At 53.2% G+C, this 66548-nt stretch overlaps 2 protein-coding genes across 5 annotated transcripts; both read right to left on the bottom strand.

Annotated features, from left to right (window-relative positions):
* Positions 1–13831: 13831 nt before the first annotated feature.
* Positions 13832–17522, bottom strand: HSPB8 (heat shock protein family B (small) member 8). Its single transcript, XM_068208941.1, has 4 exons — positions 17377–17522; positions 16618–17287; positions 15505–15568; positions 13832–14600 (listed from the first exon to the last, which is right to left on the bottom strand). The coding sequence occupies exons 2-4, from the start codon at positions 16994–16996 to the stop codon at positions 14441–14443; spliced, it is 603 nt and encodes a 200-aa protein (XP_068065042.1). The 5' UTR covers positions 16997–17287; positions 17377–17522; the 3' UTR covers positions 13832–14440.
* Positions 17523–19857: 2335 nt separating this feature from the next.
* SRRM4 (serine/arginine repetitive matrix 4) lies at positions 19858–66316 on the bottom strand. 4 transcript variants are annotated; one of them, XM_068208924.1, is made up of 13 exons: positions 66077–66316; positions 47007–47150; positions 44753–44833; positions 43961–44032; positions 42640–42666; positions 42125–42175; positions 39363–39455; positions 38221–38383; positions 29580–29917; positions 27816–28025; positions 27445–27555; positions 26251–26391; positions 19858–25666 (listed from the first exon to the last, which is right to left on the bottom strand). In XM_068208924.1, exons 1-13 carry the CDS (start codon positions 66205–66207, stop codon positions 25420–25422), a joined length of 1809 nt encoding a protein of 602 aa, XP_068065025.1. In that variant the 5' UTR covers positions 66208–66316; the 3' UTR covers positions 19858–25419. The 4 variants fall into 4 exon arrangements, with proteins under 4 accessions (XP_068065025.1, XP_068065026.1, XP_068065028.1 ...); XM_068208925.1 differs by having other exon boundaries at positions 38221–38377; XM_068208927.1 differs by lacking the exon at positions 42125–42175.
* Between the last annotated feature and the right edge of the window lie 232 nt (positions 66317–66548).

The raw sequence follows: 66548 nt of genomic DNA, 5'->3' as shown, positions 1-66548 counted from the left end.
TGAGGAGGAGAGAGGGGCTGCTGACAAAATGGGTTTTGTAGGGAAGAACACCCAAATGGCTTCAGTTTGTGCTGCCAACAGCTTTGCTACAGCAGCAGTGGCTCAAATTACTGATGGGGAGAGCCCACCGGTGAAACTGCTCCCAAGGGCTTGGCCAAGGTCTGATGTGCCCTGTTCTCAACTACCAGCTCTGGCATTCAGTGCATGGAGCAAATCTGTGCCCAAAACACAGAGCAGGACAATGTTCTGCTACCAAAGGCCACCCTGTCCCTCACAGTGCTGTCCTGCCCCTGTGAGTGCCAGGAACTCACCCCTGTGAATGCTCAGCAAGAAGTTCATGGGACACTGCCAATCCCCTGGAGCTGGCTTTGGACACCACGTGCCTTTGCCAGGCATTACCTGTGACCTGCCTGGTGCACAGGCTTGTGCAATGAGCACCAGGAGCACAGATATGTGGGGGATGCCCAAGTGCCTTTGCCAATCACAGCAGGTCACTGTGGGGACATCGTAGGAGCTGGGAAATTTACAGAAAAAAAAAAGATATTTGAGTTATCCCTTCTCAAGACATCATTTCCCACCTGCATCCAGCACTGGCATCGCTGGAAATTACCAGACTGGGCACTGTCAGCAGCCAGGAGATGCTGTGCAGAGTGAGGGGGACCAGAAATGAAGTTTATAGGGATACAGCCTTGAACTTTCTCCGGACTGACTTCTAGTGCATTACCGGAATGGCGGGGATCGGCTGCCAAGCGGAGGCATTTGGAAATCCTCCCAGCTCTTTCCCAAAGTGGATGAGGAGGAGGAGTTGCCTGAGCTGAGCTGGGTTCCTCCAACCCCTGTGAGGCCCCCGAGGGACTGGCTGGGAGAGGGGACCTGTGGGACCCAGATGGTTGGGACAGGAAGGGTGACTTTGCACAATGCTGTGCCTTGGTGACTCGTGACACTGCAGCAGCTGGCAGAGGCTCCCTGGAGCTGGCTGCACCCGGGTATTATTAGACCAGATGGTTTTATTTCTGCTCCAGCCAAAGTTCAGCTGGTGCAGTTTGAGCTCTGATGCTGTGATGGGTGCTGGATGCATCCTGTCCCTCCAGAAACACTTGGTACTGACAGTCACCATGTCCTCCACGTGCCACCACCCAGCCATGCAGCTTCCTACAGCTGGGTATTTCCTAATCCTCCTTTTGTTATCACTAGAAAATAAGAAAAGCAATGACCATAAATGATACTAAGCCAGGTCACACAGGGCACCAGCTCTGCCAGATGATATAACCCTCCTTACTTACATTCCCTAGGGAAATTTCCTCCCCGCTTTGCAGAGCTTGAGCTCTCAGAAATCCCTTTGCTACTCTCCTACCAGGAAGGTTGAGGGGAATGAAATAAGAGCCTACAGATCATCTCTACAAGCTGCAGCACATTCCTGTACTCCTCTGGGGTCAAGCACCACCTCCCCCTGAGACTGGCCCAGCCCAGGCTTGCAGAGGAGGGAAGCAGGGAAGAAGCAGGGCCAGGAATTAGCAAGGGAAAGCAGCTGGGCAAAGCAGGCACTGCTAGGAGTGCAGAGAGACAGGGATCCCTCTGTGCCATCCCAGCATCTGCTGGCATGGGGGGCGTTTATCCGAGCCACTGAGCAGCAGTGCCTGGCAGGCACAGAGCCTGCTCCTTGGAGCTGCTCAAAACTTCCCCCAGAGCCTGCGCCCGGGCTCGGCTTGGGAGGAGACATGGAAACATAGAGGGAAAGTCAGTAAGAGCTCTTCCATTAACACCATTCCTGCCAGGCCCAGGGAGGCTGGGGTTTTGTCAGATCGTGTTGTCACCGTGACTTTGCTGTTTCCGAGCCTTGTAGAGATTCTTCCCAAAAGCACAACCGCCCCCTCACCCGCTTCCCTTTCAATCCCCAGCTATTTTTATTTCACTCTTGAGATAAAGCTGCATGTGTGGAGGAGGTATTTACACACACATGAGAAAGTATTGATGCACATAAAAATAACCTGATGATTTGAGAAAGACTTTTCACTTCCACAGAGCTCTCTGTTCCCTGTTCCATTATAAAGATAAAATGCTGGAGTTATTGAGGCTTGTGGGAGGTTCAGCATTGCTCTCAGTGTGGATGCAGAGAACATTCTCTCTGCTCATGCACAGGGTCTGCAGCTGGGGGAAACAGGCACTGGGTAAGTGCTCAGGGGGAAAAAAAAGTGAGATTTTTATGTTCTTAAGAAGTTTATGGCTCGCTGTGAAGGAGATACAGCAGAGATTAATTCCTACAGAAACCCTCCCATATCCTTATTTCATTCATGACACATTTCCAGATGTGTAAGTGCCTGTCTTCACATTGCTTTCATGTTTGAAATACCTTTTTTAAGGGAACAAGGGAGGAGGAAGGTAAGCACCCAGTGCCTCCAGCTACAAGCTGATGCTGCCTGCTCTGGGAGCTCAGCTGTGCCCAGGTGTGGGGGCGATGCAGCACCTGCCCATCCCATGGGGTGTGCAGGGGGAGCAGCAGGTGGGTGAGCCCCTGGGCTGCTCACCTCATGGGATGCATCTAGCCTCCACTGATCCCAAATTTGGGATCCATTGGGCGAGGCCACCCTCTGAGCAGCACATGGACTGCGGAAGGAGTGAGCTCACACAGCGAGGCAGGCAGGCCCAGCCTGGCTCAGGGAAGCATCTCTGCCAAAACAAGACACTCCTGAGCCCTGGGGCCGTGCTCTCGGTGTCCCTACAAGCCACAGCACGTCAGGACATCGCTGCATCGGGGCTGCAGGAGCCAGGGAGCAGAGCTGAGCAGTACAGAACATCCCTGTTCATACAGAACATCCCTGTGCTTGGGCTGGCTGCGCCAGCCTTGTTGTGGCTCTCTTTTGAACAGGCTGCCACACGCAGCATTCTCGGAGACAAGAGACAGCCTCGTTGCACTGACAGCGCTCCACCACATGGTATTACTATTATTATCCGGGTTTGTGGGTATAATAGATAACACACCAGCCCTCCCTCTCCAAAATAACCTGCCGTTGGGAGCAATTTGGAGCGCAGATTGGGATGTTTGCTGAGCATCCCACGCTGTGATAAAGGAGGCAGCGCTGTGTCCCACCGGCAGCGAAGCTGTGGCTGCACACCCTCGGCTGCGGGACGGCTGTCTCCAAATCACAGGAACAGAGAACAGCAAAAGGCAGCGCTCCGGCAGAGCCTGCCCAGCCAAGGTTGTTTAAAAATACCCAGTCCCGGCCCCCGTGGTTTCTGCAGCTCTGCTGGGAGTCGGGAAGCCCACGCTGGTGATGAGCAGGTGCTCCTTGCAGGCTCAGCCCTTTAAAAAAGCTGCTGGGATCTTGCCCAGGATCTCTTCTCCCAAAATCTAAGCCAGATCCCAGCTGGGAAGCGCTCTAAAAAAACACACCCACATGCCCTGGCAGTGACCTCCATTTGGTGTTAAGCACAAAGCCACCTCACCACCCATGGGGAACACCACCCTGCCTGCTGATGGACCCATCTGCTGGGATGAATCCGACAACGCTGGAAAGAATTTTAAAAGGAGTATGTAAAAATAGCGTGCCCGGAGATGGGCTGGAGGCAAAACTGCCCCAGGGGACCAGCCTGGATGGGGCTGGAAGCAGCAGCTCCTGACCCAGCTGGGGGTGCAGGTGCTGCCCATACTGAGGCTTCCCAGGCCACTGGTGCCCTCCAGCACAAGCAGGGATGGACAGGGAAAAGGCTTCCCAGGCATGCCAGCACTGCTCCCCTGTCATCCCCAGCACACTCCCCCGGCAGGAGAACAACCAAGGCTGGAATATTTGCTGCTATTGCTCACGGTGTCCCCTGAGCCCATCCCGGGGAAGTGGGACCCGTCCGAGGGGACAAACCAGCCCGCGCACGTTTCCTGGGCCCTGACTCACCCAGCTTAAGTAAACAGCCAGGTAAACAGGCTCGATTTACTTTCAAAACAAAACCAAGGAGCCACAAAGTTCCTCCATCAGTTCCTCCTCCTTGAGTAAGGACGGTGTGTAATCCTTGGCATTTGTCCTCCAGGCGCTTCCACAAGGTGCCAGCGCTTTAAACCTGGCAGCCACTAGAGACAAAGTGACATATTTAGCTCAGGAGTGAAAATGCTGCTCGCCTGTGAATGCCAAGGAGCAGGAAAAACAAAAAGGACCTGCGAAGGAAATGCCTGCTGCTGGGGAGGCTCCGAAACCTCACCTCAAAGAGGCACGGAGAGCCTGTCCCTAAGGCAGAGCAGCTCTGGGCATGGCTGGAATTAGGGAGATTTACAGCCAAATGCTCCATTTGTGCACTTGAGGGTCTCTGCATCCTGCAGGAGGTGGCTTTCCAAGGAGAAATACAGCTCCAGACATGGCATTGCACTCCCACTGCACCCCCCGAGGCTGAGCCTTGACAGCCGAGGTTTGCTTATGGCTCCTCTGTTAGAAATGGGTTTGGGCAGCCCTCCAGAAATTCCTGTCCCAAAAGGCACCTTCCCAGGGAGCTGTGGAGGAGCCCTGACCTGACCCTGCTGGGTTTGGGATCTCTGGGTGTTAAATGCCCTCAGACGAAGCCATTTCCCAAGGCATGTGCTGTAAGGATCTCACTGTTTGATGGCTCCTCTTATGTCATTTCAGTAGCAGGTGGTGGAAGTGGGGGGAGGGAAAAAACCTATAAAATGTTTAACATCCCTTTAGCTTCGATTTATCTGAAGAGAATCCAAACAGCACAATTTCCTCCCGCCATCTGGGTTCCACTTTAAAAGATGCTTTCTCATATCATTGCAATTTCAGAAAATCTTGTTGTACATCTATGGAAATGCAAGATGCTTCCCCTAAATTGTGCATCAGCGTGAAGCTTTTTAAACCTCAACAGCAGCTATGATATATTTTGACAGCTCCCAGACGGCTCCTGAGAGAATTTCCCTGTTCCAACACTACCCGTGCAGGGGGGCTCAGCTTTGGGAGCTGCAGTCCTACAAGGCAAAGCTCTCTGCTTGGTTTTGTACCAATTTCTGCTTGGTTTTGTCTTGTTTTGCTTCAGCACTGGGAAGAAGTTTCCCTTGCAGATCTCGCCTGAACACTTGGAGCTGCAGGCTCACATGTGTTCATCATGTGTATTTCCCACTCATGCACCCCAAAATAGCTTAGAAACACATTAGAAACTCCAAAACTGTAGAGACATCTCAAAGGTCCTGATAAACATCCTGCAAGTGGGGAGTCTGGAAGAGGAGAAAGGCTCCAGTGATGTCCCTGCTGCTCTCAGCCTTTCCTAGACACCCCAAACAACAGTAGGGATCCAGCTCCACAGGAGAGGGCAGGCATTTTCTTCAGCACCCCACTCCCAGGGGAGACTCCCAGCCCTCGGCCAGGTGAGAAAGACACCCCAGGATCCAGCTCTCAGCCTTGGCTTTGCTGAGCTCCCTGAGCTTCAGCCCTACCAGCCACCTGTGAAAGCATCCAAACTCAAACACTGCTTCACAGCCAGAGGAAGTATCGGTGCTGGGATGCCCGACATGGGACGAATGAGCTCTGACTCCAATGATTTCAGAAGGCTAATTAATTACTTTATTATATTATATTATACTATAACTATATTACACTATGTTACACTGACAAGAACTATCACTAACTAGAAAAACTCGTGAGCTCTCCTGAGAGTCCCGACACACACATGGATCCAATTGGTCAATGAATCCAAATAACCAGAATCCAATCAAGCAATCACCTTGGGTAAACAATCTCCAGACCACATTCCACATGGGCACCAACAGCGAGCGAGATAAGAATGGTTTTGATTCTCTTGTCTCTGCTTCTCTCACAGCATCTCTCAGGAGAAGTCTTGAGAAAGCCAAGTCTCTCTCTGTTCAGAGGGCATGTGAATACCACAAGGAAGTGCCCCAAGAATGGGTTAACACAGGTTAACACAGGCCAGGGGTGTTTGGTGTCAGTCACCTTAGAGCTTAATAATCCCATAAACACAGCAGAGTACCTCTGGAGCAGCCAGTTCATCCAGGGGATGAGCTGTGCCTGGCAGAGATGGGACAGGGGGTGACTGCCCACTCCTCCTGCACAGGGAGAGCCACGGGGCTCAGAGCTGGGGTGAAACCAGGACAGGGGGTCCAAGGAGCCCCCACCATGGAACTACCACAGCACTGCTCACCCCAACACACCCCCACTGCTGCCTGAGTCCCACAGCCCCAGCCTGCACAACAGGACAGCCCCAGGATGGAGGAGTCACTCTCTCCCACTCGGGGACACACAGGCATTTGAGAACAGTGGAGATTTTGGTCTAAAGCCAGAGGCCTTGCTTATTTTTGAAGATATTAGTGATTTTTTCCCACATGGCTCCTGCATGGCAAAGAAGGGTCCCATAAGAAAAGCTGGAGCTGACACTGAGCCAAACCCCTGCCACAGACAAGCAAAGTTTTTGTCATCAAAAAACCTCAGATTTTGGAGGGGTCTGGTAGCTCACCTAGAGCGTGGACTAAACGTGGGTTTGGTAAACACAGGACCGGGTCTAAACCTGGCATATCAAACCTGGATGGATCTAAACCATGATCCTGTCTCAGAGCAAGAAGCCCTGTCTTGAGCAATTTCTGCCATGCACAGTTCAGGGAAATCAGGGACATTTCCAATGGAGAAATGGGTTGTCCCTGTGGGACCAAAAAGCCCACACCACATCACAAGAGCCTCAGTTTCCCCAACAACACCTTGAAACCAGGATGCATCTTTCAGGTTTGCCCCAATGCCACCAGAAAGCAGCTCTGGGGACTCAGGTGGGTGCTGGTTCTGTGATGTTCTTCCCAAATCTGCCTCCAGCAGGATGGAGCCCCGTGCAGCTTGCTGGGAGGAGTTGGAATGCTAAGCACGCCTTCCCGACGTTCACCCTGATTTTCAGAAATTGCATTAAATCAGTATTGCTGCAAATTGCCCTCTTTTTTTGGCTCCAGCTTGATGTAAAAAGGAAAACAAATGGAGTTTTAAAATGCAGCTAATCAAGGAGTTAAAGAGAGGTTAATCCTAATGGATTAATCAACTCGCAGGAGGATGGGAAGGAGGCTCGGGTGAGAAGGAGCAGAGAAGCAGCCAAGCCTGGTTCCTCCTCCCAGGGGTGATGGAAAGGTTCAGGGGGACTGTGGAGACAGTGGTGATATTGCTTCTTCCACCTGGCTGGATCCAGCAGAGGAATAATGTGTCCTGGACTTAGGGATATCTTCCCCGAGAAAACGGAGCCCTTGATGCATCTGTCATCATCCCCTGAGGAAAAGATGAGGAGTGTTTGACATCACCACCCTCACCTACAGAAACCAAGAGGTGACAAAACCCAGGACGTGGGGAGGCCCTGACTGGGCTGTCCCAAGGCTTTCAGCCACTGCCTGCACCCACCAGGGCTGCCCTGACCCCCCTGCAAGGTCCAGCCTGTGGCTCCTGCCACCAAATCCAAACATCCTCCTGCCCAAACCATCAGCATCTGCCTCCAGCACAGCCAGGCATCCTCCATGGGACAAAGCCTCTATCTTGGCAGCTAATTGGGCTTAGGCATAAGAAGGGCTTGAACATCATTAGTGGCAGTGAAAGCAAGGAGGTTTAAAGAAGGTTATTAATGATGTACACGCTGTATACAGCAGCATAATCACCCCCAAAAATATTAGATCCATTAAGTATCATTATCAAGGCCTGGAGCTAATGATTTAAGCTTAATGAAACCAATACATTTCTCCAGCACTGGCAGCAGTGCTCATCCCTCGGAGGGAGGTGGCAGCCGGGGAAGGCTCGAGCAGTGCTGTCCCTGCAGCTTCACTGCTGCACCAGTGCCCTGCTGGCTCTGGGCTCTCTGTTCCCCAGAGCTGAGCTGTCACCCTGTTCTTCTCAAAGTTTTAAAGTTCTTTTAAAAGTTTTCTATACCTTCTGGTGTTTACATATTTCTACTAAAGTTCTCACACACTATTCGTGTAAATAATGCTAGTTTTGCATTCTTCTTTGTAGGAAGAGAAAACTGATAGACTGTTAGTTTAACCAGTGTGGGTGGAGAGGTGACAATTTCACCCTCCAATCCACTGTCACTTTTAGAATTATATATATTAAAAAGTCAAAAATAAATCTTCCTCTTTTCCTTTTTTTACATCTTAAGTGAATGTGTGAGTTCTTTCGTGTCATTGTACAACACTGAGCCCCCTTCCAGGTGCTTCCAGCAGTGATTCACTCTCTTCAGCATCGGCCTTTTGCTTTGGCAGCTCCAAGACTTTCTGCTCAATGGTTTGGAAGGGAAAGGACCCTGAAGACCTCCTGATTCCATGGGCAGGAACACCTTCCACCAGGCTGCTCAGAGCCCCATCCAGCCTGACCCTGGTGGGGCACTCATCCCACACCTCCCTCCTCTCCTTGTTTTGAGCAGCTCTTGGAGACCAGAGGAGAAATGATTTGGAGCCAAGGCGGCTGCGATGATCTCACTGCTAATTACGCAGAGAAGTCATTTTGCTGTGGCTGTGGTGATGAAGTGATATGAGAGGAGCAAAACCCCACAGCCACTTTGTGCATTGCAAATTAAACAGAAATAAAACCCAAAGTGAGCAAACCCAACACCTCAACCTCTGTGAGCCTCTGTGGGTGCTGTGCTACCCCCAAACCCACTGCAATTAGGGACAGGCAGCTCAGGCTGGGACACAATTCAAACTGCCATCAGCTCCACTTTCCTCTTTGTCCATGTGTGTTTCCCACCCTGGTGCCAGCAGCAGGATCATTGCTGCAGCAGGACTCACCATCATTTTAAAGGGGAGCTGGGGATTAGCACCATCCTTATTAAAACCACTCACTCACACCTCATTTTACCTTCCCACTGGAGATGATTTAGCTTGATTTATTCTAATTAGTTGTAATTTATTGTTTTAATGAGCTCTTCTGCAGGCTTTTTGTGCTTCATAACCACCCTCCGTGGCTGCTACAATGCATTTCAAGGAGGTCTTTTAATAAGGAAAGGTTTCCAAGGCTGCCTTGGATAGGGAGGTTTTTTTGGAGTATAAAAGAATCAAAATGAAGCTGAAATTTTCCTCTCCTCCAGGATGGGTTTACTGGGGAGCATCTGGCTGGGAGCAGGAGGCTGCACTTCAGCACTTCACCCAAATGGCAAGAGTCCCCTTAATTATCAGCAGCATTTGCAACTGGGTTTAAAGACTGACAAAAGAAAAACAAATGGGAGAAAATTCTCCTTCATCCTGCTGCAGCTCTGGAGCAGGGAATTTGGGCCTGGAAGGTGCTGCTGCCCAGAGGCAGCTGCAATTCCATGGATAGGTCAGGGATGCTCAACCAGGGTCACCCACACTGCCCAGCCAGGAGGGTCTGTGCTGCTGGGGGGGTCACGGGGCCTCAGAGCCCACCCAGTCCCCTCCTGGGGTGGACACAGGCAGAAGCATCCGGGACACGCTGCCATAATCAGCATTGCTTTACCCACAGAGATCTCTCCTCCCCTTCCCTCTGCTGGGATGGGTGAAGCTGCAGGAACTTCTTGATCTGCTCCCAGGGGTGGCTGGGCCAATTTGTGGCTTTCCAGCCTTTAATTTGGGAGGGAGAGAAAGGCCATCTGGTCAAGTGGGTTATTTCTGTGACATTGGGGAATTTCTTCTTCCATTAGGGAAAAAAAGTCATTTTTTGCTTCTCTGTCCCCACGGACATGACATGGCTAAGTGTTCCCTTTGGAGACATCCAAAATAAAGCAGATGAGATTCACTTTGCAAGTAGAGACAAAAACTTCATGAAAGCAAAACCTTCAAAGGAGGAGAAACTCCCAAAGAAAAGCATGAAAACCCCAAATGGCTTCAGCTACAGCAGAGAAACACCTGGGTGGTTACAGGATATTTTCTCAGGGAAAAGGGACTGGCTTGAACTGAAGCAGCTGAGATTTGTGTGAGAAATAGTGAGAAACCCTTGGGGAGCCAGGGATGCTCTGGAGGGCTCTGGGAAGGAAAAACTCCTGGAAATATTACAGCAAATCCCCTGTGCAAACCCAGATGGAGTCACTGCAGCAATGGGAACAGCTGCCAAGAGAGCCTGGAGAGCTGCACGTGTCCGGGGGGGCCAGGGGAGCTCTGCATCCCAGGGACTGAGGAGGAGGATGCTGGAGGAAGTCAGGCTGAGCTCCTGCGTGTGCTGAGGCTCCCAGAGGGGCTAGAAAGCACAACCAACCCCATGAAACAACAAAGGGGTCTCTGTGGACACCCCAGGACACCACAGCATGATCCAACAGGTAGCAATGAGAGACATCAAGGGCATCCCTGCAGGGTGAGCCAGCAAGAGTGTCCCAGTCCATGGGCACATGAGCTGGTGAGGGTGAGGCTCCCCAGAGCCGGGGTGGACACAGCTCTGGGAGCTGCTGTGCTGGCCACTGGCCACAGCTCTGCCCAGCCACCACCTGCTCCTGCCACAGGGGCTGGGCAGGTGGAAAATTAGATGAACCCCGTTCTTCTAGGAGAAGAGACCAGGTCTCTGGAGGTGCCTGGTGGGTCTGGACAGCTCTGGAGCTTCTTGTGGATTATTTACCCAGCTCCACATGCTGCCAACCAAAATAAATCAATTCAGCTTTTGCTTCCATTTTAGGCAAATAAATCCTCTGGGACGGGCTGGGAGCTGGTGCCCTGCTGGGAGCCACACGCTCCCCATCCCAGCCCTGGTGGGATGCAAGCAGGACTCGGAACCCCTTGGGCCCACTGCCCCATGTCCCTGCCTTGCAGGGGGCAGGTGGTGCTCCACAGCTTCCTTGGCAGCTTGGGACAGACAGCAGGACACAGGCAGGAGGTTTTCTGAGCCTCCTGCCACCGAGCTGCCTGGAGAGCTCTCCCACGCCTTGGGTGACCTTATCCTTATCTCCTCACGTCCTTCAGCCCCTCACAGCAGCCAGTTGGAGCAGCAGGTCCTCCAAGGCCAGTTTCCCATGATGTAGCCTCTTATCTCATGGTGCTGAGCCCTCCCCACCAGCCCGTTCCAGCTCTGTGTTGGCAGCACTGGGAATCACCCGCTTGTGCTGTGGGAGGGATCACCAAAAACTTTTCCCAAAACAAAAAAGCTGTATGGACCATCCACATTTCCCTCCAGCTGCCCAGGAGAGCTTTGCTGGGACTCCTCAGAGGGAACCTTGCAAGCTCATGGTCCTGAGATGCATCAGGAACTGCTGGATTTCCACCTCAGCCCCAACCCCAGAATTCCTCTCCTGGAACAAGCACTCTCCTTTCTCCTGCCCCATCAGTGCCAGTTACAAATTGCCCAGCATTCAACTACTTAATCCCACCAGCTCTACAGGTAGTACACAAATTTGTGTATTTGATCAGAACTGGCTTCTTAGAAAGAAAAAAAAAGAATCTTCCAAGCACCAGCTCCTGTCTCCTGCCCATCCAGGATGCTGTGCTGGCAGCATCAGTGCTGCTTCAAGAGCAGCACGCAAAAGGCCAGATTAGGACGGCTCCTCTGTCTCCTTCAGCAGAGAAAATCATTTGGTCTAGGATGATGTGGATATTGGTGAGTCTAATGCTGCCCCAGGAGAAAAAAGGGAGCACTGTCCTCCTGGAATGATTGGGACAGGGCTGGCAGAGAGGTGCTGCTGTGGCTGGGCTGCCCTGTGCAGTGTGAACTGCTGATAATCACAATCCTGCCCTTTCTCCCTTGTGTGAGAGAGGTCCCAAAATGCACAGCCAGGATCTCAGCCCCTCCTGGGCTCCCTCAGGCAGCCCCAGGGTCAGACCCACAGGATGCCCACTGCTCCCCTCCTGGAGAACGCTGCCCTCAGTCAGAGGCTGCACCACGCCTGTCCCTTAGAGCTGCTGCTAAGCCCTGAGCCGTGATGTGTTCTGACACACCTGGCAGGCTGTAACTGCTCCAAACCCACAGAAGTGATGTCACTGCAGCGTGGCCTCCACTGCTCTGTGCTATGGGGCTGGAGGCTCCAAACCAACATCTGACACTCGAGGGAGGGTGAGCAAACTGCTCCCAGTCCCCAGCAGCCCCAGCTCTGCTCCCTCTGGAACCCCAGAAACACAGAGATCCCACTCCCTCTCCTCAGACACAGAGGGAGAGGCTGGTGCAGAAGTGCCTCAGTGTTTCCAACCCGATTTTTGCATTTGCAGAAACACCGGTAGGGATTACTTGTTTAAAACCTCCTTTGCAGGGATAATCAGATCATACTTGAAAAGAGCCTCCGGATCTCCAGTTACAATTATTTCATTAGGATGTGATACTCCAGACCATCCAAGAGCTTGGGAAGCTGCTGTCTGCACAGGCCCAAGCACGCTGCCCATGGAAGAGGTCCTTAGTGCTAATTGCCAATGCCAACCCCAGCCATTAGGAAATTATTGCTAATGCAGCTGACAACAGCTTTTATAAGACGCTATTAAGGAATTCATCAGAGAGCAGAACCAAATAAAGCAAAAAGCTATTAAAGAAAAACAAAACTCACCCCAAACTGCAGGATCAGCAGGAGCAAGAGCAGGAGCTGTTGTGTGAGTGCAGCAGCCCCAAAGCTGAGCCTGGAGCTCCCTTTGTCCCAGCACTGCTGTTGCATCAGCCTGGGGCCCTCCCCAGATACCCCAGGACGGGAGAGTGGCTCAGCAGTGGCTCATTCCCCCCTGGCAGCTCCCTATGGAGTCACAGCCGGTCCCCTGCACCTGCAGCCCTGCCCAGGGAACCATCCTGTGCCAGACATGGGTGCAGGGCCAGGACAGGGGTGCAGGGACATCCAGCCAGGGTGCTGAGCCTGAGCGTGTCCCCAGGTACCCCCAGGGTCCTTCTATGAAAGGGGAAAAGTTGAGGTTGGGTCTGGGGATATTTTTTCAAAAGTCTGATAAAAATAACTCTTTGAAAGGGTGAGGAAGAGGAAGGACAATTTGTGCTAGAGAGGTGTCACCCACAGGGCCTGACAGCTCCAAGTGGCACAAGGACACAGGGCTGGAGCTGTGACTCATGACTTTTTGGCGTTCCGTGTCGGTATCACATTTCGGGGATTATATTTTATTCATAAAAATTGCTGTGCTCACAGCCATGCCTGGCAGAGCCAGAGAGGCTGAGCTTGGGGCTGGCTGTGCTCTGCACCATCGGGGGGTCCCAGCTCTGGAACAGCTGCTGGAAGTTAAATATAATCTGCACAACTCGGTGAGAGTGCCCAGGTTCCCCTCCAAGACCTGGAACGTGGGTGCCTTCGTGGCACACGGTGCTGGGCCAGGGTTTACAGCACGAGGTGGGTGTTGTTGGTAACCACATCCCAAATGAGCCAGAGCAGAACACGTGAGGCTGTATTTTTAACTCTGAGGTCCTGGTAACATGGAAAACTGGGTGCCTGGCCCAGGTGCTGCACAGATCGATGGAAAATCTCCTGCCTCCCATCGACAGCTCGGCTTTGCTAAGCCCAGGCACTGCAATGGGTTGGCAAATGGGGCTTTGCCCCTAGGAATGGTTTTAAGGCTGTGCCCAGAACCCAGCAGACACCATTTGCCATTCCGCTGGGAAGTGCTTCCCTGTGGAGCTGCAGGTGGGGAGCTGGCATGGTGAGATGGAAAAGGGGATGGGGCAAACCCAACTTTCCCAACTCACAGCCTGGTTTAGCATCCCCAAGCAAGAAGAACATTTTTAACGCCCTGAGGGGCTAAGGCCGGGATGAGCCCATGGTCCTTGCCAGGCCCGATGCCTCCGCAGCACAGTGGTAGCTGGGACTTGGAATTCCCCCATCAGTGCAGGCATCCCACACATCTCTCTTGTCCTTGCCTTCAGGGGGATGACCTGTGCCAAGCTGGGAGGTGGCACACAGTGACATTCCCCTCGTCCCCACCACCCTCCCGCAGCCCTACGCCCACCCCACCGGCTCAGCCGAGACAAGCAGAGGCTAAGAACATCAACTGGGTTTTATTCCTCAGGTCTGACAAGTAAAAGCACAAATTCTCTTTGGAAATAAGGAAAAGAAAAAAAAAAAAAAACAAACAACACCAAAACCCCAAACCAACGTTCAAAGCACACAGACCATTTCTCAGGATGGAGGCCACGCCATCAAGCTCCGTCGCCGGATGCGTGTCCTTCGCAGAGATGTAGTTTAAAAAAAAAAAAAAACAACTCATGGAGGAGGAAAGACAGAGCTATGGGTTTCCATGTCAATTTTAAAGAAAAAAACAGGCCCTTTTTTTGCTATTGTTATAAATATCCCATCCGAGCAACTCGGAACAAACAATAACCATAAGGAGGAGCATCCTTTCTGCTTGGCCCCGTGGGCACAAAATCTCTACCGGCACCTCAGACCGCTAGAAGCCCTCGGGGACGGTGGCTGGCACCCGGTGCGTGCCCCGGCTCTCAGCTGGGGTGGCGGGTGCTGCCATCCCTGCGAGCGGCACCCGTCACCCTTGCCCGAGGCTGTCAGGACGCCGCGCCGCAGGGGACCGGGGAGCGGGGGAAGGGGACAAGGGACGGGGGTGCCGGGGCGCGGGAGGGCCGCGGGTGGCTGCTCAGGTGCAGGTGGCCTCCTGGCTCTCGACGGGGATCTCGCTGCCGCTGCTGCCCTCGCCGTACTGCTGGTAGGGGGGGATCTGGGGCGCCTCGATGATCAGCAGCCCCTCCGGGGACAAGGAGGCGAACACCGTGATGGGATCCACCTCGTAGGGCAGCCTGAAGGGGGGCAGGAAAGACGCGATGGGTTAGGATGCTGCATCCCCGGTGGATCCCGATCCTCGGAGCCCCAGCACGCGGGGACCCAGCGGTGCCGAGGCAGCAGCCCCGGCGCCCCGGCAAAGCCTCTGTTATTACTGGAGCGCCTGGGAATGTGCGGGGCATATTTAGAGGCGGCTCCTGGCCGGCCTGGCCCCCGCGGGAGCTCTGTTTAATCTCCCCGGCAGATGTGTTTGACGGGATGTCAGCGCCGCTTGCGCCGCGCGGAGCGGAGTAAATCCCGGCCGTGCGCAGCCCACGTCAGCCGCCAGCCTTGCCCGTAAAAGGAGCCCGAGCGCCGAGCGGGAGCGAGCGCTGCTCGCCCCAGCGTTCCCGTGGGAGTTCGGGATGCACAGGGCTCCTTCAGGGTGGAAAAGCAAAGCTGCCAGCCGAGGAAACCCTTCCCATGCCCTGGGCTTTGATGCTTTTCCCTGTTAAGCGTGCGAGCCCCGCGGGTGGGATCTGCCCCCCACATCGGTCGGGGCTCGCCTTTGCGGTTGTTGTTGCCAAAGCGAGCCAAGGGTGAGTCAACGCGATAGCGATCTCACTGACATCATGGAGATGCGGGGATACGCAGGGATGTGCTCCGGGGCTGGCGGCGGAGCCCGCCCGCCGTGCCCCGCTGCTCCCCGGGGACGCCTCCTCCTCCCCGCGGCCCCGGCCGCAGCCCCGGGCGTGCAGGAGACTGACAGAGCGCCTCTAAAAAGGCCTCGTCCTCCTTTCCTTCCCTTGGGAAATCACTCTGCGGCCCGGCCCGGCCAGGCACGTGCAGCAGAAGGGCAGATTTTGGGGTGGAAACAGTCCCTGCTTGTGTGAGCTGGGGCGCGGGGACTGGCAGAGCTCGGCCAGGCCGACCGGTACCTACTGGATTTTCTTGGTGAAGTTCTTGGAGACGATCCCTCCTTCCACCTGCTGCTCCTCGTGTTTGCCTGCAGGGAAGGCCAACACCCCACATCAGCATCTTACCAGGAGATTATTTTTTCCCCAACAAACAAAAACAACTAAACCAAACAGGAAAGTTTTCCGAGCAGCTGTTTCTCTGCCCTGGTGCAAACTCTTTCTCTGGGGAGGGCTCGGGAAGCCTCTCCATGTGGAGAAAGAGATGCTAGACACAGCACAGCCACATTTCCAGTGGAAAACCAGGGTCTCACAGGCTGCCAAGAGCTGGGGCTTAAGAAAATAAACAAATAATAAAACCATTGTAGGTGGCAGCATCCCCCTTGGCCTCGATCCCCAGGATGGGTTCCTTTCCTACCCTCTGTCAGGCTGGGGGTCCCTGTACCTGGAGCATCAGCCAGAGGCTACCTGGACCCCCCCTGACCTGTGGCTTTCCCCCTGTGCTGCAGTGAGCTCGAAATAAACACTCAGGGCTGTGTTAGGTGGCAGCCCCCAGCCACCCCTGGTGATCCCAGCCCAGAGGACCAAGGCACAATGGGGGATGTCAGTGCCAGGCTGATGGGACACTGAAGGGCAGTCGTAGGCACCCCAAAAGTGCTGGACCCCACACACACTGTTGCCGACATTAATTCACTTTTCAGGGACGTGTTTCTGGCCGACTCGGAGCCGGGCTGGGCTGGGGGCTGTGAGCAGCTGCTCCTTTCTTCCCAGCCTCTCCCTCGGCCCCTTTAAAGGGAATCTCCCTCCGTGCCGACCTCACCCTGGCTATAATTAACCGAGCAGAGCTGGGGCCCCTCTTGGCCGCTCGCTGCAGGGTGCTGCCAGCCGGGGCAGAAAGCAGGGTGATTTACCCCAAAGGACACGTGTCCTTTCTCATTTTGGCAGCAAACCACCACGGCTTGTGAGCCAAATCCCCCCGTGACACACAAACTGCCTCTGGAGATGCCCCAAAGCCCTGCTGCAGCCCTCCCCTGCTCCCAAGTGGGGGGTTCTGCCGCCGCCCGAAAACAAAGGCGATTTTGGCATTTTGCAGCAACTCCTTGAGCTGGCAGTGCCACCTCCCCGGTGCCTTGGCTCTCACCTGACACCTCGACGTAGCCATCCTTGGTTTTGACCGTCAGCTCCTCGGGTTTGAAGCTGTGCACGTTGACACACACCTTCCAGGGCTCGCGGGGGAAGGGCGCGGGGCTGCGGCTCTCGGGGTACCCCCCGAAGTGGGCGCCGTAGGCGGGGGCCATGGGGGGGGAGCGGCCGAGGCCGGCGCGCAGGGGGCCCGGCCAGGTGGTGGTGAGCCGGGGCCGAGCCCAGTCGGGCCAGTCCGCCGTCAGATCCCCGGGGAAGGGCGACAAGCCGAAGTCATCGTCCAGCAGGCGCGAGGTCAGGCCGGGCTCCCGGAAAGGGTCGCGGAGGCTGCGCCTGCCGGGATAATGGCAGGAGAAGGGCATCTGGCTATCGGCCATGGCTTCCTTCGGAGGGGTCTGAGCGTGTCCCCGGGGCTCTCCAACGGAGCCTCAGCCTCTGTGCGGCTGCTCCTGGCTGCAAACTTCCCCCGGGAGCCTGTCCCGGAGGAGACGCATCCACCCCGGGTGGGACGTGGGTGCGCGGGGACGGTCCCTCCTGCCCGGCACCAGGTGAAGGACGATGAGAAAATCAATTCAGGCTGAATCACCGGGAGCTGGAGGAGCGCAGGAAGGACGGAGGGAGCTCTCTGGCCGCTAGAAAACGCTTCCTGTCTGGCTGCGATCCCAGGACTGGGGAGAGGAAAATAAAACTTCTTGTCAGGAGAGAGGAAAAAAAATCAAAACCCAAATATCCCGAGATTAAAAAGCTTCTCTCTCACTTCTCACTCTCCAGCACTTTATATGCAACTTTCCCTGCTGCTCCTGGGTGAGAGCTGCAATAAATGCCTGAGCCTGGAGCCCAGAAACTTCTCTAACCTTCCAGCCGTTGGGCGAGTACTATTTATATGGATTTCGGAGGAGGGGGGTGTGTGTTTTGCAAGTCCTGCCCTGTCAGCCGAGTATTTTGGAGAGGATGAAACAGCCGTGGAGAATTTGGGCAGTGGCAGCTGACCTCTCCCGCTGGCCCGAGGATCCCGGCTGCCACAGGGCCACGGCGCTTCGGCAGCTGCCCCAGCCCCTGCCGCCCCCTCCTGCTGCTCTGCCCGCCCAAAATAGCCCCCAAGCTCGCTCAGGGCCGGCTGCTTTCACCCCGGTGTCACCTGTTAAAAATACCGTGGTGGGGCTGAGCAAGCTGCTCCCCTCACTGTAAAGGCACGTGTCCCCACGGCACCGAGCGCCACTGTGCCGGGAAATGGGTCACTGGGGGCACCCCCAGCGCAGTGGGACCCCGGGGGTGGCTGTTTGGGGCGTGTGGGGCAGGGGGACAGATGAGCCTCTGCAGCACTGCTGCTTTGGCCATCTTCACCAGCTGGGCCCGGAGAAACATCCCCAAACTGCAGGAAGGAGAGGGACCCCGGGCAGCAGGCAGGACAGGGCGCTCACGGCGCTGCTCAGCACCTGCCTCCGCCTCCTCCTCCTCCTCCTTCTCCTCCTGGCCCCAAGCGCATGGCCCGGCCTTGCCGCAATCGCGGTGCGGGCAGGGCGAGGCGTTAATCACAGCCGCGGCCGGGCCGGTAATTACAGGGCAGCGGCGGGAGCGGGCTGCGAGCTGTGGGAAGGGGCGCGGCAGCAGCACTGGAGGGGGAGCTCCCAGCGAGCATCCACCCGGGAGACACGGCCCCGAGCCCGGCCACAGGCGGGGGTACGGCTGGCAGGGACGGGGTCCCCATGGAGGCGATCCAGGCACGGCTGCGGTGGGCAGAGGGCTGTGCTGGAGGATGGGATGTCATCAATGAGGGTGACGTTGGCTACGGAGCCACTTCCTCATGCCGCATCCTGGCTCTGCATCATGCTCCTTCTCTCCAGCATCTGCAATTTTTCTAATGGACTCTGTGGAAGTTAATTGCAGCAGGAAGGCTTTAATGCAGCACAGGGATGCGGCCGCTGGTCACTCCACGGCATTAATCACGGCAGCATCGCTGGGGACGGGGTGCTGCCTCTCCTTGGCTAGGGCAGGGCTGCCCCTCATGCACGGAGACACCTGGGCATCACAGGGGTTTCCCTGGGGTCGGAGGGGATGCCTGCGGGTGCCCGAGGAGGTCCCAGGTACCAGCCGAGTACTCCTGGTGTGGGGAGGCAGCTGCTGGTGGAGGGATTGAACATCCCCCTCCATTGTCTTGTCCTCCCCGGCTGCCTCTGCCTGGCTAGGGGCTCCTGGTGCCCGTGGGTGACAGTACAGCGACAGTCCTGGGGGTCACTGCCACACACAGCCTGAACTCAGCTGGGAGCATCTCAGCTTGGCTGAGGAGCAGGATTGCCCCAGCGCCCAGCTCTGCCACCCCTTGGGCAAACAGCAGCGCGCGGGGTGAGAGGAACAAGCCCCCAGGAGGTTTCAGGCAGTCCCACGATCCTGCCGTGTTTCCAGGAGCCTCATAACATCCCCCATCCCACGTTTCCCACATAGCTCCAGGCCATCCTCCCTCCCCGGCCAGGAATTCTTTCTGTCGCCTTGTTCATCCCCATTAGTCACACGTCCCCTCCTCCCGCCTGCTCTCACCCTCTCTGGGCCATCCCAATTTAGCTCCTGTTGTCATTCCAATCCTCCCGGCTGCCTCCCACCGCCAAGCCACCCCACCACATCAGCTCTGGGAAACATGAAGTGCCCTTGCAGGCCCCCTTCTCCTCTGAGTGACCTGGGGATGCTGCCCCGTGTCCCTACGATCCACCTGGGCCACACCCAGACCTTTCCTGGGTGCCCATCTGAGCCCTGATGAGGAGCATGGGGACATGGCCCAGGGCTGCTGCTCCCCTGGGGGGCTTCCAGGGTGCTGGAGAGTCCCCATTGCCCTGGCTCCTGCTGAGAAGGTGACAGTGGCAGGACCCTGTGGCATGGGAACTCTGTGCAGGGCTTGGAGCAAGGGCTGTGCAGGAAGGGAAGGGCACAGCCCCGAGGAGAGCACTGGTGAGCCCAGCGTGACCTCCAGGGAGAGATGGACTCATTTCTGGCTTGGACTCCCAGTGCCGGAACAGGGTGGGGGGATCCAAAGGGCCTGGCAAAGGGCAGCAGGAGCCTGGCCCAGCAGGGAAAGGAGAGCTGCCAGAAATACTAGCCCACAACTTTGCTTCAGCCAGTGCCCTGAGGAGCCAGTCCTCGGCAGCTGGGAGCGGAGGCACATGCCCTTCTCTGCAGAGCAGCTGAAACAACCCGAAATATCCCGCTGCACGCACTTGTATCCAAAAGGAACATGATGCAAAGGAAATACTGTCCAAACCTTTATTGGAACCTTTTTCTAACCAGGCTAACAACTCAAACACCCAGGAAGACTAAAGGATACAGAACACATGTGGATGGAGAGCAAGGGGAGCTTTACAATGAGCTCAAACAAACAGATGTGCCGGTGTCGTTGGGGGTGGAATCAACCAACGGGCAGAGAACAGAGACACCGTTTCCCTCATGGCTTTTCTCATGTCTTGGCTTTTGTTCTACATCTCCTGCTCACTCTCCATGTTTCAAAGGTGGAGAGCTGCCCTGGGCTGGCGAGGGTGTTGTTCTCTAGGCAATAGCCCAAAAGCTGGGGTGCTTCACCATGACACTTGCTTTGGAGACCCTCCCAGTTATGTGCAAACTGCCAGGTAGCAGCAAAGTCATGAGAATTATTTATTCTCTGGTGAAGAGGTAATAAAACCCCACTGGACACTGAAGGGCAAAGTCTTCCCTTAGGCACCTGAACCTGCCCCTTTCTCAAACCAATACCCCGAGAGCCCGAGGCTGAGCACCCAGCAGCTCAGGGCCAGCTCTGTGGGAACAGCCCAGCGCTGGCACTCGCCTGCTGATGCTGCAGCTGTGTCCACACTCCACCAGCACTGGCAGCTCTGCCCCAGGAGCACAAACACCTCCCCCCGGGTGAGCAGAGCAGCGGCTGCGGCCTTGGTGGAGCGACGCTGGGGCAGGGTGGGACTTTTAGCACATCTCATGCTCTTCTCAAAGCTGGGGGAGCACGCCTGCAGCAAGCTCTGCTTGTGCTACCTACTGAGCTCACAACAGGGAAACGCTACTGGCACAAAGCCTGGGGAAGGGGGCAAAGCAAGACATGGCACAAGGGTCTCAGGATGGGGCAGGGTGGACATCCTTGCTTCCTGGTGGACACCATGGCCAGTCACTTCCATCCTATTCCCTTCCTCATCACTGATGCAAAGGGTGACAAGTGTCCCCGTCCCCCAGAGCGAAGAGGGGACCAGCAGTGGGAGATCAGAGAACTCCACGGATTTTTGGTGACGGCAGCCCTATGCCACGTGGCAGAGAAAGAGGAGCAGGGTTATTCCTCCACCAGAACTGGCCCATCACCTCTGAATTCCCCACTCCTTTCCAGGGGGATGTGATTTATCAACAGAAGCTGGTTCAAGGAGATGGAGAGTTTTCCCCTGCCTTGCCCATCTCTGTCACAATGAGGTTCCTCTCTAAATACTGGTGGTGAGGTCCAAATGAGCCAAATTTGCCTTCCTCTCTCCAGCATATCTGGCAACACTTCAAAGGCTCCTGCCTTCACGGAACCAACAGCATGACCCAAATAGTTTTTTTTAAAGTAATGCTCAATAAATAGAAGAAATAAATATTAAATAGAGGCCAAGTCCTCTCAGCCTGTTCAATATATGTACAATGCATAGCAAAATAACAGTGATTGGCTGTTGCAGACAAGTTTGGTACAAATTCAGTCCCCAAAACAACAAAAACATTGAGAAAATTGCAGTTAACATAAAGCAAAGCTCAGCCGAGTGCTGCAACCAATGAAGAAAGAACAGAACAGTGCTTTGAAACATCCCTTATCTTTGCTTCCCAGCAAAAACCTGCAGAAATTGTATTGGATTTTCTGGAGCATGGGGTTGGGAGAGGTGGGACAAGCCTCCCTTGGGGGGACAAACACAGAGCCAAGGCAGGTCCAGTGAATGGGGGGAGTTGATGGTTTCAGGGTCAAGGAGACATTTGGGAGTGAGTGCTGTGACGTGCTCTGCCAGGGAAAGGCAGCAGGGGTGCTTGTGGGATGATTCAAAACCATGGGTGGGAAAGAGCCTTTGAGTGTGAGACAGGGCTTTCAAAAAACAGTCAAGATATTATCCTGATGTGGCCAGCCCTGAACACCCCTTGTGTGTCTGACCACAGCAGCGATTCACCAACACCAAAATGGCCAAGCTGCCTTTCCTCCAGGTGAACCTGCTCTTTGCAGAGAGCACCTGCAGCAATCTGAGGTGTTGGATGCAGAGCAAAAATCCATAAAAGCAGTGAATGAGAGAAACAACTTTAAAAAATTTTAAAAAGCACTGGCAAAAGGCACAGAGACAGAAAAACTCACAGCTTCACACAAACCCACAGAAACCCCATCTGTCCACTAACAGGAAGGGTGTACTAAAGCTTGTACTAAAAATATTAAATAAGTTAAAAAATAAATAACACCGAGGGAAATTCACATGTATATGCACATGTGCACATACACACATACACACACAGCCTTGATCAGATCCGTCACCAGAGACTGGATTTTGCAAGGACCTTCCTTTCGCAGGGATCTCTTTCTCACAGTCTCGTCTCTTTTGTTTTCCCATGGGTGGGTCAGCGCGCAGGGATAAACACGGCAGGGGAGTCCTGGCGACGGCATCCTCCCAGGGAAAGCGGCGGTGGCTGCGCGGAGCAGCCGGGGTTTCGGGTTGAGCGCTGGCGGCGGAGCCAAGGCAAACAGCGCGGGGCCAGCTGGCAGCCGGCCGGCGCACAGGCGACACTTCGCGGGTGGCACTGCCAACACCCCGCGCTCGGCCGGCCGGCAGACCCTCGCCGTCACCTCCGACACGTCCTAGACCCGTTTCTGTGGTCACACCCATCACATTCCTGCACAAATCTAATGAGAAACCCGAGATTCCAACATGAAAACGCGCGGCTCTGCCCTGCGCCCCTTCGTCCGTCCCTGCGCCGCAGAGCGCAGAGGGACACGGTGGCAGCAGGAGTGACTGTCACTCCTCCGGCCACCTCACTGAGAGGGGCCAGAGCTGTAAACCTTTACACGAGACCGGCGGCATGGATACATTTGAACAAACAAACAGATCCAAAAATAACTTAACGTTAGAAAAAAAAAATAGAATAAATAAATACTGGTCCATTCTGACATACAATTAAAAATAGAATAATAATAATATTAAATAAATAAATAAATAAATATTTCAGAGAGGTTTACTCCAATGCAAGTCTGCTTGGGAAACACCAGGAGCATTTAGCTGCCATGGACTGTACAGGTAGAGGCAGTCCTTGATGTAAGGATCAGCTGGACGAGTGCAGGAGCTGCCATCAGCTCCACACAACCCTTGGGGTCATCTCCTGACCCACAGGGGGTGGATGCTGCCAACCCTGGTGTGGTGCTTCCATCATCTGTCCCCAGCCACGAAGACTCCAGTCAGTGTGAGTTTGGTATTTACACCAGTTGCACAAAGCCCCTCTTCCTTCCTTTCCTAGTTTTGGATCTTTGGGCTCGCTGCTTCCTTGCTGCAGCTCCGCATGTGCGTTACAGGGTGCCAAGGGTAGGAGGCTGCTCCTGAAACACTGGTAGGGCTGGGGAGGTCTGGGTTCCCATCACTGCCTTTGGATCTTCCCAGGGAGCAGAAGAATGGGGCATTTTAGCATCAAATTGGGAGAGACTCTTTGGGGAAGAAGCATGAGGTTTTCAGCCCTTTTGAGAGGGAGTTCACTGCAGAAGGTGGCCAAAGGGCCACTGCTGGGGCTAACACAGGAGGGAAGGCAGTGGCATCCTATCTTTGATCCCTCAACCACAGCCCTGGAGCATTTGCTCAGCCCTACCAGGAGTGCTTCTCCCTGTATCCTAGAAAGGGTCTTTCCAGAAGATGGACCCATCCCCACTAAGCCACCAACCATACCAGTGCCCACTCTCTGCCTCAGCCCCTTCATCCTCACATTGCCTGCAGCAAGCAAGGCAGGGGATGAAGGTCTGGGAAAAAGGGGAGCTTTGCCCATTGAAGGCACAGGACAAGGGGGTCCAGCACCAGCAAAGATCCTGGGAAAGAGGTCCCTGTCATAAAACTTCCTCCTGTACCACCCAGATGGAATCCCTGCTTGTGCTGCGGTACTTTCCAACAGATAACAGATTTATAGGCTTGCTGAGGCGATCATCCAGTTCCACCACAGCAGCTTGTGGCACTCAGCCTTCCTCCCCTTTTCCAGCTGCCAGGGGCCCGTAGGTAATTCTGTAGATGGGGTGTGGGTGGTGGGTTGCATTCCTTTCTACCCCCTCTCCTCCTGCAGATGGTGGCTGCACTCAGCCCTTTTCTGTAACACTTAAACAACACACACCTTCTTGACTCATTAAGCCCAAACTCGTTAATAATCATGCAGGATGGAAGGGGAGGGGATGGAAAAAGGGAGGGAGGGAAGTCTTAAGCCCAAATTAGCGTCTCTAAGCACCCAGGTGTTGTAAGAGAAATAAACTCCTCAGCACCAGCTCAGCCTGTGCTGGGAGAAGCCTTTGTTACCCGGCAAAACACAGTAATTGCGCAGGCAGCTGGGCTGGCAGGGAGACAAAACCCCAGGGCCCAGGGCAGCCTGTGGCTCCCTGGAAAAACAGGCAATTAGTGGGGGGCCCTTCCTGTCTCCCTGCACTGCTCTGGCCTCCCAGTAACAAACTGGGGCACCAGTGCATCCTGCTGCAGCCTGGCACTGGCCCTGCAACTGTGCTGATGATCCTGCCCCAGGGCTGCCAGAGGGCCTCAAGGAGGAACGACGGTCTGGAATCCTGCCTGAAATTGCTGCGTGTTTTGAGGAAGGGGAATTGGGGTCCCCTGGCTCTTGCAATGCCCTTTTAACCCTGCGTGTTCTGACTGCACCCTGCAACTGCTACCACTGCACCTCCCTCTGCTCCCACCAGCAATGCACTTCGAGGGCAACACTCCCTGAAGAACCCAAACCCAACCTGTCTGAGGCTTCCTCCAAGAGGGGAAGCCCATGGCCCTTGTCTCCCATGTGTGGCCTGGCCCTCGGAGCACAGCATGGCACCACCTCCCCTCTGCCTTGTACCCCACCAGCCCCAGGTCTGCTTCAGACCTCAGCAGGTGGTTTGCAAGCAATTCAGTGCTGGGGGGATAAAACAACCCTGCAAAAGGTGTGCTGCCTGGTAGGAAAGGGCAGGAGAAAGAGCAAACAGCCTTTTTTTTTCCTCCAGGAAGTACGTTGGGAGGGATTTCTAGCCTTCTATTTATAGCAGGGACTGGCTGACTGGCAAAAAATAAATATTTTCTCTGCGGAGTGGGCAGCAGCTCTGGAGGAGAGACCCCAAAGGACCTGGTATTTGCCTTGGTGAGAACAGCCATTCCCCCATCACTGAAGCTTTCCAGCAAACTCCTCCCCGGCTGGGTCTGTCTCTCCAGCAGAAGTTAATTTGTTGGTTCCTGGTTTGTCAGAAGAGCAAGGAGCAGAATTCTTTCCTTTGGACCCGCTGGTAGTGCTTTGGAGAGCAGTAGCAAAGGGGAGAGGGGAGCATCGGGGAGGATGGAGCAGGTCTGTTGTGACAGACCCTCAATAAAGCACCGACCCTTCTTCCAGCCTGGCCTGGGAAGCTGGGGCTGATCCACCCACTCCGCGCTGGGGAGGAGGGGCTGCACCAGGCGCTCCAGGGCTCTTACTCCGAACCGGGGAAGGGGGACCCGGCAAAGCCACCACATCAGTATCGGGGATGATTGCTATCGATGGCCAGGTAGGTGGGAAGGAAGCGGAGAATGCCAGGAATGTGGCGGTGACGCCGGCACCCGGTGTCAGCCAGCAGTGGCACTCCCTAACGACGCAGGCTGTCGGAGCTGGCTCCTGAGTCATAGCTCCTGCTCCTGCTGCGGCTGCTCCTGGGGCCCGAGCTCCGGCTGCTGCTCCAGCTTCGGCTCCGGCTCCGGCTCGTCCGGTAGCTGGAGTAGCTGCGGCTGCGGCTCGGGGAGCGGCTGAAGCTGCTGTACCAGGAGGAATAGCTGCCGGCGCTGCTGGAAGAGGAGGGGCTGGGACGGTAGTAGGGGATGGGGCGTTTGCGGGCACTGTGGGGACAGAGAGATGTGGGTTAACAGCAGCACAAGGACGGACTTACTGCCACAATCTCCAAAAACCACTGTTTACCCTGCACAACACTCCCAGAAATGTGATTGTGTTTGTTTAAAACGTAGCTGATGGGCCTTGGGATTCAAACTACCCACCCCCACAGCCCTGGGGAAATCCCAGCCACTCAGTCTGCTGGGCTCTACTTGATGATGTCCCAAAGAACCCTCTGCATGAAGAGTAGAGTCAATAGTTGACACTCTCCATTGTGGGAGATCTACCACAGGGCAGGGTGAAATAAAAAACCTGTGAGGGAATGCTCTTGGCACCTGAGTCCCTGCTCTGACTTCATCTTCTTTTTTCCTTCAGCTATTGTAAATTGAGACCCTCTCCATCCTCCCTCTGCCTCCAGATGGAAATCCCCAAGCTCTAGAGGAGGGGTGGAAGGGCCTGCTGATCAGGCTCAGGGAAACTGGTCTCCCGGAGAAACCTCCTCTGGCAAGGGCTGGGACCCAAGGACAGCCCTCATCCCCCCGGGAAGTGCCAGCTGAGCCTGTTTCCAAAGGCTGGGACAGCATCCCCTTGCCTTGTGATGCGCCGAGCTTCGAGGTGGCTGGGAGAGTCTCTCCGGCGTTTCCTCAGGGGGGAATAGGAGCGGCGCCGCCGCTGCCGCTCCCGGTGCGACTCCTTCTCGCTGGAGCTGTACTTGTGCTCCCGCTCGCGGTCCCTGCGGAGGGCATAGCAGGGGGACTGTCACTGCAGGGGCTTGGGGGTGGGTCAGGGATGGACAGGCAACGACCTACGAAGGCACAGATGAGCAGAGGACGCTCAGCTCCAAAAGGGACAACTCTAAGCGCTCTGATGGCACCACCCCTGAGAGCTCACACAGCTGGACAGACTGGACACCACTAATTGCGTGCAGAGGTTCCAGCAGGGTCTTCCACAGGCTTTGCACTGCCAAGCTAAGATGGCTTCCAGGGACCTGTGTCTGTGGGTGCAGTCTGTATTTAGCTCTTGATGGCCGTGCTGCTGGAGCTGGCAGGAACAGCCCTGCCAGCAGGCCCCACGTGAGCTGAGGGCCCGGTAGCCCTGCAGGGCTCCACAAGCCTCGCCAGAAGGAGTGCCGGTGTTGCTATGGTTTTCTCTTTTGTTAAATTCCCATACACGTCAGCACAGGCCCTTCTGTGCAGCGTGGCTGACTTCATACACACTGCTCAGTGCCATCTGCAAAGCAACACGCTGCAGGTCAAGGGCCTGCCCGATCCCTGCATGCAGGAAGTCTTCTCCCCACCAGCATGGGGATTGTCAAAGCCTGCAAGAATCGACCCTGGCAATGGACGATTTTGAGGTTGCAAATGTTCACAGCAGCACAGGTGCTACCAGGAAAACCTGCCAAAGGCAGCTCTAGGGTTGAACTGTGAGACTGTTTCCTATGGTGTATGGAGGGAGTAGAGGTGCCTGGACTGCGCTTCTCTCTGCAAGGCTGTGAGTGCCAGCCTGAGGGTACCTGGCATCTGCCCTCACAGCAGGGGCACTTCCCCAGGCCTGACAACTCTTTGTCAGAGCTGTGACTCTAAAAAGTAGTGTCTTTCCCTGCTGCAACCAGATCCCTCTCTGACAGGGACTGCAGCTCTGCTGCTAGCTGTGTGGGCAGACCCAGCTGGAGCCTCGGGCTCTGCTCACCACTCACAGCAGCATGACAGTGATAGAGGCAGGGGAAAGTGAGGCAGCAGGTACCACATGAGTGGACAGCAGATACCGCATAAGTAGACAGCTGTACCTGCTACGGCTGTAGCGGGAGTAACTGGGGCTCCGGCGAGGCCTTGAACTTCTACTCCCAGGACTTTTTTTGCAGGATTTGGAGGAATAGCTGGGGGAACGTGAGGAAGACCTGGAGATAGGAGAGAAACATAAAGTAGTTAAAAAGATGCTGGAGGGTGAGGCTGTACCAGACTACTCCAAATCATCAGGGGGAAGAGATGTCCCATTCTCCAGGGTCTCAGCCCAGCTCTGTGTGACCAGTTCACCCCAAGCCTTGTGGATCCATAGGCACCCCCAAACTCTTACACCTCCCCCTGCAAGGAGCCTGTCGGCTGGCAAGAACTAGACACTGTCCCGGGTCACAGAGACAGCCGTTCCAGCTGGCCTTACCTCTTTCCCGAGGAGCAGGAGCTGCTTCGGGAGTACCTGGGCGAGGCTTTGCGGTGCGAGGAGCGGGAGCGGCTGGAGCCGGGGGAGGATCGGCCCGTGCTGCTGCAGGAGCTGTGGGAGCCAGGCCTGGGTGGGGAGCTGGGGGCTGGCGAGGGGAGGAAGATTCGCTTCTTCTCCTCTGAGGAACCGAGACATGAGGGTAGGCACGCTCTGTGAACATATATTTGGACACTTTTTGAAGCTGTGGCTGAACCGGGACTGGTCCCTGGCTGAGGGGAGCACCATGCTCCAGCAAGTAAATATTCCCATCCTTCCATTCCCTAACTGGAGGTAAAAAAGACCTCTCAGCTCCCCAGGCGGCTGTTGCCCATGTGTGTGGGTCAGAGTCCAAGAGCTCACCCTCCGGGCTCTGCCAGGGAGAAGAGGTGTGGAAGAGCTCTCAGGTGGCACAAGCAGCAGCTCATCTGCCCCATGCCCAACACACCAGAGGTGTCTGGCTGGCAGAGTGTGGTCAGGCCAGTGAGCAGTGCTGGTCCTGGGCAGGGAGTGAAGTAAAAACTGCTGGAGCAGGGGACAGGCAGAGTCTGGCAGGCCAAGGGCTGTGCTCCAGCCTGGCTGTGGAGCAGCATGAGTGGGCACTGAGCAGGCATGTCCTGTTGCCTTTGGACAGCACTGCGTGAATTCCTCCTCTTCCAGAAGTGCTCTGGGAATGAACCGGGGTCAGAGCCCAGCAGCCAAGCAGCCTCCCAGCAGCCAGGGCCAGCTGCAATCCCAGCTCCACCCATGTGAAGGCAGAGTTACCCCACTGGAGTCACCATGTGAAAAGTACAGACAGACCTAAAATTTTACCCTCTGACTGAAAAATGAGGCTTGTTCTTACTAAAACCCATTACGCTGGCTCCCTCCTTTCACATTCAGTGCTCCAAACCACGTCCTGGCTCTAACTTCCAGCCTTCAGGACCCAAGAGCTTGAGCTGGAAGAGCTCCCTACAACCACTGCCTGAGCACAGCCCTTGGTACCAGCCACCATGCTTCAGTGCCCTCATTCCCAACATCCCCTGGCAAAAACTCAGGAATGGGAGGCAGTGATGGAGGCTGGCAGCTACTCCCCTCTCCTGAAGATGACCTGTGGCACCAGTGCAGAGCTGCTGCTGTGTTATCTTGCAGCCAGCCAAGTCCTTGCCCCTCCCTATGCTCCCCACTGGCAGGAGATGTTACCTTGTCACCCTGGAGCTGTGCTGGATGAGCTGGGAAGGGGAAGGGGCTGGATTTGACTCATTGGACAGGTGAAAGAACAGCCCATAATGATATTCATGGAAACAAGCCCCGCTTCCCTTCCCCACAGTAGGCAGAGAGGGAGAATTAGCATGGCAACCCCCAGATGCTCCTTTCAGATTGTGCCCAGAAGGACCAGAGACTTTTTTCGACGTGGCCATGCCCAGGTGAGCAGGGATGTGCTGTGACCAAGGCCTGACTCAGGCCCAAAGCCTGCATGAGCCACAGCAATGCCAAAGCAGTAACACAAGCAATGTCCAGGGATGTGATGGCTGGGTTTTATCTTCCTCCTCAGGCTACAGTACTGGTCCTTGCTGGGTTCTGGACTCCAGACTGGCAAGACCGTGGGTCTGGTTGGTACCTGCCTGCCTCCAGAGCACAGAAAGCTCCCTGCCAGCTCACCACAGCAACTGGCGAGCGGGCAGGAGACACAGAGCAACAACGTACCAGGTACTGGGCTACCTGCAGCAGCTACTGGTAATCACTGACCTTCGGTCTTGTCCCTGGGCATCTGGAGACAGATTTTCCAAAGCTGTTCCCTTGGTCTGGGAAAAGCAACTGGTGAAGGAATTTCCTGAATCAGAGCTGTTATCGCTGTTGGCCAGTTTGGGCTTCCCGGACGAGAAGGCATGGCCAAAGCCATCATGGACTAGACTTCTTTTCTCCTGGCTGTCCTTTGACCTGGATGAGCTCGTTTGAGTGGAGGGAGGGGAGGAAGTATCGTTTCCTGAGTCATATTCATGATACTCTCCATTCTGGCTGGCTAGGTTGCCAGGCGGGCTGTCTGTTTTGGTAAAGAGGTCAGCAGAAGACCCTGACTGAGAGATCTGAAAGCAAAAAAGCCATTTGGCATTGTTTGAATGGTTTTTGGGGGTTTTTTTTTGGTTTTACTTTGCTCTTTTTTTTTTTTTCAAATAAACCCAGAAATTTTACCATCATGATGCACTGAAACAAAAGGAAAGGAAAGAAAAGAAACAAAGTAAGAAAGAGAAAAAAAGAAGAAGGCAGAAGAAAACAAAAGCACATATCCCTAAAAGAAATCCACAGTAAGAAGAAACTTATTTTCCCCCTGCTATAATAATGGGAAGATTTAGAGATCATGCAAAGAGTATCAGCATGCGGTTCATGTTAAACAAAAGAGTTCAACAAAGTAAGTGGGCAACCAAAGAATTAAAATAACTAACTAAATAAAAAATGTAACAGAGGACAAAGCCCTTATTTAACCTTAAAGAGGGGAGGAAAATAAAGAGGGTATATACATATAAAAAACCTACATAATCCTTGCAAAGAAAACAAAAATGAAACAAAAACTTAGATGAGTGAATTTTTTAAGCTTCCTTAATAAAGTGGCTGAACCAATGTCACTAAAATAAGCAACAAAAAACCAAATCAAAAACCAAATCAAAACAAATTAAGGGCTTCTGTACAAAGCAAAAACTGGCAAATGAACAAGTTTATCACTTTGAAATTAAAAAAAAGAAAAGAAAAAAAGGAAAAAGAAAAAAGAGGGTGAGGGAAAAAAGAAAAATCCCTTCGGAAATAAAAGGTATACAGATACTTCTTTGTGTGCTTTTTACCCCCTGAAGAAGATATAGCTAATGCGCTCAAGTGACCTCTAATAAATTCCCTGGTGTCTTGCGGATAGCATCCACTTACCCATCAAGAACTCCTCCTTTAGTAGGTAAGGTGTAAGAAAAAAGGAAGAGCGGGCAACATAAGTCCATCATTAGAGTCTCAAATTACATGAAAAAAACATAAACCCTCTCTTCAATCCACACTGCCAATGGTTGCTGCCTTCTCTATGCAAATGTCATGACTGCTTTTTGTCTGCTCGCTTGTCTCCCTTATTATTCATTTTTGTTTCCTTCTGCTTTAAATTAGCCTGTCCAGCCCATTCCTGGAGGCTGATGGCTTGTGCTGAAAGCTGCAGCTTGCACTGAATCCCCCTGCGTTGTATGGAAATGACAAAGGGAACTCGAGTGAGGGAAGAAGCAAAAGAATGGAGGAGGAAAAGTATCCCCACTGTGTATCAGAGACCTGTGGGGAAGGGGACAGCAGCCCTGCTCCTGCCAGCCTCTGCAAGGGCTGGGTTGCTGAACACAACAAGGCAAGCAAGGACCCCAAACTCACATAGACTGACCTGGGCAGGGCTGTTCTCTGGGACCCTGAGCACCACCAAGGGGATCTACATCATTTCAGTATTGTATATGTCAGTTTTAACTGCACTGGCATTTACCTGAGCCAGCTCAGGAATGTGGCAGCACTGGGAGGGAGGCTGTGTTAGTGCTAACATCTTCTCTTGCAATGGGGTGAGAATTAGGGCCAATGCACACATCTACACTCTCACGTGGCCTCCTCCTCTTTCACTTGGAGCGTCCACTCTCCTCAAACCCACCCACGAGATTTGGTGCAGGGTTCTTAGAGTGTGGACACACAGGTTTGGCTCCCCCCACTCAGGACAGTCCTCCAAACATGTTCCCAGCAAGCCGTGCTCCCTCAAACACGTGCACATGCCCTCATGCCACGCTCTGGGGCACGCAATGCCCCCTTCTATGCCATGCTCTCCACACTGAGGACCTGGGCCATGCTCAGAAGGACCAATATGGGGCCTTCTCAGCCAAAAAACCACATTGCAGTGCGGGTGCTATCTCAGGCAGCAGAGGAGACCTGGATCAGCTGTCACACAGCAGGCACAGGGCCACTCCCTTTTGAAAGTTTAGCTCTGGTCTGGATGACTTTTTCATCCTCAGAGGGGCTGCAGACTCAGCCTGTGTCATGTTTCACATGGATCTCCCTCATCCTATCAGATGGTGCCTCCATATCCATGCTCCTGCCTGTGACATTCAATCTGTGTCCCCAGGGAGAGCTGCTGCTGACCCAGTTCAAGGTGCTAACTGGGACAGGGACAGGTGACTCGGACACAGGTGCTGAACCAGCAGTGACTGAAACCAGAGCAGAGCTACCAACACCCACAGCAGCTCTCAGCACAGTCTGCAGAAGTATGGCTGCCCACAACTCTCTGCTGCTCTGAAAACACCTGGAGCTGGAGGATCTCCAAGTACTTTCTGTGTTGCCAGGGAGAGAAGCATTACTGCTTCTGGATAAGAGACTGGCTCATCACAGCAAATCCATAATGGAGTTCCTCATCTCCACCTCACACTAACTTCTAATTGATGCTCAGTCTCAGCTCAGAGAAATAAGAAGCCCCAGCAGCAAACACGGGAAATTAAGTGATCCTTCTTCTTTAGCCAACTTGCACCTTCAATGCAGAAGCCCTGGACAGAGTAGAATCGTCTCCCAAATGCTCTCAACTAGGAATGAATGGAGACACACATTGGAAGTCCTCATTTCAGCATCTGGAACTGCTCCTTGCTTCTTCTCAGCTCTAGCAATTCTCTACTAGTCCTTGCTTACTCCAGCAGAAACTGGAATGTCACAGGAGCCTAAGGGAGCCAAATAGCCAGCTCTGCTTTTCACCAGTTCTTTCTGAAACCCTGATGCCACACCCAGAGACCCAAGAGATCTGACCTCTGTGCTGTGGACCACTGCACTCTCCCCAGCCACTTTCCAGAAGATATAGGATTGCACTTTCAAATACGTTACTAGGTATTTTTCTTAAAATATGGCTTTTGGTTTGCATTTAAGCTGAATCCTAACCCAGAGACAACCAGCTTTTCGCCACCTTTCACTTACAGGCATAAAACCAGCATGTGAGGTACTTTCTAGCTGCAGGGGTAGGATGAGCCTGGAGTGGGCACAGGGCTGCTCCAAAGGACACTGACCCTAGCATCAGACACAGAAATACCTCCCTTCTGTTCCTTCCCAGTTTAAACTGGGAAAGAATACAACAGTTTCTGCCAAGAAATACAGCAGTTTCTTGGCATTTCTAAACCAGCTTTTCAGACTGACTCCAGGACCTGGCATCCTTGCTTCTGCTCTGCCTTGGCTGACATCTACCTTCAAAGCAGCAACTATTGTCAGCACATCACAAAATCTGTCAAATGACCGGGAGGATCAACAAGCTCCTCTGTAGTTCACATCTGTGGCAGCAACACTCTGGGAAGAGGCAGTGTGGATATCAGTGAAATATGGAGCTGACAGTCTGGGTAAAGGCTGGAGGGTCTGCATGGGGCAAGGGAGGTGCCAGGAGGGACATAGCAGCTTCTCAGCCCCATCACTCTGGGGCACCTGTAACCAGTGGCTTCCTGCAGGCTCTGGGGGAAGTTCTGCCCTGCAGCAAGAGTCAGGACAAGTCTCAGGGTGCTCAGCTTGCCTGCCTGCTCAGACCAATTCCCCATATTCCCCACTGAATGATCTTGGCTTTGGTCATGGTCCCATTTTACTGTTTTTGAAAGCCATACCAGCCACCCAGGATGGAAACAGAGTACATCTAAAAACACTGCACGGAGCTCAATTGAATCATCATTCTGTGTGATTCTGAATTCTAATGGCTTTTTACTTTTTTAGGATGGCTTAAAAGAACCTGCTCTTTCACAAATCTAATTCTCTCTATGTGAACATTTGGATTTCCCCCCACACACAACCCCTAATAAGTAATCAAATAATCTCAGTGAACTTTGTTTCATCCAGCTTTCATCAGGGAACATACTGCTGCCCTCAAGGGAACCCAGGATATGTATTTATTGGATTTTTTGTTTCAAATCATTATTTAATCAAGATGAGGGGGGAGCAGAAATGAAGCACTCACTCATATTCCAGACTGTAATTCCAAGTGCAATCCCAGACCAAGAGGCAGCGCAGTCTAATAGGTTACAAAAATACAATCACTGCTCATCTTCCAATTAAACTGAACAGCTCCATTTACTGTGCCATAAACAGCCCTGGGCAAGAGATGACAATGCTCAAAGTTGTCTCAGCCATGTGGGGACAGCAGCGTGGCACAGCCTCACTCAGAGCTGCAGGATTCCTTCCGTGGGTCTTTTTTTCCTCTTGTTTTGCAACTCACTTCAAAGCAGAGTTAATTTCTCTTTCAGAGAGGCATAATGTCTGCTTTTCTCTCTTTTTCTAGGCACTGTGCTAATGAAAGGAGTAAAACACTTGTGTCGGTGACCCCGGCGAGCCCCGGCCGACATCTGCCAGAGCCGGCACAGAGCCAGCACCTGCTGGGGCTGCTGGGGATGGGGCTCTGCGCCTGCCCTGGGGCTCCTCCACCTGCCAGAGCTCGGGGGAAATGGCCTCACCTTTGCTGAGAACCTACCCCAGCTGAAAAGCCAACTTCTGATTGAGTACAAAAACTAGAAGTTCTGTAGGAATTCAGTATAACCCCCTTTTTGCACAGTTATGAGTCCCTGACTCAAGGAGCACTGAGTGGGAAAATCCCCCTTTTTTTGGCAGGATGGGGAGTTCAGGATGAGGCTTTCTGTACCACAAGGGCTAAGCTGAGTCCCAGAGCAGGGAGGCAATGACACAGCTGTCCCTGCAAGCCCTGAGCTTGGGTTATTTGGGGCTGGATGGCAACACTGCTGAGCAGCCTGGCTCACCAATACATTGCTGGGGTAAACTCCAGAGAATGCCAAGCAAAGGTTTGTTTATTTTCAAAGGATCTTTTTAGCCTGCTGGGGTGATGGCATTGTATCCCCACCTCAGCTTGAGCCAGGCTGGCACTGCTTTGGAGCAAGGGTTTGTCTTCCACCACCTCTTTTTGGTACCTGGTGCAGAGCCCAGCCCTTCAATGGATACCGGCAATGATCCTTTCCCCCCAGCTGCTGCTCCCAGAGCTGAGCTGTGGATTTGTCACACAGTAACCAGGGGAACCTCAGTCCCCCGCTGGGAGGGGAAAACAGGAAAAGAAAAAAAGAGTACAACTTCCATATTTATAGGTTTTGCCTTTCTGCTCTTGAAGGGCCCTGTCTGCTATCAAAAACATGCTGCCTCACACTCAAAAGAATAGTTTTTCCTATGTAAGCCAAAACCCAGGCTAGAAAACAGCAGCAGCAAGCCAATATGCAGGTTTGCCATAAGGTTTCCTCAGCTTTCCAGCACGCTCTGTCCCAGTCCCTGCACAGCATTTCCCCATTCTACCTTCCTGCAGACACGAGCACAAAGACAAACAGCATCATTTGGACCAGCTGTACCCCACTGAGCTTCACTGGAAATCTGGCTCAAGCCTGTGATAATTTGTGGCATCACAAATGAGTTACAGTGAAAGCAAAGGAGCTGGCAAGGAAAGTGTATGCACGGTGCAGTTATCTTCATCAGCAACAACAAAGGCAATTAGATCCGTGCCCTGCAGGTATTTATATTGCACAGCTAAAGGAAAGCACAGTGGCACAGTCATCCATCTGTGTCGGTGTGGAATAAAGTGCCTGCAGCTGGGCAGGGGTATTCTGTTCAGAAATAAATGCTGCACATTACCCACAGCTTCTCTGTGCCTGCTGAGGCACAGGCCCACAATCCTGCTCTCCACAGGTGCCTCTTGCGGCTGCACGGGATTAAAGGAGAAGGAGAGGGAGAAGCTTGGAAATTCACTGCCATAAAGAAAAGTAGCAGGGAACTTTGAGGTGTTTCTGCATGTGTACATGCATGTGTGGGTGCATCAGCTTTTGCATAAAGAGGGAAGGAAGCAGCAAGGTAGATGCATAGGCACAGGACATTGTTTTCTGTGCTTTATCCCCCAGCAGTTTCCAGGCAGATCTAGTTAGAAACTGTGGCAGTTTCACTACAAAGGAATGAAGACTAATAGGGTGGGGAGGATAGCAGAATTTACCAAAAAGCACTTCAAATTTTCAGAAGCAAGGTAGTGTAGAATAAAAAACATCTTGAAAAGCAAAACCTTTGTTTTGGAAGTGCTATAGCATTATCTCATATTTCCCTGTATCTCTGTGTATTTTTCCCTGATCCTCCTTGGACAGTCCCTTTCCATTGGAGATATGACAATGCTTCTCCCCAGGTAAGGATGGTTTGGTTTGGAAGCCCACGCCAGATGGAAGAATAGGGAATGTAACATACCAACTCTCACAGAGGACTGAAACATGCCATTTTTGAATCCTAATTCTGAATTTTTGCACAAAATCTTCTATTCTCCAGCTTTTTTAATATATGTGATCAACATATTTTGCAAGAGCACATTTTCATTTCAGGCTGCTTTCAAAGTCTGACAGAATGAAGCTTATTCATAGAGCAACCATTTAACTCATGAAAAGAAAAGGCTTCAAAGGGTTGTGTATAGTCATTAATAAATGAGACTAAAGGTTCTCATTCCATTTTTCCCTTGCCAATTTTGAGTACATGATATTTAATGACCTTATTCAGCAAAATTTCAGGGGCAGCTCTTAACCAGGGGCTTCAATTTGAACAAGTGCTTAAATGTGCTCTTGAATGGTGTCCCAAGAGAATGCACTTCTTTTGGGGACAGGAGGACAGTAGTGGCTTTCATGAGTCACTATGCCTTTTAGTTATTAAAATATTTGTCTAAGTTATTAACCCTTACTAGAAAGAACACAGGAGTATCCTGATGACTTTTACTTTGCATCCACCCCCTGCATCTGGAACTATCAAGCTCGTCTTTCCTTCCCTGCAGCTTTTCCATTTGCTTCATTCATTTACCTCGAGTGAAGCAAATGGAAAAACGAGTGCAGGATGCTTGAGTTTAGCTCATTTTAAAGCTTTTAAAATTTTAAATTAGAGTTTACTCTTTCTCAGGAAACAGAACAGCTGGCAATTGGCCTCACAGGACTTAGGAAGCCTGGCTTCCGAGAGAGGAAACCTAGCACTAATTAAAAACTAGGCTTAGGCTCAAAAGCATTTATGAAAAATACGCTGCTTGAACTAAACAACACCCTGGTGACATGATGCAGTCTTTGGCTGGCTGTTTTTTTTTGGGGGGAGGAGCTCTGAACTCAGCAACACCCCCAGTTCATGACAATGAGCTTCATACCTTGTTTTTCTTCCTCTGCATGTGCGTGCACACATCAGCGTGTGGTGTGAGGTTCTGCTCTCCACGCTGCCTTATAAGGCTTTACAAGCAGTGACTCACATGGCCCCACACGCTCTATAACGAGAGCAAATATGCATATCTATAATGTTGAGAGACAGCTTGTGCCTGTCTGTACCCACGTACAATCCCTGGGTATTTTGATCGGCACGCTGTCTGTGTGGGTGAGTGGGTAGAGTCTCTCCTCTTGCTGGCACCATCTCTCTCCTATCTGATGTAGCTCCCGCGTGTGGCTGAGCTATTTCCAACTGATGACTGGGCCTAAAGGAGAAAACAACTTTGGGGCTTGGAGGACTCTGTAGTCAAAACACCTCTAGCATTACACATCCATGTGTGACTATCAGATCCTGCACTACCTCCAGTCCCACGTAGCAATTTCTCTCTCCAGAGTGCCTGTTTGATACCAACACCACAGTCAGGGCATCACACCTCTGCTTTACTGCTGCCAGGAACAAAGGGGAAGTATGCCACAGAAAAGGAAGACTGATATCAATCTCTATCTAATATTTCTCTCCATCTCTTGCTCTCTCAATTCGTGTATTATATCATCTCTTTCTGTGTATATGGAAAAACATCCCAAGGCACTGAGCCTGATTTTACCCTCAGATGCACATGCAGTTCCCATTAGCATCAATGAGGGCTGCTCATAACTTCCAAATTTGGCCCCTGGGCTTGTCAGTCCAGAGGAACAGTGATCCTAGAAGGATCCTTATAGTCAGAAAACATCCCATGCCAATTATCACCAGCTCATTACATGTAAATGTTCCTTCTATATATGTTTGATACCCTTTTTCAGCCTGAAGGACTAAACTTTTTGGATGTAGAGACCAGTGAAATAAGTTCACATCCAGCTGAACAAAGACTGCATAACAAACTCTTCCCTTTAAAATATCATTTCTGGAGGCCATTTTTTTTTTTGTTAGATGTCCTCAATTAATTATTCATAGGCTAAAGACTTTGCAAGTTTTCCCCCTCTCCAGCCCCACCCTTGGTGTGAAAGTGCTGAAGGAAGGAATGACTTCACATACAGTGGAAAACAGCACCATGAATTAATAATACAGTTTAACCAAGTTTGTCTAACATCACTATAATTGAGTTATAAAAATTTCATATCAGAGTTCTTGCCCAGATTCCTCTGGCTAGTTCAAGCAAAGAAGGACAGTGTGTAATACTTACTACTTCCTTAGAAGACAGGAAGCTGTAGAGTGGGAGGGTTTGGCTGGCTTTTTGACTGGCCTGAACCTCTGCAGAGGAGCTTCTCTTTGCCGTGGTCTTTGAATGGTGGCAGGAGCGTCTTCGTCGTGTTTTACGCCCTTCCTCTCGAGACCTGGCTCTGTGCCTCCAGGAGACAGGAACAGCCAAAATGTTATTCCTTAGCATTGCAGTATTGCCCATTCCCAGCTCCACACCAACCCTTGGCAGGTCTGTGCTAGGACTCTGCATATGGGAGAAATGTCCTTCCAACATGACTGCTCTGTGGAGTCATGAGGGAGAGAAAAGGGATGTTTTGCTTTACTACTTTAAAAGAAAAATAATAATTTTGCATCCAGGCTTTGGACCTTAACCTCAAATTTCAGCTCCAATGCATGATTTTATGGTGGCTCAAGGCAAGCCATGACCTTCCTGCACCATAGAATATTCCTATGGTGACACACCTCCAAGAGAAAACACACTCTGCTCTTGCATGAGCGCCCCTCCAATTACTGATTGCATTCCTCCCCCCACTGATCCTCAGCTTCTCATAAGAAAATTCCCAGTACTTAGGAGGAGTGAAGTAGGAGAGTGGGGGTGGGCTGTTCAAGTGCTTTCAGAGAACATGAAAAATGAAATCATGATGTGTATAAATCACTTGCTATTGCAGCAATGCTGGGTCTAGCACCAGCATCCACTTAGCCGGCCCCAGGACGCATCTGTCATCCAGAGGAGAGATTTTAATCAGGTCAAAGACAATGACTATAGATTGCCACGGGCAAATATATTTCCATTGCTAAAACCATGTTTAAGGGTTTCCTGGGACATCAGCAGAACAGAGCCCTTGGGCTGGAGAAGGGACACTAGACTGGAATCAGCTGTCATGGGCCGATCTTCAGCCATAGAGATTAGAAGTGACTGTTAGATCAAAAAGCTGCAGCCATTGCTTCTTGAGGCAAAACCCTTCCATGGCTGGGACCACAAACAGCTCAGCCCCCAGTGTGACACTGCTGCTACCAGAGTGGGAAGTGCACAGAGAGCCTGCAGGTCACACAGGCTGTGGCAGCCACATCCGTGAGCCTAGCAGGCAGTGCTGAGGACACTGAGCTTGGGAGCAGCGCTGTTACCTGCTCCGGCAGCTGGGGGAGTGGGAGTCGGAGCTCTCTGAGCGAGAGTGGCAGCGGCGATGCCGATGGGATTTCCGGGTGCGCCCACGAGAGCTTTAAGAAGCATAGAGAAAACCAGCATTAGGTGAGCAAGTGGGGGGATGCAAGAGCCAGCAGCTGAAGGCTGGGGTCGATAATGTTCAAATCAGAAGGGAGGTATGCCTTTTAGACCAAAGAGATTGATGTATGAAACACAGCACAGAACATCAAGGCATGAGAAATTCTCCGTCCCTTCATCACTGCAGTGACATCTTCCTGAGATCTCTGCTAGCCTTTTACACACAAGCTATTAGGCTGGCTCTGTAGCATGCTGGGGGAAGATTTGTGGACAAGCATGTGGGAGTGCAGCAGCCAGTACCAATCCTTTCAAGTCTTTAAAGAGCCATATGCTTGCCTCTCATCCTGCAGCCTATCCTGTAACAGCCAGGCAACTGCCCAAGACCTTCCTGTTGCTGAGCCTTGGGGGAAGCACCATCTCTGTGTGCAACCCATCACAAACCTCCAGCCCTGTCCCTAGTCCTTGTTAAAAAGCAGGTGCAGAAGGACAAGCTCCAAGTAATAGAGTACACTCAGTAGCAGCCAGCCTTCCCCACCCTCTCCAGGTGGGAGCATTTAGCCAGTCCCGTGGGCAGCTCTCCTGGTTGCTGCACAAAGTACAGCTCTCCGAAACACAGCCTGCCTTGTGCACAGTTCCTGCTTGAGGGACAGGACCGTTTCCCTGGCTTCTGACAGGTGCCCAGTCACTGGCGCTGCCTTTTCTGACAGGGCCTGAGGACAGTCCTCAGCAAACTGTGGGTAGGGGACAGAGGACCAGTGCCCTGCTGCAGTTCTGTTGCACCACCAGGCTGTTTCTCATGGATTACCTGGCCCTGTTACCTAAGGGCTATAGTTGTCCATGCCAACAGCTGAAGTCCTGGGTGCAGAGAGCAGGGTGACATGGGTGACAGGCTAGCTGCCAGCTTCTGTGCCCGTCCCTCCCATCTTTGTTCACTACAGCAGTTAATTTAGATCTGGAAGTGTTTCCATCTGCTCAGGCCGGCATGGCTGTGCCAGCAGGCAAAGCTAACTGTGGGTGAGCTGGTGGGAACAGCCTGACTTCATGGCCACACTACACAGGCTCTGACAGCACAAATACAACTTGCTTGGACAGCATTTAGCAACTTGCTGGTATAAAAACTCAGCAAATAATTGCTTGAGAACAGCATCTCCTTTAAGACAAAAGGGCAACCTCCAGGGTAATTCCTTCAACTCTGCTTGGCTGTTTTCTTTGATGCTTTTCACACCCAATGATTCTGTTTTTCTTAAACTTCGCATTTTGGGATCCTCCTTTCTTATTTCCATACAGCTGAAATCAGCAACACTCATCTTTCACTCATAGGGTGGATTTGTGTGAAAATCCCCGTGTTTGCCCTTTACCCCCTGCACCAGTCTTTCCAATTTGCCTTCCCTTCCTGCAGAAGGGAAAACCAGTCCTGTGTGATTTAGATAACCAGTCGCTTGATGCAAAGATATGTCAAAGGAGCGTGATTATACAAAAATCCTCATGGGATCCATCTGATCCATGCCTGGGAGCAAAAGATTTGCAGAAACTGGGAGTGGCTGAGCTCTGATTTGCCATCAGAAAGATGAGGCTAAAACGCCTTGGCTGGTTCATCCCCAAAGAGCAATTCCAGCAGCTCTAGTTCCCTGAGGTCAGGGCACCCCAGCAGGACATGGATCTTAGCTTTAACTGCACTGTTAGGGTAGTGCTGTGTTAGGCTGGGGAAATCCCTCCTTTTACAGATAACCTAGGAAGCCTCTCTTTTTACCACCAAGGTTTCTAGGTGCAGGGCAGCCCAGTTTGAGGGGAAACCGAGCTGAAACTGTGCCACTTAGCATGCAGAAGTCTTAGTGAAAAGGAGACTGGCTTTCTGCATGCAATGGAGATAGCCTGTGCAGGCAGTATCCCGAGGCCCAGCAAAGCTGACTGGGGGATCAGTGCCCAAGGTTCAGCCCCAGGACTGTTACCTTGCTCTGAAAGCAGGTCAGAAACCATGAGATGCAGTTCCCAGAAGACAGAGAACGAAGGGAAAAACAGAGGCAGCTTACAGTCCTTCCAGTCCTGAGGAACAATCCTTCCTTCCAGTCCTGAGGAACCCCATGTTATACCATACCCCTCGATTATGTGCCCCACAGGACAAGGACTGTGCTCTGCTAACACTCCAGGGCTGAACCTCAACAGCAGATCTTTGCAAACTCCATCCCCTCCAAACAATCCCTTCTCTTCCCCTTGACTCTGTTCAGATCCTTGGCTGTATTGTACCTCATGGGTAGGTCCTAATGCAACCTCCTAGAGCAGCAAACCAGGATTTGCTGAGGCCCTTCCCAGTAAGGGTGTGCCAGCCTGCCCTTTTGGCAGATGAGTGTTCAGCCTCTCATGCTGCCCCCACCAGAAAAGCTGAAGCCTTTTCCTCTGGACTGGTAGACAAGATTCTGCACGTCCATGCAAGATACAAAGTACAGAAAGAGGTGTCATATAAGAAAGGCAGAGGAAAGATCTCCAGCCTCTACAAACCCTTTTCCATTCCAGCAAAACCAGAATTACCGGTTTTAGCTTCAAAATAAACCTGAGCAATGCTTAGAGCTGTGCCGCAGGTGTTAGCTCCAGGGGCCCCACCACATCAAGCACTTCCTAGCCCCACACTGTGCAGGCAGGGCAGAGAACTCCATGAACCACTACTTACTGTTTTTTGTGTTTTCTTTCTTCCTTTCTCTTACTTTTGGGGCTTGAAGAACTAAATAAGAAATGGCTAATTAATTCGGAGATTTCTGTTCCGATAAAAAGCTGCACAATCACACATCAATGTTACAGCTCAGTTGCCCAAGAGCATGCAGTAAAAATGAAAGGGATTCATGATTGCCACAGCACAGGGGGTCTGAGTGCCTGCTGACAAATCTGCTTCATGGGCTTGGCCAAAACCCTCAAAGGGATCAGCCAACTTGGTGACTTTGCCTTTTTCCATAGAGAAAATGAGTACTTCTTGATAATGAATACACACACACTGGAATCAGAAGAGCTCTTCCAGTCCACACCTGGTGAGTCACGGACCCCAGACCCACATGGAATGGGGGGACCCAAGAGGATTCCACAAAGAAACACAGAAAAAATGTCTTCTGCCCCCAGTCAGTGAACATCAACCTTGAAGAAACCATTAAACTCTTATTTCTAAGGGACCACCCATACTTGCTCAATTCTTACCTGTGCCTTCTCTTCTTTGATGATAACCTGCAAGACACAAATATGTATATTAAATACAGGGTCTCACAAAATTGGAAATTTGAGTCCAAGACAATGTCTTTAGGCTCAGACTGAGCACTGAGAGACCTCATGCAGCACCTGGGCGGAATGATCCCTCCTCTCCTTTAGCCAGCTGGTGAGGGAGCAGCTGAGAAATGCTGGTGTGGCAGAAAGGACCAGCACACCCTACAAGTAACTGAGAATATTGTCCTCAAGATATCAAGTCTTTAGAGAGATCAGATGCATCCCCCATCTTTGGTGGGTCCTTTTTCTCTGCTACTGCCTCCAGTTTTGCACAGCATGCAGAGGTAGGTCCATTCCCTGGTTTTCTGTATGAAAGACCAAATAGCAGTCAAGGGATATATCCTCTCTGTGTAACTCCAGAGCAGTCTCACAGCCGAACCAGCTTAAATGGGTTTATGGCCAGGGGCATAAATGGCTACCAAAGGCTCAAAGCCAGAGTCTCTGACCCAGGACTTCCAACAAGAGATGGCACCCACAAAAGAGCATAAGAATTCCTCCTTGGGAAGAAAGTGTTTTAAAGGAGTCCCTATATCCTTGTTTCTCCTTCTCCTTTGCTCTTCTTTGGAGATTCAAGCTCAACTTTTCACCCTGTTACTCACTTTTGGTAGCTTTTCTCTTTGGTTCAATATATTATAAATACATGAACCTTCTTAGGGAGATGGAATCCACTGTTCTCATCAAATATTGGTTTAACAGCTGAGAGAAAACAGTGAAATATTTGCAATTTTAAAATTTAATCACACTCTTTGAATTAAAAATGGACTTCAGAAGGGGAAGGTGGAAACAGTGACTGGGGCTGGAAGAGGAGAGTGGGATGTGGGTGTGGGGAGCTGGTCTGAGCCTTTTTCTGTTCCTGACACTCTCTGCAGGCTGGGCAGGAAGAGATGGGGACCAGCACAAGCCCTGAGCACTGATTCCATTGGCATTCCAGAGGATGGACACATGTGAAGAGGACAGCAAGGACAGCAGGCTGAGGCTCTGCAGACCTCACAGGGATTTGACTTGCCCACCTCTGTGTCCCCACACCCCAACAGTTCACGTTTCTCTGTTTGCACTGGGTGGACACCTCATTCCATGCCCTCCTAGTCCAGAGGGACTCCAACTATGCCTCCCCTTGGCTGCCCAGTGCTCACAGATCCTCGTACCTCTCTGCCCACTGGGACCAACAGCTGCCCAAGGCAGCAGCGTCTTCCACCCCTTCTCCAAACCCCCAACAGCCGTTGCCAGCAGGGAATTACATTTTCAAAGAAAAAAATACCTGTTTCTTTTTCGCTTCTTGGAGCTTTTCTTCTTCTTCTTCTTCACAGGTGAAGGACTGTAGGAGGGAGACCTGAGGGGGGCAGAGGGGCATTAGGGACCACAGAGCTGCTCACAGCCATGCTGGCCACCCCAACACTCACCCCACCACCAGTGGCATCTCCAGGGCGGAGAGTGACTGGGGGCTCCTGGCAGGAGCAGGATGAGCCCAGGGATGAGCCTCAACCCAGCTCTGCTGCCCTGAGTGGAGGGTGAGAAGATGGCGGCACGTCCCTGGGCTGCGGAACCCCCAGGCCCTCACACAGACCCTTTTCCCTCACACCCAGCTGAGAGCTGCCATTCCCTCCTGCCCCACACACTGCCATGGCCACACTCACATCCTTCACCAACCCTTTTCCCTCACACTGAGGGCTGCCCTGCCCATCCCCTCATGCCATGGCTCCCTCATGATGCTCTCCCCTCACACCCAGCCAAGGGCTGCCCTGTCCATCTCCTCACACCGCCATGGCTCCCTCATGATGCTCTCCCCTCACACCCAGCCAAGGGCTGCCCTGTCTGTCTCCTCACACCGCCATGGCTCCCTCATGATGCTCTCCCCTCACACCCAGCCAAGGGCTGCCCTGTCCGTCTCCTCACGCCACCATGGCTCCCTCATGACGCTCTTCCCTCACACCCAGCCAAGGGCTGCCCTGTCCGTCTCCTCACACCGCCATGGCTCCCTCATGACGCTCTCCCCTCACACCCAGCCAAGGCGTGCCCTGTCTGTCTCCTCACACCGCCATGGCTCCCTCACCTCCTTCGCTTCTTGCGGCCAGATTTCTTTTTCTTCTTCTTCCCCCGAGCCGGCAGCGGCCGCTCCCCATCGCACGAAGGGCTGAGGATGGGGGACAAGATCCAATAAACATTAAAAATAATAAAAATAAACCCTGAATGGGCTCACATGGGACTGTCTGGCATCCCTGCCTCAGGGACGTGGGGCAGCAAGGTCAGTGTTCATGGTGGGCCAAGGGTGTGCGTGTTGCCTCATTACCCTCTAACGAATTATTTAGTCACAGTTTAAACAAACTGTCTAATAGAGATATAACAAGACAGCTCCACCACAGCAATGCTGATTATTTAAAACATGTTTGCTGAGGTTAATGACTCCAAAACAGATTTATAGGTTTTGTTGCTCTTTGTAAATATGCTTTAAATAATTAATTGGCATTTAATTTGCATACAGTAATTATTGCAACCAGATGCATCTAACTATAATAAAGACTTGACATGTGTTAAGTAGCAATTGATTAGAAATATATATATATTTATTGAGACACTATGGCAATTGAAGGAGATATGCATCTCTTATACAGTTGTTAAACCTTGAAAATAAACCCTCTTGCAAATTAATTTCTTCTTTAAACATATGATGCTGAATCGTGTTATGTTTCAATGAAAAGCAAATACCGTGGTTAATTAATTCAGAGCTCTGGGATGAAAAAAAATGACGGATACTCTGTGGCTACTCATTAACTAAAGCAAATGCTTGTAAAGACAGAGGCAGCTGGTGGCATCCCTAAATCAGCCCAAACCAGCCATGTGGATCTCCAAACAGATCCACAGGCCCCTCTGAATCCCCAAATGGATCAAGCACCAAGATTTGTGGGGGCACAGTGAGCTCCCCAGGGCTTCTGATAAATCACTGAGGGTGCTGGGTTTGTGCCTCAGTTTCCCCACTTCTCATCCTGCCCCTGTGAATAGCCAGGAGCAAGGAATGGGTGGAAGCAGCCCCACAGCCAGAGAATGCTGTGAGATCTTCACTACAGAAACAGGCAAAAAATTGAGCAGTTTTCTGCAGCAGGAACAAACATTATGGCTAATGAAAGTCCTAATGCAGAGCAAACGACACTTTGGTGGGGGGGACACTCAGACTCCAGCACCCCTCAACACTTGATGATGCAGGGCTTGAATTACCACTGAGATTACACTATCATAAAAACTCAATTGCTTAGTGCTTTTAATACACTTTGGGAAAAAAATAAAAGCTCTGCAAAATGAAACTGCAGGCTAATGCTTCAGTTGTGAGCTGTGAATAATGAGTGCTTCTGGTGCAGTAAATCCAGTGTGCAAGAGCAGCATGGCCCCACGAGCACCCACATCCTCATCCTCACTGCTCCTCCCAAGGATTTCATGGATCAGCAGCAGCACCGTGAGAGGATGTGGCACACCTTGGGCTCAGTGGCCCTTCTACCTCAATGCAGACAGAAATAATACAATTTCCAGGATGTCTCATTGTCACTAAGCTCAGATACCTGCCCAAAGACATCCAGGGACACAGGAGAGCAGGGAGCAACATCTGACCATGCAGCCACGGGTGGTTTCTGCAGAGCCCTTCTCCCTCTTTCCAGATAAAGTCTTTCGTCTTTGATGTGGCAGCTTTCTCCCTTGCACTGATTTGACTTCAATTGTTCCTCCGCGATTATCATCAAAGTCTAATTAAAAGTGTGCTTTAGATTATTGTTGTGGTTGGCCTGAAATCTGAAGATATGAAATGTGCTTTCTTGCTCTTTCTTTCCAGCATCTTTAACTGAACGGAGAGGCTTTAATCCCAGAGACGGTTGAGCAGGCAGGGCTCAGAAACCCCAGCTGCTTCATTTACAACGTTTCATTCATTTTTCTCCTCTCAAGTGGTCAGGGACTAACGACAAGCTGATAACGGGGCTGTGTCCTAATGAAAGCAGTGCTGCTGAGCTGATCTAGCATGGGGAGAGGGGAATTGCTGAGGGCGATTCCCAGCAGACCTGGTAGTACAGAGGAGTGCTGGCAGGTCTTGGAAGACTCAAGGGGGCTGTAAGAGCAAGCCCTGGAGTAGGAACGAACTGCATGTTTGTCCCTGCAAGCTCACACAGGGATTTCATGCGATTGCACACGTTTTCTGCACACATATTAAGCCATTGAAGCCCCCCCGAGCTCTCACAGACCCCAGAAGGGCTCAGCAAACATCCACGGACAGCCCCCCTGCCAGCCCCGTGTCCCAGGGTGGCCCCGCTGACGGCCCTGGCTCCTACCTGCGTGACCTGCGGTGGGCATGGTCTCGTCTGTCCCTCCCCTTGGCACAGCCATTGCTGCTGGCGGGCTCCCTGACCACGCAGCTGCTCAGCTTCTCGGGCCGTCTGTCCTCCGCAGGGTACGGCAGGCAGCTGAGCGTCCCACTGCCGGGGCAAGAGGCGACAAAGAGCCATCAGGAGCTGTCCCTTCAGCTGGGGTCATTCCCCATGTCCTGGAGAATCTCCTTTCCCTTTTGCAGGTAGGAGCTGTGAAGGAGAGCTGCAGGTTGCTCTCAGTGCTCAGCTCAGCGCTGGGAAGTGCTCCCATAGGGCTCTGGAATGCCCCGTTCCCAAGCCAAGCCGCACCCCAGCCCAGGCATGCTGTGCTCGTTGCTCAGGCAGAGATGCCGCGAGCAGCCAAGGAGCAGCTGGACAGCACAGGGCCAGATCCAATCCAATGGGAAAGAATAACAGGAGCCAGTCAGGACATCTTCACCTGCACTGTGGGGTTTAGATCACCAGCTCTGCAGAGACTTTGCACAGATTTTGCACTCTGATAGAAAAAAAACCACAACCCTTTCTCATTGCAAATGTAGTTTTCCAAACCTGCTAATGCCTTGATAACACCTTGCCACACATCCTCATCCTTAACTGGCAGCAAACTTCCTACAAATAAGGTGCTGGGCTTGTGAACACACGTGGTCCTGCTGACAGCTCAACCTTGAGAACCTGGGACAGGCCAGCAGAGTTAAGAGGAACCACCTGGGCCAGGTCAGTGCCTGCAAGAGCCCTGAGAGCTGGTAAAGAGCAGAGCAAAGCAGGGAAAGCCTGGAGGGAGTGGTTTCTAAGAAATACTGGGGCTTGTGCAAGCTGAAATGGAGTAAAGAAGCCGCTGAATGGAGAAAACAAACCCAAACAAGGCTGCGTGCAGACACTCAGGAGGAAAGTAAATAGGTTTCTAGGCCCTGCAGATATTTATTTCAAAGAATGAAAAGATTAATGAAAAGCCATAAACCATACCCAGCAGGGGTGCTGAAAACGCTGCGGTTTAGTGTCATCCAGAGCATTATGGAATAGATAAAGCAAACGTAGGCATGTCCAGGCCCAAACAGGTTGTGGGGTGATACCCTGAGTAGGCTGGGCTCAGCTGGCACTAAAAGTGTCCCCATTTTAAAGCCAATCCCAGGACTGGGCTGTGGGTGCCACTTTAGGGTCAGCTCTGCAAAGTCCTGTGACGGTGTCTGCCACCAGACCTACCTCCTCTCCTTGGAAAGCAACACTCTGGAGCCCTCTGGCCATGTGGGTCCCACCAGAGCAGGGGGAGGCTGGGATGTCCCCCTGCCAGCCCTGCAGCCACAGTGAAAGATGCTTTGGCTGCAGAGACCACCACAGCCATCACTCATGGAGTGTGGAGACAGGAACAAGGCCCAGGGCCAGGTGTGTGCTGCACATCTGGGGGTTAAGTGGGGGCAAGAGGGTGGTTAAAGAGCAATGGCACGTTAAAAAAGCCCCAGTTAGGCATGGTCAGAGCCTTGCATGCCCCAGGGAACATCCTGCTGCCTGCCTCAGCCATGAATAATACTCCTTGGGGTTGGAGTTGGCACAGGAACACCTGCAGAAGGGACACCCCTCTCTTCCCACCTCTCTCTCAACAAGCATCCACTTTCTCTCATAGCCAGCTCCTCCTTGGAGTCCGTTTTGTAATGCCTTAACACTTAAGGATATTCACAGCCAAATAAAAGGGACAGGAATCAGTGGGGGGAAGCTGGGTGAAATGTTTCTGGCCCAGAACATGCAGGAGCTGAATAGTCCCTCTTGCTTTAAAAAGTCTGTTTGTAATAAATCCCCCAGTCGCTTCCCAACATCTCCATTGTTTTTAACCATCCAGGAAGCTACATGGTTAATCATTTTGTGTGTGCCAGCTAATTGGCTTGTGGCCTTTCCCAAACCCCTTTTAAGAACAGCCTTCTGAGGCTCAATCATTAGGATCCATTAAAAACGTCCCCAGATTAATGACCTGTGCAAAGTCTGAGCTGGATGCACTCCAGCAGCAGAGGCAGGAGGGATCCTCCCCAGGCTGGCAGCAGGCTGGAACACCACTGCCAGGACCTGGACACATCCTTGTTCACCCAGCCTCTAATGGGATTTCCAGGTCCTGGGGTTAAAACATATTGGCCTCGAGGCAATCAAGGACTCCTGTCCTGCAATGTGCCAGGAACCATTTCTTCTGGGCTTGGAAGTAATTATTGATGGAAATAATTATTCTCCAATTCCATCAAAGGCTGGCTTCCATTCAACCAAATGTTCTCCTCTGATGGATGCTGAGAGTCACTAATGCTTTAAACTGGCTTTAATCCCCTGGCGTGGAGCTCCATAGACATTGATTGAATATATATATATATATATATATAAACACTTTCTTTTCTTATTGTCTTTCGTGTCTTTCATGACTGATATAAAAGTGATGCAATTTGGTGTGAATGATCTCTGTGGCCTCAAAGGAGGGATTATCACACCTTCCCTGCTGTTTGTGCCTGCAGCAGAAAAGAAGAAGCCTCTGTGGGTGTTTTTGCTGGAGCTGGCCCAGGGAGAGCAGCGGGGATGCTCAGCAGGATGCTGCTGGGAGCACGGGACTCACTCAGCCCAGGGGGTGTGCCAGAGGAGGCAGGAAGAAGAGGAGAAGGAGGGATGCTGGCTGGGGGGCAGCACTGCTCCAGCACTCATAGTGAGGAGCACGGCCTCTCTCCCCAGTGTGTTGGTTGCATGTTTGTCCCTAAGGATGCACTCACTCCTGGCCATGGGCAGTCAGACCAGGACAAGGCAGCTGCCCACCCATCCCACCTGTCCTCCAAGGTTCTCCATTTCCACTTGGCAATTTGATCACTTGCACTAGTTTTTCTTTTCACTTCCTTTCTCCTGTGCAGAAATCCAGCCGATCCATCAGACCTGTCCAGAAGCAGCACAGCTACTCCTGATGGGAAACCCCCCACAGTAGGGCACCTTTGGGCTGCCTGCCACTCACTCAGTGTAGAACATGCTCTGTGCAACCACCCACCACAGCTGGCTCATCCTGTCCCTTCCCATCCCGGCAGTCTCTGGTCCAGGAGGGGGTTTTGGGCTCATGGCAAATTTTGCCAATGCCGCAGTGGCTGGAAGAGAAGCAGCAGGCACGTAGTGCCCTTGACTCTCCACCAGCACAAGCCTCTCACAGCCCAGCTTGCCCACCTGCACACTGCAGTGTCAGATTTGGGTTCTCACATGTATTCCCTCTCTTAACAGAATGTGCTGGCAGTAGAGGGTCATGATCTATTGCCTACCCCAATACAAATGATGCAGGAAAGGTCACTGATGGGAAGGAACCCAAACATTCCTTATCTGAAGGCAGATGAAACCACCATAAACCACTATGGCCACATGGAGGAGAAGGGATGGGTGGCTCTTTGCTGCTGGCAGTGCCCTGAGGACAACCCACTCTGCTTCCCTTGCCTGGGGAAGGGATGTCACCCCCAGTGTGTGGGGATACCATGGAGACCAGTCAATGACTGCCCTTGCTCACAGACAGATCCTGGCACTGCCCACAGATTACGGGACAAAGGCACAAAGCGTTTGCTGCCTCAGGGAGCAAACTCCCAAACCATGCCCATCCCTCCATCCTGGGCTGCCATGCTGCATGCCATGGCCAAATGCCATCTCATCAGGCCATGAAATGTGGCACTTGGTGACGCACACTGCTCAGGGAGTGAGCCCAGCGACACCCGTCCCCCCCGGCCCCGCAGTGACAGCAGTCAGGGGGGGTTTGCTGTGCACTTGACGTTCCCTGAGTGCTGCCATCCCAGGGCACTGCCCCCCACAGGCTCCCGTGTCCCAGCCCAGCTCCCCTGGCCCTGCAGCTGTCTCCTGCCACAAACCTTCCATCAATCAGCTTTTTCCCCGCAGTAACTCATCTCAAAAGGAGATAAAAGCAGGAAAATTGTCTCCCTAGTGACCGACCGGGGAGACAATTCAGCTGCCTGACTGTGGCACCAGACCATCTCCCCACTCAATTGTGCTGTCCCTCACCTCCACGGGATGGATCCCAGCAGTTCCAGCCGTCAGTGGCCTTGTGCAGCCCCTGTGTCCTTCCCAGCTGCACTGCAAGCAGCAGTGTAAGCAAACTGGGGCTGGACCATGCTAACCAAGCAGTTTTTGGGGATTTTTTTATCCTTTATTTTCCTTTGCACATGCAGCTGGGTTGGGTGCTGGATGCACAAGCACTTCAGAGGCCCTAGGCACTGAGTGCTCTTGGCAGACCTGCACTGGCAGCACTTCCAAGGTCAGAGGATTTGGGATAGCCAATACAGAAACTTTACTACATTCCCTGCTTCAGCCCTAGCTGGCTTCATGTTCCCATCATCTCTATACCCTCAGTGAAAAGGCAGGAGCAGCTTCAGCCAACCAAACCCCCAAACAAAAAAGGCTAAAACATCTCTGATGAGCCTAAAAGCTGTGAATGTTTCACTGGCATTACATGATGAAGGATGGACACCTTGCCTGGAACTGAGAACATCAGGACATGGCATCCTGAGGGGAGGCTGGAGAAACTCCTGTGCCTGTAGCTGCTTGCACCAGGGATGTTCTTGCCACTTCTCCTGAGTAACATGCAAAAAGTGCATGGACAGGTGACGGAATATCCCATCCTTCCTCTCCTTTCCTCACCTGGAGGTTTTGGCTGTGCAAGAGAGGGCAGTGGTGGGCCAGGATCCCCGCTCTCCCACATCCCTGCACTCTCTGCCACAGCCATATCACATGTGCTTCTGTCCTGGACTCTAGTGAGGGTGATCTGAGCTGCGCAAAGTGTTTCTAAAATCCACCCTTTGGGCTGAGAAGCCTTTTGGCACTGGCAAAATGAGCCTGTGATTTTCTCTTTCACTCTCTGGGTTTGCTTATCTGATTGAAAATGGTCAGACCATTCCCTTGTCCCCTGAGAGGGAGGGGACAAAAAAACTGTTGTAAAGACATTTCCCAGGAAAAACTCCAGCAGATGTGTTTATGTAAAGCTCTTTGAAATACGCACTAAAAATACCTCTTCAAAATTAGGAGATGGGGAATATTGTGAGTGCTTCCCACAAGCACACACATACACACACAAACACCCGTGGCAGGTTCTTTGCCCACCTCATTCAACCCGTTATTATTAGTGCAGCAGGAGCCCTGCAGTTTGTTATTCAAAATTATAATAGCAAATCACCGAGATATTTTCCTTGATTACACAGACTCCAAGCCAGTTCAATTTTAATCTTCTCCCTGCTATTTTTTTCTGTGTATCAGCAGAGGCACCAGCTGCAGAAAGGCACATGGGTTTCTTGAGGCAGTTCAAATGCACAAGAGAAACACAAGTCTGTACTATACATTTTTCATAAGATTTTTGCCAGTTGTGATTCTTCTCCCCCTCCTGCTCCTGGGAACCCTGTGTCCTGGCACAAGTCTGGATGCGGCTCCTTTTCCTTCTTGCACTCCAGAAAGGTTTAAGGACCGCTCTCAGCACATCCCGGGCCAAAAAAGCAGCTTGGCTCTTTCTTTTCCAGCAGTTGATTTACTATGCATGGTTGGATTAGAACAGAGGAGCTTCCCTGCTGGAAGAGGCCGCGGTGGCAGCGCAGGATCAGTGCCAGATGCTCCGGGGGATGCTGTGAGGTGGCAGCCCAAGGAGAGGGCTCTGTCCCAAGCACCAGCTGGCAGCAGCGGTGGCTCCGGCTGTGCAGCAGGGGATGGACAATCCCTGCAGAGGGAAAACTCCACGGGGGAAAGCGATACCTCCGCGAATCGCCTTCTTAGGCAGGGTCAGGCACGAGGGTGAGCACAGCCTCTCCCTGCTCCCCACGGCTCGGTCTCCTCCTTCCCAGGGGCACCAGGAGCCCCATCCCCTTCCCCCTTCCTTCCCGAACACCTTGCAGGGCTCGGTGTCCCTTTCCCTCGCTGTCAGCAAGCCAGGATGGCTCCGCTGACTGCCTGCCAGCGACAACAGCGAGAAACCTGAGGAATATGGCACATGGTCACATTGTTTCTAGAGAAAACCTGGACTGCTGCCCCATCTCGAACGGTTTCTACGGCATCTTGTGCCTCCCTCGCTGCCGGCTCGGAGGTCCCTGCGGAGCTTCCTGCCCGTCAGCACCTGCACACTGCCGAGCCAGGCTTGCTCTCAGGGGGACAATCCTGTGCCTTTCCTGTCCTCAAATCCTCCTCCTTAGACAAACACCGCGCGGGTTCCCATGTCTGTACAGGAGCCAGTTTTCTCCTCCATCAGGAAATATGACGAGAGGAGCTTTGGCTGTTTCAGGTGCCCACAAATGCAGACATAAGTGCTGACATGCTGCCCCATGGCACAGCAATCTGGCACATCCCTGATCACAGGATGACACATCCTGTGATCACCCAGGATGATCACATCCTGATCCTGGGTGACCCAGAGGTCTGGGGCTGAGAGCTTATGCTAAATCACACCATTGCCCCACGGCCACTCTCCTCCCTGCTGGCCCCAAACAGCACCCCTGGCTCCTTTCCTTGCCATCACCCCCAGGCAGCCTGCAGCAGCCATGAAGGGGGTAAGCTGACAGCCAGGCATGGGGGCAACCTGAAACAGCCTTGCAGAGCTTGTGATTAGGAAAAGTCTGGATCTGAGCTCACGTTTCCCATTAAACACTTGCCCACAAGCAGCACAGGGCAAAACCAAGCTGGGCAAAGGTCAGGACCAAGGAGCTGGGAGGGAGCGGCTGTGGTTGGGCACGTCTCAACACAGCATGGGGAGCCAGTAGCTGAGGATGATGCTTAACGCTTTAGGAAGGGTTTAACAAAAAAAAAAAAAAAAAAGAACTCATGCATGTCCTAAAAAAGAAGTGCCTTGGCACCACCTGCAGTATGGTCAGGCTGGAGGGCACCTTCACACCCAAGGGACTGCACAGTGCCAGCCTCTGCTCCTGGGACCATCAGATGTGCCTGCTCCCCCCATTGTCCAAACCCCATACTACTTGGCATGGCAAACAGCAGTGAAATAGTGAATTTGCCAATAACAACTCGTTAAATTTTAATCAAATAGGGAATTGTAAGCACACAGTTACCCGCAGCTCCTGGGAGCACTGAGAGATCACTTTAAAAGTGCATTAGTAATTAGGCACTTTGGAAGCAGCAAGGAGAAGATGGCTGGAGAAGATCCACTTGGAGCAGCAATGCTTTCTTTTCCATTCACATAAAGTTTTTCCTCCTCTCCCTTAGTTTCTTTCCTTTGAATTGTCAGTGGAAAAGGAGAGAACACACTGGAGGTCCCAACACTCAGGTAACTCCAAGAACACAACATGTTCATGCAGCTGCCACCTGCCTGCAGAGCTGCCCTGGAAATGCCTCTAGTTGAGACTCTCTGCTGCCCCATCCTTCCACCCAGGCTGGGGACAGGGACACCCAGGTCACCAGATGCTGTTCATAAACCAGCCCCATGTGCCAGAACACAGGCATGGTGCTCACTATAGAACAACGATTCCCAAGGGCTCAACTTGAAATGACTCCAACACTAAAAAATGCTCAACAAGCCTCAGGACAGACTCAGGCATGCAGCCAAATGGATGTCCCCCGCTTGGGTGCCAAATGGGTGTCCCCAACCAGGGCATCACCTGGCCAGGGTCTGGTGAGGAGGGGTTCCCTGGCCATCCTTCTCTTTGGGATTTGTCTCCTGAACATCCAGCCCTCTGTGATGCACAGGGCTGCGCCGCCAGGGCCACCTGGGGCCAGGAGGGCTCCATGACATTGTGAAGAGCAGATGTCCTCACACAGAGAAGTGTGGGCAGAAATTAGCTCCCGTGGAAAGGAATTAACCAACGGAATCCTGCTGCTGAGCAATGAGCCTGCAATGATCCCAGCCCAGCAAGGGATGTGGAAAGTGGACTTTAAACTCCCACCCTCACTTTCTGACAGGGGCTTTTTATGGCTAGAAAGGCCCTTTGCCTCCCTGTGTGTGCCGTGACAGCTGAGCTGGGAAGCTCCTGAACTGCAGCTTCATGGGTGGGAGTGTTTCGTTTGACTACAATCCTCTTTCCCTGTAACGCCCCCTGGTCTGGTGGGAAACACCTCAGTGGTCAGGCTGCCTGCCCAGGAAGGACTGGTGGGGAGGTTTTGAGTAAAGGAGAGTTTCTGGAAGGGAAGACAGGACCTTTTCTCCTCCCACTGTGCTTCAAGGAGGAAAAGATTGGTATAGCTGTGCCATCCCTGCCACACACAGGGCTGTGGGGTGCTCAGTGCTCTGTGGGAGTCAGAGCCAGAAAGAAACCTCCTGTCTGCTCTCGGGTAGGAGGTCCCAAACCATCCATACCATCCTGCAACTCTGGACATTCTGTTAAATCATCCCACAAAAGAAAAAAACGGGGATATTTGTCGGCTTGCTCTTTCCTAGGGGGAAGATTTGGAAGAGGCAGGTGAGTCTCCATGGCAGACCCTGCCAAGACAGGCTGCAGAGAATCATTTCAGTTTCCATCCCATCCACCTTTAATTGGGTGTAATAATAATTTTATTGCTTGCTGGGATTTCTGAGGCTGAACTAATATTTGTAAAATGCTTTGCTATCCTCAGCTGAAAGGCAATCTAGAGTGCCAAAGCCCTGGTGTTATTCACATTTGGATAATCCAGAATTATTCATAAACAAAATCAAGATTATGCAAATATATTCATTAGTTCTCAGAATACCTCCAGGAAAATAGAGGAATTAGTTTTGTTAACAATTATGTATTATGTAAGTGTGTGTCTAAGCACGCACAGCCCCGGTGCTGGGGCACATTCACCTGGGACTCATCCCAGGATCCCAGAGGGCTGGAGAACAAAGGTTTGGCCCGTACAAAGCCACCACCTCAATTTTGGGATATGCTGATGCCCCACAGCAAAGCACAGCACACAGCACAGAGCCCTGTGCCCTGCCAAGGTCCCCCTGGCTGCCCCAGTGACACCCCCAGTATCCCCTCCGTAGCCCCACAGACAGCCCACGTGTGAGCACCATCACCTTAACCCCCCAAACCAGCCTTCCCCACCCCAATGAGGGCTTCCACAGTACATGCAGGGCCAAGAGGCTGTGGATTTGGGATCTGGGGCAACCCCCTCACCCAGAGCCTGCCCTCTGTGCCCAGCACAAGCCCTCCCACAATGCCAGCTTGTGCCCAGCCTGGCTTTCAGCAGTGTGTGACCGTCTGTTTGGGATGTGCTGGGAAATGGGAGATAAAGGTGCAGTGAAAATACTGCATGGTTTAATTAATGCCACATGCCTTTCACTCTATAGGTTGTGTGGATGGTTAATTATTTTTATAAAGAAAATAATTAGTCCCAATCAAGGCAGAAGCTCTCCAGAATTACAGCTCATTAACCGCTCTCACATTTTTCTGTTCTATAAAAAGTCATGTGGTGCTGATGAAGATTACAGACCCTTGGAATCAGCATTAAATACAAATTCAGACAGCGTTACCATCCTATTACCATCAACTGCATCGACTTGGCTTCGGTAATTGCAGCTGGAGATGAAGGGCAGGGATTTCTGCTCCACACAATCTCTGGAAACAAGCACCCTGCCCATCAGTTTGCTGCAAACAATGTGACACCAATCCCTGACTTGGCTGAGTGCAGCCCTGAGGAGATGACAGCCACCAAGGAGAGAGGGAAAAGCTTTGCTGGCCATGTGAAGATGAGGAGTGCTCAGTCCCCCGTTTGCAGTGGGGCTGCTCCTACACACAGCAGGAAGCACCCTGAATCTGCCCTTTGGCAAAGCCACCAGTCCAGTGCATGCAAAGGGCCAGGAAACGCAGAGGGGACAAGGAGAAACCTTTAAGTAGTGGGATTATCCTCATGGGACATGGGGAAAATAGGGCATGGGGGATGCTCTTGCCAGGGATGGGGGAGCATCTGCAAACATCTCCCTCTGGGCCGTGCTAGTCCAGGCACCGGTCCAGTTCTATTGAACGTGGCAGAGACCTCGCTCAAAGCCTAATTGGAAGAAATCACAGCACATTAAAGGGAGTTCAGGTCAAATCAATAGCAGCGTGCTGGGGAGGGTGAGCGGGGGGAGCAGGGCTGTGCCTGAGTCTCAGTGCCAGCTCTGCAGGCAGGGCACAGGCTGTGTCCACGGGCTCCACTGCCTGCTTTTCCACCACAGGCAGGCGAAGTGAGACCCGCTGTCCTCTGCTCCGTGCAGGACAAACCCGGCAGCAAGGCAGGCTGAGGGCTGGCTGTGGCAGCCAGCAGTGGGAAGGGGTAGGGGAGCCACAAGTCCTTAGGATCCTGCTTTTTAGTTTCCATTAATCAGGGATGGATGTGCCCTGGGTGGCATTCACAGTCCGGAGAGCTGGCAGCCAGCACTTTGGACCACAAGCCTCCACTGCAAAATTAACCCACCCATCCCCGAGACACATCTCCCGTGCCGAGAGCCTTTGGGCATCTGAGCCCTCTTGGGGGGGACAGGGAAATTTAGGACTCTGGGTGGAAAAAAGCACTTGTGGTGAACTCCTGAGGCAATGGGGGAGTAACTACTGCCACAAGGCAGCACATAGCAGGAGCTAAACCTTCCACTGGCACATGCTGCCAGCGTTGTGCCTTCGGCTCTGCCCCTGCAGGTGCAGAGATGCTCCACACTCATGGTGAGGGCAGGGTTAGAGACAGGGACCCTTGCAGCCTGGATTCACCAAAACATCCAAAACCCCTCCAAAAGATATGAGAAACATCCTTCACCCTCACTGGCTCCTGACTCACATGTGGGAAGTGTTTGGGAGAGCACAAGAACTGGTCCAAAACCACGCCAACAATTTCTCCAGCCACGAGACAGAACTGAATCCATGCATTTGGGGATGTTCAGGGATCCTGGAGGAGATGCAACCAACATATCCTGTGCCCTGCAGAGCTCAGCCCCACACAGGGACTGAGTGGGGGTCCCACTCCAGGGGCCAGAGGAGGTCACCAGGAGACCAAGATTAGGAGACACAGGGCCCACAACCCGTGGGTTCTACCATTCCCCAGCAGGTCAGGCTGCAAACCTCCCCATTTCAGGGGTTACAACACAGCTCCCTTTGTTCCTCCTCCACTGGCAGTGCCCACCCAGACCCCCTGCACCTCCCTCTCTGCGGCATTATCCTCCTGCCCCTCTGCTGTGTTGGCCCTGCACCATCACCCTCTAACCCTGCCAAGGCATGGCTGATGGGCAGACAAAGGCAGGGATGGGGTGGAGATAAGGGATAACCACAGAGGCTGCCCCACACCCAGGGAAGGGCAGGTGACTCATGACAAGTTTTGTTGCTTTGGGGTTTTCTTTTCTGTAAGTTGGCAGTCTTGGAATTTTCAGGAGAATAAAAGCCATATCCCTTCAAAGAAGTGCTGAAGCCAGTTGTCTTCCTTGTCCCCATCATAGCAATCCTGACCAGGCTGAGCAGGGGGATTTGGAGAGGGCAAATGCTTTACAGGAAATATGTTCTCTGAGTAAAAGCACCAGCCACAGGAGTAGATCTGCCCAAACCCCAAAGTGCCTCCTGCACCCTCTGGGTCCCAGCCATGTCCATGCGCTGACAGAGCAGGGTTGCTCTGCTGGCTGCAGCTGATGGAGCTGTGGAGAATAAGTTCTGTCATATTTACATGCTCTTACAGATTGGTGTTACACTTGCACAGCTCTGGTGGGCAGGGGATTGTACAGCAGCTCCAGCTGACCCACAGATTAATGCAGCAGGAGCTCTTTAACTGTGAAATCTCTCTTAATGCAAAAATATTTCTCTTGCTGGGCAGTAGCTAATTCTTCATCCTGATGGTAATGTAGCCCAAATCCCAGCCTCCTGCCCCACTCTGTTCCAGTCACCCTCCAACACACGTGGGCACAGAGATAAATTCAATACAAGCAGCCCTTTGCCAAAGTGCCGTCAAGTTCCAGCGGGATGATGCGCTGCTGGAATTTGATGTTAGTGGCAGTGCAAACCTATTTTCTCATCACTGCCTGTGGGTCTCAGAGCACTTCAGCCACCCTGTGGGCTGCGAGACAGGCACCTGACCCCAGCCCTGAAACCCAGCAGCAGAAAGCCCCCACAGCCCATTCCAGCAAGTGACAGCCTCCCCTGCCCCAGCGAGGAGAGAGAAGAGCAGCCCCACAGGCAGCAGGACCCTGCCCACAGCATCCACTCTGCCCACCCAGGCACCCACTTGGGGGTGAACGAGGAGATGCCCCCAGCTGGGGCTGGGCAGCAGCTGCTTCTTCTTCCATTAATGACAAGACATAAATTAAACATGCAGAGTTAAACGGGTCATCCGTGGAGCCCCAGCCTCGCTGCCTCCATACCAGAGACTCATTTCAGCCCGCCTCAAACACCAGTACAGTTTTTAATAGAGTTTATTTTGCCACTTGCATTATTTTTTGTAAGCCCTTCCTGCAGTCCCTGCTGTGTTGGCAGGGAAAGTGTTCCCGCCGCGTGCGAAAGAAATGGCTATTTTTAAACTCCCCGTGTTTGTCAGCGCTTTCAGCTCGAGTGCCTGATGGAGAAGCCAGTTTTGCAGCACCCGGTGTCCCGCAGAGGGTCGCGTGGCCTTTGCCAGGAGATGGTGGCACAGACGTGGGCGCTGTGCCTGGCCACGCTGCTAGGGGTGATGCTCCAGCCTGCTCATCCCTGGCACGTGCCAGATCCACACCAAAGCCCTGTTCCGGATGCCGTGCTGCTGGGACCCACCACTCCCACCACGTTTAAGGCATCACAACCTCTGTGCCTTTGCAGACACCTATGAAATCATCAAGCAAGGCTGCAAACACAAGCTGGCTCCCGGGATTTGGCCTTTCTCCCTGCCCTTTGCTGGGAATTTCAAAGAGCTCCAATCCAGGCATCAAACCCAGGCCTGTTTTCCAGCTGATGGCACCACCAGGGATTTGGGACCAGAGGAGGACCCAAGGGGGTAGGAGCTGTGTGGGTCACAGAGAAGACCTGTAGGTCACAGCAGACCCAGTCTCAGAGCAGCAAAGATCCTCTGGGGGATCATGCCAGAGCAGGGGCTGAGGCAAAAGCCCTGGCACCCTCTGCAGCTGAAATACTGGTGGGATTTTCTGGCCTGGGTCAGGCTTTGCAGTGATGAAGAGGTTTCAGTGCCCACAGGTAGAAAATGAAAGGAGAAAAAAAAAAAAAAAAAAAAGGAGAGAAAAGGAAAGGGTGGTCATGCATGAAATTATTTCATTTCAGTGACGCGGGGGTTGCATTTGATAAGTCCAGCTTATAGAGAAATGGAGGTATGGACAGGTACGGCCACCAGCCATGGAGGTGTGGGAAGGGGTAGGAATGCGGCTGAGCAGAGAAGGCCAGGGAAATCTCCCAAGCCTAGGGAGCCTGTTGAGAAGAGGGACCCCAGCACACCATGAGAATGGGACCTGCAGAGGCCCTTTCTGGGGTCAAGCTGCAGCAGGACAGGCTGTCCCAGATGATGGGGGCAGGATGGTGACAGCAAGGAGACATGAGCAGCCACAGGACCTGGCACTGGCAGAAGCTCCTTAGCAATCCCTGTCATCAAGGTCATCACTGCTATTTATTATTTAGGGCCTCACAGCCCTAAATATTCATTAGCAGGACTTAGTGGGAGGGGTGTGAACACGTGCATGGGGTTCAAGTGTCCTGCTCTCCTGCCTCTCCAGGGATGGAATAAAAGCAGGGATGGGGACTGGCTGGAGCTGGTGCTGCTACCTGAGCCAGGCAAAGATGAACTCCAGCCCTGCAAGACCCTAAACTGTCATGTTTTGCCCTGGCCTGGCTCTCCACACTCCATGAAACAGCCTCTCACAAGTGTGGGGATGCTGCTGAGGCAGGGAGGGGACCCCATGGTCAGTACAGACCCCCGAGGTGCCAGACCCCACCAGTGCTACCCTCACAAACCCAGCACCCCCAGCATCTGCAGACGGGGGGCTGCCTGGCAGCCAGGCCAATGGCTTCAGTGGGTTTGATCAAGGGTGAAATCAAATATTTATACAAAACCATCCTCCAGCCAGCCAGTGGAACTGTCCTCCCTTTTGCTTCCTTCCACCTGATTTCATCCCTCATCTTAAGAGATTGGATGCTTCCCCTGGCACAGCGTGGACACCACAGGCTCCCCCTTGGCCAGAGGTGGGGCAGCAGCAAATCCCGGATTTAGGGAGACCCCATCCCGTGTTTCCTCAGCAGCTGCTGTGGCCCTTGACTCTCAGCAGCAGGGCAGGTTGTGCCCGTGTTCTTGCTGGCGAGCGTGGGAGCAGGACCCATGGCTTGGGCACCAAGCAGAGCTCAGCAACGTTCTCAAGTGACTTTTACAGGTGAGAAATTACCTGTGCCCAAAATCACAGCGTCTCCCAGTGGAGAGGCCAGCAGGGTCACGGTGCCCAGCACCAGTCCAGAGGAGAGGCAGATGGACAGGGCCGGGGGAAAGGAGGAGGAGGATGAGGATGATGAAGGCTCTGCGAGCAGCAGGGAGTGGGTCCTGCGGGCATTCCCAGCTCTTCCCCTCACTCAGCTGCCCCCAGCCCCCCGGCGGTTCCGAGCTGCCTAATTAGCTCTCCCTGCTCCCAGCGCCGTCCAGCTGGAGCCGGAGGGCAGGGGCACACAAAAGCCTCGCTATTGACAGCCCCTCCGAGCAAGGGGCTTTTCTTCTCCCCCTCGCTTTTCTTTTCAAGCCCCTCTCCCCCCGCGTTGGGCCGGGGCCACGGGCTCATTAGCACTCGGGCTCGTTGGATGGAGGCAGCAGATGGCAGCCAGGCGGCTGGCGCGGCCGGCCCCGCCGCCGCCTCTTGCCGCGGAACAGATGCCCGGCCAGCAAGGGGGAGGATTAACGGGAGTGGGGGACCAGCGGCACTGCAGGGCTGCCAGCGGGGCTTCCTCCCCGGCAGCACACCCCACGTCCCTGCCGAGGGGCTGCCAGCCCGCTGGGGACTCGCGGCCGCCAAAGGAAGCCAGAGGTTGGGATGGCCAAAAGTCGCTGCTAAGGTCACAGGAGAACCGCAGCTGCTTTGTGCACTCGCTGGGGTACTGAGACCTCCGACACTGCAGTGCCGTGGCTGCTCCTGCCTTGTCCCAGTGCAGCGGGGAGGACACGTCACCTTGTCCCAGCACGTTTGCAGCAGCACCCCGACTCCTCTCCAAGATCACCCGCAATGGCAAACTATGGCTTAATCCCACTTCAGCAGCACATCCCTCCCCCTCCGTGCACGGTGCATCCCGGGGGATTAAGGGTTAAAGCACAAATCCCCAGCGCTGCCCTGATGTGACCCACTTAGACCATCTGGCAGGGAGGGATGCAGGAGCCTCCTCTCCCCAGCGCTGCCGGCGCTCACTCGGCATCACCGGCTGCCCCAGGAGCTGACACCAGCACCCGCAGGCCCCAGCCCCAGAGTGCCCAAAAGGGGATTTTGGCTGAGTTTCTGGGGACAGGGCAGCTCACACCAAAAGTACTGTGGCTGGCAGTGTGGCAGCACAGAACTAAACCACCCCCAGAATCATCCCGCAAGCCCCCACACTCCCACCAGCTCCAGTTCCTGGGATACCCTGGAGCATTTCCCGCCTGGATGTCCCCAGGTCCCGGCACCGGTGCTGATGGAATTCTTAGCAGTGCTTGCTCCAAGTGGGACAGGGCTCCCAGCCCCACGCTATGCCCGAGGTCATGGCCAGGGAAGAGATGCAGACAAAAGCTCAGCCCAGAGGGAGGCAAGCAGATCCTGCTCTGGGGCTGCGGCCAGAGCATGGAGTTCATACCCATCCCCAGAGGCCAGTGGCACCTTTACACAGCAGATTTTAAAAGCTTTTTCAGTTCACCTGAGCCAAAGCCCCATCCTCATGGCCCAGTGAGAGATACTGAGGGCACCACAGAGGGGCTCAGGGCAGGGTAGGTGCCTGTCCCTGACCCCATCCCTCCCCAGCACACTGGGCACAAAACCCCCTCAAATCCCACACTGGGATTTTGTATATGCTGGAGCACTTCCCCTGCAAAGGCAAGCTCTGGGTCAGCCCCAGCCTTTGCCAGCCTCCCCTCACCACACAATCTCTCACCCTCAGCTGCACAGCAAAGTCCCACCAGGCCCCGTGTGGGCAAAGGTTAATTGGAAAAGCCCCTTTCCCCATCATCTCAGTTTTTCCTTTCACTCTGCAAACTGGTCAATAATCCATTTACTTTGGCAGAGCTCTGCTCTGGGCACAAAGCTGTCTGGGGGGCTGGATTTCATGCCCCCACAGCCCCAGCAGGAGGGAAGGTATTAATGTACTCTTTTGTTCCAGGATGAACCGTGGGTTTAGCAAAGCTTTAACCCTCCCAACCTCCCAGACAGCTTGATGGGAATTTAGATGGAAGAGGCTTTACCTGCAGAAGCAGCAGGAAGGTAGTGGTGAGGGATAGGAGACAGGGAAAAAGTATCACTTTCTGTCCAGGTAACCCCATCACTGCCCCACAAGAATGCAGGATTGGGCCCTTCCCATTCTCAGAGCACCCTCCAGGATGCTTTGGGCTATGGACACTGCGGGGGTCCCTGGCAGGACCCCCATGCTGCAGCTGAGCCCCTTGACACTCCACGAGGGCAAAAGGCCAGCCAGTAAAACTGATGGGAGGTGGGCAGGACTGGCCTAGAAACCATGGCAGCATTTCCACTGCTGTGGGAAGCATGGGGCCAGATCCAGGGCAGGGTGTTTGCAAGGGACCAGCTGTCAAGTGTGGGAGAAAACAGGAATCCAGATGGTCATCTTAATATTTCATTTGGCTAACTGGTCTCCCCATCTCCTCTCTGGCACCACAGTCATTTGCTCTTAAATTAGTCAGGAGTATCGTCAGCGAAGAGAGGCTGATCCAAGCAGTGGCGCAGCGAAACCTTCCGGAAAAACAAACCCAGAGCGGAGCCAGGCATGGAGACCACTACAAGAGGAGCTGCTGCAAGCCTTGGGTCTGTTCTTGCCACAGATGGGGAGCAGGAGCCTGGCTCTGGCTACTGCTGGACTACGAGCCTAGGGCCAGCTTGGGGACATCACTGTGCAGCCCAGTGGGGACCCGCTGCAGAGCCCCTGGGGCTGTGAGATCTGGCATCTCAGAGGTGTGATCCTGCCCAGGCGGCAGCTCGGGCTCCTGGCAGAGCCCTGTGGGATGCGAGCCGAGCCGGCAGCACCGATGAGAAGAGCTGGGAACCAAGAGCATCTCTGTCCCCACAGCCTTTGGTGGCAGCCCCTGGGGCGGCAGAATCCCTCCGTGCCTGGGGCAGGGCGAGTGCAGCGAGTGCCCCGCGGACCACGGGGCGAGCCCCGCCGGGCTGGCCCCGCTCTGTGCAGCTGTCACACCGCAGGGGACATCCCCGGGCCCGGCCGGCACACGCCGCCAGGGGACAAAAGGAGCCAGGCTGCACTGAGCCGGCAGCGGCGTGGCCGGAGCACAGCCCGGCGTGGCCACCTGGATCTGCCGGGGCCACCACAAACCACAGCAAAGCCGAGCTGTTGGGGCCGCTTTGCTCTGTGCCAAGAGCTCCTGGACTGTTTCACTCCCACCAGAGCTGTCACTACCAACAGCATGGAGAGGTGCACACATTTGGGAACTTTTTAATGGATCTGCAACCACCCTGAGCTGCGGTGCTCAGCCCCACCACGATGTCTGCACAATCCAAACTGCTGGCTAGATAGAGCCAGGTATCATTCCTGGCACCCAGGCTGGCTGTATTTCCCCAAAATCCGAATTTGTTGCTTTATTACACCTCCAACAGCAAGATATTTAAGCAGCACTGCTCACTCAGGAACCTCCAAGCAGGAGTGTGTGTGTGAGTCAGCCCTCAGCCCTTCAGGTGCTGACCATACCCGATGCAGAGATGGAGAAAAACACGGTGGTTCCTCTCCGCCACAAAGGCTGAAGCCCTGCAAACGCTGCCTGTGGAAACAAGAGTTTCTTCTCAACTGGAGGCCGAACCCATTTTCCTACCCAGATTAATGGAAATCAGAGAGATTAGAAAAATTCACATTCAGCAGCTGGGCTGCAGGGGCAGAAGGGACCCCCATCCCCACTGCTGCTGTGGCTCACAGCCTCCACTGGCACAGGAAGCAGCTGAAATGGCTCATTCCAAAGGATCTCTCTCCTCCCTAGTACAGGCTGAGCCCTCAACACCCAGCCTCCTGCAGACCGAGCCCCTCTCCTCTACAGACACAGCACCTGCACGGAACTTTGGCTGCTTCCCCACACCAGCTGGGCAGAACCCAGCAGAGGAAAAGCAGAGCAAACATAGAGGAGAGCCAGCAAAAAAGTCCTTTGTTTATAAAAGCAGCACAAATAGGATATTATTAACAAATACTGAGACAATCAGCAAAATAAAGCTGGTCTAAATTAGAGTGTGCATGGCTGTGAGGAAGCCACGCGGACCTTTGCCTGTGTGACAGCCTGGCAGAGAGGCTCAAGGGGTACCTGCAGCCCCCTCGCCTCTTTTCATAGGTTTCTCTGTTGCTCAGCCTCTGGCAAACATGAGGGCATTGGCTTTCCTGGAGCAGGAGGACAGGACAGGTACTGGGTGAGCAAAGTCAAGGCTACTTGGCTGTGGGATGTGGGGGACACCACCCCCAGAGCTGTCCCTGCCCATGGCAGTGACCATGCTGCTCGTGCTGTGTGTCCCCGGGGGGCACCAGCCTCCCCTCGGTGACAAGGCAGGGTCGAGACCCAGGGAGCTGTTTCCCTCCCCAGGCTTCACCTCCCCAAGGGTCCGAGGTGAAAGGCTAACACAGAGACAAGGCCACCAGCAGGACACACACCCCAGCGCTCTGCACAGCGGGGATGGAGCTGGTGACACTTTCCAGCTGATGCCCTCCACACCTCTGTAGCCCAGCTAGAGCTTTGCAGACCCTCACCTTGCTCCCAGGCTCCAAGCATCACCGAGCCAAAGTTTCCCAAACCTGCTCTGGAACACAGCACCTGCCCAAGGAGGGGGCTCAGCCAGCCAGCATCCCCCAGCCTCAGGCATGGGGAGGGTGCCCCGGCTCCTCCAGCCACGAACTGCTGGTGGCGGGGGGACACTCAGGACTCTCCTTATGGTGGGAAGAGGACTAGAGGTGAGGGGTGCAGGGTCTCCCAGAGCCACCCCCCCGCCCTGCCCCGGTAGCCCTTACCTGGACAGCGGCTTGCGGGCGGTGATACTGGCCACGATGATGCTTTCGGGTCGCGGCGTGGCCACGGCTTTGAAGGTGCCTCTCCAGAACTTCTCGAAGAGCTGCTTCTCGCCCTGCTGCACACCAGCCATGGCCCCGGGGATGGCCTCGGCCGGCCCCGCCGCTGTCCGCGGTGCTGAGCGCTACATCCCCCGCGCCGCTCGGCCCGGCCCGCAGCCCGGCCCGCTGCGGGGAGTGCGGCCCCGGCCGCCCCCGCCTCCCGTTTTGTGCCGGCGGGGCGGGCAGAGGGGCCGGACCCGCCGCCGTCCCCTCCCCGGTACCGCCCCCGCCGCAGCTGCGCCCGGAGCGGAGGAGCCGAGCCCGGCGAGGGGGCGGCTCCGGGGGACCCGCGACCCCGCTCGGGTCGTGTCCGCTCCCCCGCACGCCGCTCACCCCGCCAGGTGGCTCCTGGGGGAGCTTCCACCCCCTCGCA

Source organism: Anomalospiza imberbis, chromosome 18, assembly GCF_031753505.1.
Source record: "Anomalospiza imberbis isolate Cuckoo-Finch-1a 21T00152 chromosome 18, ASM3175350v1, whole genome shotgun sequence".
In the NCBI taxonomy this organism is placed as follows: domain Eukaryota; kingdom Metazoa; phylum Chordata; class Aves; order Passeriformes; family Viduidae; genus Anomalospiza; species Anomalospiza imberbis.
The sequence above is the reverse complement of the archived record's forward strand: the minus strand, read 5'-3'. Positions and strand labels throughout refer to the sequence as shown.

Bases quoted from the DNA above. Each gene is read 5' to 3' on its own strand.
- SRRM4 (XM_068208924.1), bottom strand. From the start codon at position 66,207: ATGGCTGGTGTGCAGCAGGGCGAGAAGCAGCTCTTCGAGAAGTTCTGG. The intron at 44,033-44,752 runs GTGAGGGAGCCA...TGCCCCCCTCAG, and splicing joins GGCCGCAAGAAGCGAAGGAG to GTCTCCCTCCTACAGTCCTT. The intron at 28,026-29,579 runs GTCAGTGATTAC...ATATGTTCACAG, and splicing joins GCCCAGGGACAAGACCGAAG to AGCGTGCCTACCCTCATGTC.
- HSPB8 (XM_068208941.1), bottom strand. From the start codon at position 16,996: ATGGCCGATAGCCAGATGCCCTTCTCCTGCCATTATCCCGGCAGGCGC. The intron at 15,569-16,617 runs GTGAGAGCCAAG...CCTTCCCTGCAG, and splicing joins TGGCTACGTCGAGGTGTCAG to GCAAACACGAGGAGCAGCAG. The intron at 14,601-15,504 runs GTAGGTACCGGT...GCCCCCCTTCAG, and splicing joins AACTTCACCAAGAAAATCCA to GCTGCCCTACGAGGTGGATC.